The sequence below is a fragment of the Durio zibethinus genome, chromosome 28 (genome assembly GCF_047325235.1).
Source record: "Durio zibethinus cultivar Kanyao isolate XHJ-2024 chromosome 28, ASM4732523v1, whole genome shotgun sequence".
Classification (NCBI taxonomy): domain Eukaryota; kingdom Viridiplantae; phylum Streptophyta; class Magnoliopsida; order Malvales; family Malvaceae; genus Durio; species Durio zibethinus.
The window spans coordinates 16,580,852-16,652,940 of NC_143189.1; the positions used below are offsets into that span (position 1 = coordinate 16,580,852).

General features: G+C 26.4%; 3 protein-coding genes and 2 pseudogenes across 7 annotated transcripts in view; 3 read left to right on the top strand and 2 right to left on the bottom strand.

Moving 5' to 3' along the window:
- Positions 1-5,400: 5,400 nt before the first annotated feature.
- Positions 5,401-6,868, bottom strand: LOC149510806 (uncharacterized; annotated as a pseudogene).
- Positions 6,869-12,486: 5,618 nt separating this feature from the next.
- On the top strand, positions 12,487-14,958 carry LOC111280692 (dihydroceramide fatty acyl 2-hydroxylase FAH2-like). Of its 2 annotated transcripts, none has more exons than XM_022868096.2 (7): positions 12,487-12,686; positions 12,933-12,991; positions 13,375-13,467; positions 13,567-13,763; positions 13,924-14,029; positions 14,159-14,305; positions 14,492-14,958. In XM_022868096.2, the coding sequence occupies exons 2-7, from the start codon at positions 12,941-12,943 to the stop codon at positions 14,612-14,614; spliced, it is 717 nt and encodes a 238-aa protein (XP_022723831.1). In that variant the 5' UTR covers positions 12,487-12,686; positions 12,933-12,940; the 3' UTR covers positions 14,615-14,958. The 2 variants fall into 2 exon arrangements, with proteins under 2 accessions (XP_022723831.1, XP_089613347.1); XM_089757221.1 differs by lacking the exon at positions 12,487-12,686 and adding an exon at positions 13,103-13,200 and having other exon boundaries at positions 12,977-12,991.
- Positions 14,959-20,875: 5,917 nt separating this feature from the next.
- On the bottom strand, positions 20,876-24,851 carry LOC111280687 (dihydroceramide fatty acyl 2-hydroxylase FAH2-like; annotated as a pseudogene).
- Positions 24,852-52,150: 27,299 nt separating this feature from the next.
- On the top strand, positions 52,151-54,553 carry LOC111280897 (dihydroceramide fatty acyl 2-hydroxylase FAH2-like). 2 transcript variants are annotated; one of them, XM_089757030.1, is made up of 7 exons: positions 52,151-52,404; positions 52,653-52,711; positions 53,070-53,183; positions 53,283-53,479; positions 53,640-53,745; positions 53,875-54,021; positions 54,174-54,553. In XM_089757030.1, the coding sequence occupies exons 2-7, from the start codon at positions 52,661-52,663 to the stop codon at positions 54,294-54,296; spliced, it is 738 nt and encodes a 245-aa protein (XP_089613156.1). In that variant the 5' UTR covers positions 52,151-52,404; positions 52,653-52,660; the 3' UTR covers positions 54,297-54,553. The 2 variants fall into 2 exon arrangements, with proteins under 2 accessions (XP_089613156.1, XP_089613157.1); XM_089757031.1 differs by having other exon boundaries at positions 53,091-53,183.
- Positions 54,554-69,560: 15,007 nt separating this feature from the next.
- The window catches only part of LOC111280881 (dihydroceramide fatty acyl 2-hydroxylase FAH2-like), a 3,151-nt gene continuing 622 nt past the window's right edge, over positions 69,561-72,089 (top strand). Inside the window, exons 1-6 of one of the 3 annotated variants that reach the window (XM_089757013.1) lie at positions 69,561-70,085; positions 70,610-70,711; positions 71,078-71,170; positions 71,270-71,466; positions 71,629-71,734; positions 72,024-72,089. The exon at positions 72,024-72,089 is cut by the window's right edge and continues 81 nt beyond it. In XM_089757013.1, coding sequence (XP_089613139.1) covers positions 70,661-70,711; positions 71,078-71,170; positions 71,270-71,466; positions 71,629-71,734; positions 72,024-72,089 — 513 coding nt within the window. In that variant the 5' untranslated portion in view covers positions 69,561-70,085; positions 70,610-70,660. Of the gene's footprint in view, positions 70,086-70,324; positions 70,712-71,077; positions 71,171-71,269; positions 71,467-71,628; positions 71,735-72,023 lie in introns of those variants that run through there. The other 2 variants (XM_089757012.1, XM_022868412.2) reach the window with 2 other exon arrangements.

A 72,089-nucleotide genomic window follows, 5' to 3' on the forward strand; every position in this document is an offset into this window, starting at 1 on the left:
ACTCAAAGATGTTGAGATTTATAAAACCTCTATGCATAATCTCTAAGACCTCTAGGCATAATTATTAAGACCTCCAGGCAAAACATTTTAAGTTTTCAAAGTTTTAATGCCTCTGAGATGAGAAGCATTCAAAAATGTTGAGATTTGTAAGACCTCCGGATGTAATCTCTAAGTTCTCCGAATAGGATTCATAAGTCTTCCAAGCTGAATCTGTTTTAGTTTTAAGATTTGTAAAACCTTCGAGCATGATTTCTCGTTTTATTTTCAAAAGATATTAAGTGTTTATTTAAAAGAGTTTTCAAATTTGTTCTCGAATGGTTAATTTTTCTTTAATAAAAGAATCCAAAAAAAAACCAAAAAAGCTTGTGAAAATTTTTGAATCATTATTCAGGACAAAATTATTGTCTATGTCTTTGCCTTATTCTAAATTCTCAACAATACGTAAAGAATGATAGCTGTAGACATCAAATTTTATCCACGTTATCGAATTAGCCCCAGTTTTGAATTATGTCTAATAAAAAATAATATTAAATAATAATACATTAATTAATTAAATATTTAAATAAATACAAAAAAGTACAAAACAAAAAAATAACAAAAATGAATTATGAAAGAAAAAACACTAAAGCTAAAATCAGGGGTGCCAGTGGGTACCGTGCACGGCACCACTGGCCACCCACCCTTAAGAAACCCACTTATAGTCCCAACCCCAACCAGCCCCCTACACTACTATCACCAAACCCAAACAATCCCCTAAAACACCATACCTTGTACCACATACCCCCTAAGCACTCATTTTCCTACGAGAAACCCTAATTCCTAGCTATAAAAAAGGAGGCACCAGCACCAAACCAAAAACAACCCTTGTTACACCAAAACCTCCCAATGAACCACCAAATAAAAAGAACATGGTTAAACCTCATAGTCAAGCCGACCTTTGGAATGACCTCTATTCCCCGTCATGAATCACACCGAGCATAGGCTTTCCATTTTAGCTAGTCATGCACCATCCCAGAACCCCAACTGTCGCACATCCCAAACTCCCTTCACCTAAACAAAACCCTAAAATAACCATTCCATCACAACAAAAAAAAAATTACCCAAAAAAAAGGAAAAAAAACCTTTGCCAAGCAAAAAAAAAAAACACCACAAAAAATTTTTTTAAAAAAAAGCCCCACTGATAAAACAAAAAAAAGAAACAAAAAAGGAAAAATCAACATTCACAACCCTTAGGGGATGAGGTACACAGTGCCAAAATAAAAGCAAAAAAAAATTCTTCTAGGTTTTTTTTTTTTAAGAAACCAAAATGTTTTCTTTTGGATCAAGGCTGTTTAAGCCCTTTTTTCGATAAAAAAAAAAGTCGAATCTATAAAAAGGAGGGAAAGAGGAGGATTTTGCTTTTTATTTTAGGTTTTTTGGCCACCGATGGCAATCGATGATGGCAATTGGTATGACGATCGATACAACAATCGGTGATCAACTTTTGAAAATTGGCTAGCCCCTCTTAGTTTTGTTTGAGAGAAAAAAAGTTTTTTTTTTTAAAGGAAAGAGTAAATGAGCTAAAAAAATTAGGTTTATATATAGGCAAGAGAGTCCAAAACGATGTCATTTTAGGACCTTAAGATCTACATATGGACCCATAACCTAATCAAGGGTCTATATACCCGACCCAATAGCCTAACACCCCTTAATCGCCTTTGATCGATCCACCCAAACCAACCTTAACCAATTTGGTTCAGGTAAATTTTTTATTTTTTTATTTTTATTTTATTATTTTTAGAATTTATAGTTTTTTTTTTTTTTTGCACGTTTAGAGTCTTAACTTTGCTAGAATAAATACTTGTTGATTTTTTTATAATAATAATAATATTAATAAAAGAAAAACAAATAATATTTATGAAATTAATAAAAGTAAAAATAAGAAGATAAAGAAAAATAAATAATGAAAAACATAGTTAAAATTTGTGATACTTTTATTAAATTTTAAAATAAAACTTATAAAAAAAATAATAAAGATGAAAATGATTTAAAAACTTTGATAATTTTTAAATTCGAAAAAAAAAGGAAAAATAACTAAAAATTAATAAAAGATAAGAAAAAATATAAGAAAAAAAATTTTTATCTAATGACAAGATACAAAAGTATTCTGAGTAGTAATGCTTATGAAATCTTTAGGTGAAAAGATTTTTTTTAAATACTATCAATGTATTTGAGTATTTACAAAAGGTTTTTAATGCAGTTAAATTTTCTTTTTTTTTTCTATAAAAATAAAAATAAAAATTAACTAATTTGTCAAAAATAATGAAATATGAGGGAAAAAAATTTTTTATCCGATGACGAGATTTTAAAGTATTTTAAGTAGTGATGCTTTACGAAATTTTTAGATGAGAAGATTTTTTTAAATACTACCAGTGTATTGGACTTTTTATAAAAAGTTTTCAATATAATAAAAACTTCTCTTTTTTTCAAAACAATAACAATAAAAATTAAAAAAAAAAACTAATTTTTTTTTAAAAAATAAAATGTGTGTATCAACATATTATCATTTATATTGCATGCATAACATAATTTTTTTAAAAAATAAATTCGAGCCTCTGAAGATGAGATTTTAAGATATTTTAAGAAGCAATGCCTAAGAAATCTCTAAGTGAGAAAAAATTCTTTTAATGTTACCAACATCCTGAAATATTTTAAGAATTATTTCAATAAAATGGTTCTAATTTATTTTTCTCAAATAAAATGAAACAATGATGATGATAATAATAATAATAATAATAAAAGGAAACCAAAATTAGATAAACGAAAGAAGTCAAGGAAATTATTTTTAAATACCAAAACTAAGACTATTTTTGTCAAAATCAAAAGATAATATATATTTAATTGATACCATTTTAAATAGGCATTATAGGGGTGCTAATATTTCCTAAACGTAATTGACTCACGCACTCAAACTGTTTCGCAGATCTTAAAATTATCTTTTTAATAAATTTTAATTAAGTTTAAAATTTTATTAAAATGATATGTTTAAATAGGTAGCCAATCACAGCTATCAAAAAAAGATTGATGACAAATTTTTTTTTTTAATTTCATTTTCAAATTCATCGAACGACTCCAAAACTATTACGACAAACCTCATTGAGAGAATGGTTTATGATTTAGGGCTATTTTCTCTCTTCTTGGCACCGTTGGAAATTGTAAAAACCTCAAGGAATCATATTATGGGAACTTCAAACATAAGAGTCATATCATGAAAAGTAAGATTCTTACGAATTTTACTTTCTCCTGAACCAAACCCTCCCTTAAAGTAAAAGCAATGAATTACAACATTTATATACTAAACACTAAGGGGTGTTTGGTTTGCTAATTCTTAAATATCAGAAAGGTAAATGATCCGAGGGAAAGTATTAGTAAAAGGGAATGGGTGGTTCATGTGTTTTGTTGACCTTAAAAAATGTAAGATTTTTATATTTGGTTCACGAAATCTAAATTATCTAATCAAATTTTTTATTAGATTATCCTTGACAACACATATATAACACGTGATATTCATATAATCATTTATTTAATTTTTTATAATATATTTATTTAACACATGAATAATTGATAAAAATAATAATATAATATATGAATAATATAACTTAATTTTGTAATTATAAGAACATCAAATTTTTATAATTTATTAATGAAAATAATTAGTATATTTAATTTATTAGTGGTAACTTGATCTGTGTTCATGTACGTATTAGCAATGTTTGGGTAGGGTTTACTTTTCTTTAAACATCCTATTTTCGATACTTTTATGGAATAAAAAATGGAAAAGATGACATTTGTTTATAATAATTTTCATCTTTTTGTTTTTTTGGTAAGCCATGGTTTTATTAATGGTAAAAGAAGGGTTACATCCAACTTCCAAGAACCATATAACTCAGACAGCTGCTCCTCGAATAAAAGAAACAGATTGAACGAAAAAACATAATAGCACCCAAGCAAAACCAGATACAGGCCTGGAAACAAGCAATGTTTGACCACAAAACCATAAGCATCTCAACTCTATCCACTCCAACTTCAGCTCAAGCACCAATAATCCCATTAGCTCCTTTATAAATACTTTGTAATCAGACACCATTCCTCAACCCACTAAAGGAACCAAGTTTCACCACCAAGCCATGAAAAAACACTCCCCTATTCCTCATTCTTACACCAGCTAGCAGCCACCAAAAATCAAAGTGAATGCTAAGCGCCTCCTGTACTGCCATTCTTCCTTCTTTTTAGCCAGCATAGAAGTTCACAAGTGGAGACAGTTCCAAGAAAACCTAGAATCCAAAAAAGCATAACCGAAAATAGGCAAGAACACATAACGACCATAAAAGGAAATCTTCGAACATCATCAGCATCAACCCCTCAAAACCCAAGCAACAACCATACTCCCTTACGATCCCCAATGCACGTAATCTTTTCGGGGAATAGATCCTGGAAACACAAAACCACTCTTTGTAAAAAGAACTCGTCAAACTCATGCAATGAGAAACACTGCAAAATATTCCAAAGTCGCTCCTGCGCACGCTTGAGATCAGATCATCTCTTTTTTATCTGTGTTTTAGCATTTTTCCCCTTGAAGTTATGTATATCCCAAGAATAATTAGCAATCCACCTAGAAGTACAAAAAAATGAAGAAGGCTAAGGATAAAAAATAAATAATGAAAAGTCATCAGCAGCTTTATTCTGAAAACATTCCCATGTCGTCCATCTTTCCCAAGTAGAAACCCAAATTCTCTCATTTTCTCAAATAGGATGGCATTTTCTGCCTTGGCTAGCGTCTTCTCCTTCCTGACAATAACAAGTTCTATACCCACCATTAAGCCCCTGCCTCTTAACATTTCCCATGACCAGACACAGAAAGACCTACATTAAAATTGTTGACCTTTCCAATAGCTTTAGTCTTTCAAACACCTTCCACTCCACTGTCGTTCTGCCTTTCAACCATCTGGACCCCAGCACCTTTAGCCTTTCGATCACCATCTCATCTCCACAATCAATCGTACCTAGTTTCCACTCTTCTTCTGTTTCCTTTGCAATTACCTTCATCCTGTTGTTGAAGTCAACATCAGATAACGATTCATTCGCGACACCACCCTCCCGTACCTTTTTGTTCTTCTCGTGTCTTCATAACCTTTTTTACTTTTTCTATTCTTTTTCTTAGAGATGTTTGACAGAATCTCCTCTTCCACCTCATCCAGAAACCTCACCTTCCTACTTCCTTGACCGGGCTTTCCTTCTGATATAGATGGTCTTCTGGATGTGCCCACCTCTCTCTCCTCTTCAAACTGTGGGCTTGTTATTTCTTCCAAGACTTCTTCATTTATTAGTTCTGCATTTGGGCCTCTCTTAATTGCTTCACACTCCACTTGACATAAGCCCAACTTATCATAATATCCTATACTCTTAATGCCAGACGAGCCCCACTTCATGTCTTCTTCACCATCGAACTTCTCAGCTTCTATCATGTCCACATTTTCATTTTTGAAAGTGTGAATTCCCCACTTGTAAATCATTAATTTCCTCCTTTCCACGTTCAACATTCCATTTCTCAATGTTCATGCAAATTGCCTCGATTTCTTCCACAATTTCCAGAGTCTCATCATTTGTTTCTTTCATGCAATTGTACTCTTCTGTTGCGCATGGGGACTATTCCCCTTCCTTACCATCTTCTTCCTTGGCTGAGCCCTGGGAACTGGGCTCCTCTTCCGATAACCATTGGCATACCAGCTCACCTTGCTCTATTTTTCCAACTACTTTTTCATCCATCTTGTATGACTGACAACAGCAATGGAACAGTGAAATCACATCCGAACCCACTTCTAAAACTCTTACAGGATACCTTTTCTCATCACACTCAAGATCAATAACTTTTTTAATCTTGTATAACTGATCTGTCATTATGAGCATTGCACCCCTACTAAAATCGCTAAACTTAAGGGTCTTACTATCCATAGAGATTAAATACCCCCATACATTGGCGATGTTCTTGAATGTATTATAATTCCACGCATGTAGTGGAACTCCAAAGCATGTAATCCATGTCGTCCGATATTTGTATTCGAAACTCCCTATCTAGCATTCTATTTCAGTAAACCATTCCTTCAACCATACCCAGCCCTTACTCTTCATAACCTCCATTGTTTCTTTCTCATCAATAGATATCAAAAATTGTCTACCAGAGATCTTCTTGACATGTATATCAAACGTCTTTTATCCTAAAGTTCTCCTACAAACTGTTCGCCTCATAATAGCCTCATGCCACTCCAATCACACAACTCTTCAAATTGTGCAACGCTTCATAAAAGATTCCAGCCTTACATGTCTTTCTATTGAAATTAAAGACATTTTTGTTACTCCTACATTCATCTTTCATTACTGCTTGCCTATATGTTCTTGGACGATCATGTTCCTTATTACCACCCACATTATCAGCATAACTGGTACTACTTCCTCCATCCATCTTGTCAGCATATCTCCTGCGACTTACTCCATACTTCCATTGGTTTGCCACCCTTTATCTCACTCATATTGCTATTCTGACTAACACCATTTCTCACCTACCTCTAATATGTAGATCGACTTTGGAAACGAGCGTGGTTAACACCTATTTTGTAATCCATTAGCCAATTACCATTGATTCTATCCACTGCTCTATCTGTTTCACCATACTCAGCAAAACAGACGAAACCAAATCTTTTCCCTCCCCTGCTCTTTTCTGAGGGATTAAGACATCCACAACCCTACCATGGTGTTGGAAAATCTGTTGAAGCCATCTCCAGTGAATTTTAATGGAGATGTTATTCACAAAAACAGAAAACACCGTAGCCATTAATAATAATAATTTTCATCTATTATGGAATTCATATTTTTTGGGATAGATGACATTTACAAACGTCGTCTATTATGGAATAGATTACCATTGTTATACACAAAAGTTATCTATTCCGTAAAAAGATGAATAAATAAATAAATAAATAAGTAAACATGCACTATGTTCTATTCCATATTTATTTAATCTGCAAAATATCATGTATTTATTTTATATATTAAACAACCTATATGTTAAATAAATAAATAAATAAGTAATTTAACATGTAAAAAACTCTTGAAATAATATTCATAAGTTAATAATATACATAATACATAATACAATAATTTTTTATCAATTAAAAATAAATATTTTATTACAAACATTTGTCTCATTTCAAATAATTAGAACATTATTGATATAATATACATAGGATAATAATTTTTATTATTATATCTTTATTAAATAAATCAAAATAATTGTAAAAAACTCAATTAAGAAGTTAACTAAATTAACTAAATTAATTTCTATTTTATAGAACGATATTTTCCTATGCATAATGTCAAATGTCATATATTGAGGCTTAAATACCTCTATGCATGTCAGATTGAGCCTTGGTTTATAGTACAATTTCTATGATATTGAAGATTATAATAGCTACTAAATACCAATTATTAAGGGAAAAAATGAGATAAATTTTGCATTATGTTATGAATTTAAGAAAACCTTAGAAAGATGATTCCATGTTATTTTATCCATTTTTAATACTATTCATAATCTTAAAAACCCTAAGTGAATCACGTTTCATGAAATAAGCGTGGGAATCATATTAAGAAAAATTAAATTCTTGAGGAAATCTCAAAATCCATGAATTAAACGTCCTCTAAGATTAAAATGATAATAGAAGAGATCAACTTACACTAGTGTAAGAATTATAAATTTTTTGACTTTTGAATTAAAATAATTAAGCGTAAGTATTATAAATTTAATTTCACTCCAATGATTAAAAAAAAATGTATAACTCTTATGTAAATATAAAGGGATGTTTAATTCACAGATTCTTTGATTTCGAGAGGAAGGAATGTGATTTAGAAGAAAAATGATATTGAAATGGAATATATAATTCCTGGGTTTTTGTTGATTTAGGAAATATAAAATTTATGTGTTTAGTTCACAGAAATGTAAAATTATCTAATAAAGTCTTTTCCTATATTATCCTTGATAACATGTAGTATTCATAATACTAAAACGCTATCTTTTTAACAAAGATTGCACGTTCAATCTAAGCAATATTATTTCTGTTGAATTTTGAAAAATCTTTTTTTCATGTTTTTTACAAAACCTGTGTTTTCTATCTTAAAAGCATCGTCTTTATTGAATTCTAAATTTTTTTTTGTTTTTAACAAAACTATGTTTTTATCTTTAAAATTTTCTCTTTTCAACAAAAATTATATTTTTATCTTAGAAACATTGTCTTTTCAACAAATACTGCATTTTCCATCTTAGAAGTGTCGTTTTTTCAATAAAAACTATGTTTTTATCTTAGAAACATCATCTTTTCAATAAAGATTGCATTTTCTATTTTAAAAACGTTGTTTGTTAAATTTTACAAAATATTTTTCTATATTTTCAACAAAGATTACATTTTTTATTTTAAAAAATATTATTTTAATGATCAACTACGTTTCATATATTAAAAATGTGGTGTTTCTAAAACTATATAAAATTCAAAATTCATATTTTTCGACAATCAACTACATTTTGTTTAAAAGCATTGTTTTTTATTATAATTAATTTTTTTTATAACGTGTCATAGCATATGACACGTTTCTAACATAAAAACGTTGTGTTTGATAAATCATAAAAAATTTTATTTAAAAAAAATGACATTTTGACCATTATAAACACAATATTTGATAAATCAAATACTATGTTTTTATATAAAAAAAATTATGTTTTATCAATTATATATAAAAAATGTTAGAAATGCAACTTGATGTGCCAGAATTGATTTCGATTTATTATACAATTACATTAATTTTCAATGATAAAATAGACCATAAAAAATTATTATTTAGGTCAAAATGAACAAATTTTACATTCCTTCTAAAATTTTAAAAAATCTTAGAGAAAAATAAATTTTTGATTCTAGATTATTTAGACATTATTGAGAATCTTATAATATTCTAAAAGTCATATCTCATGAACCAGATTAAAAGATTAAATTATGAAAAATAAAATTTCATACGTAATATAATTTTTTTTCCTGAACCAAATGCTTTTAAATAATATTTTTATATATATTGAGATTAAATAAAATCAAAAAATTAAAAAATCCATCTTTCTAAGAGACTTATATTATTACACTTCTCCGAATAAAATATATAAATATAACTCAAGCTTTTACAAAAAAAAATTCACTTGTCTGAATAAAATACAAATATAATTCAACCTTTTATTTATATTACGACGATGAAATCAGATATTCCTCGTGCTAACAAAACGTAAAAAATTACCTACTCTCACATGGTGATGGTGTGTGCGTCTCTTTCTCTCTATATTTAATAATGCAAACAATAAATGTTTCCATTAATTTGGGAATAGTGAGTAAACGACAAAGAAATTAAAGGTGGAAAGAGTCGAGCAGAGAACCAAAAAAAGGTCATATATATTGTTAACTGTCGAGGAGGTGAACTTTGCTTTGTTAGGAAGTTTTCATTAAGTTAGTTCGTAAAACAAGGAATGGTTAGAGAGCGTAAAAGGGGAGATTCTGAAGCAGTGACCTAATCAGAAATTTGTCAGTAAATTAATATTATAATATATTTTTGTTTATAATAATTTATTACTTAATATAACATTAACAAAATTAATAATATATCAAATATCGCATAATATAATATAATTTTTAATTAAATATATATTTTATAATTTATCTAAAATGAAAACTTATTTCAATGACTTCATTATGGGTGATACAATTTTTTTATTATTTTTATTATGTCAATCAAAATGTTAAAAAATAACGTAAGTATATAAATGATATAAATTTTTTTATTTTTATAATGAGACTATATTTATTTTATTGAATAACTAACTATGAATGAAATAATTATGATATTAAGTAAATCAAACCAGTCATTTATGATAGTGATAAATCTAAAAATTTTTTAAGAACGTTTACTTATAATATATATAAAAAATTATTAATAGATTTATCAATTTTATTGTATCAGAGGAAATTTTTTTTTAATTTTTTCATCTTTGAGGATATTCACAGGAAAATTTTGGGGTGTCTTGGGAAGATGTCCATTGATACCCTCCCACACACTGATTTATAAATCGGATCAAACTCTTAAGAAAAAAAACTATATCCGAAAAGTGTGATGACAACAAAGAGAAAAAAATTGTCAATAAAAAATTAAAATTAAAATAAATCTAAAAATTATTTTTATCGACCAGCTGGCAGGTGATGTGTTGTTGGCCAATTGTGAGATCATCGTCTATCCATTAGCTAGTGTTCATTATTTTGGTCGACCAGCTGGCAAGTGATGTGTTGTTGGCCAATTGTGAGATCATCCTCTATCCATTAGCTAGTATTCATTATTTTGGTCGACCAGCTGGCAGTTGATGGCTAGGGTTGACAGCGCAACATGTTTATGACGTATTTCAATTGGATTGCGATTGGATTCGATCAGGATCAATTTTTTTAATTAAATTTTAAATTAAATTAAATTAAATAATATTAAAAAAATTAAAATTAAATTAAGTTCGAATGTTAAATAAATTTAATCCGATTTGATATATAAAAAAATTATTTATTTAATTATTTATTTATATATAATTATATTTAAAAAATAATATTTTATTAATTTTAAATCAAATTATATTAAATACGATTTATGTAATATTAAATTATATTTAAATTTAAATTTTATAAATATAAAATTATATAAATTAAAAAAAAATCCGTTCTAATCCACCTGATGTCATCTTTGTTGATGGCTGTTGACGATGGTAAATTGGGCAATTAAAGGGTTGACTTGGTGATGGATCTAAGGATGAGCATATTTCAATTTCAATTTGATCGATCAAATATAATTGAATTTGATTAAATTATTTTTGTTAAGTCAATTCCATTATTATCAATTATAAAAATTAATTTAGTTGATTAACTTAATTAATTTTTAATTTTTAAAATTAATAATCAAATCGATTAAATTAATCGCTCTTTTATTAAATTTTTAAATATATTTTATATTTACCATAGATATATAAAACAATATCTATTTAATTTTGAAAATTTTATTGTTTATGTTTTTGACAAAAATCACATTTTTATCTTATAAACATTATCTTTTTAAAAAAAAATTATGTTTTTTTATTAGAAACATCATTTTCATTGAATTATGATAAAGATATTTTTTATATTTTTAATGAAGATTATGTTTTTATCTTAGAAACATCATTTTTTTAACAAAGATCAAATTTTTTATCTTATAAACACCATCTTTATTGAATTCTAAAAACTATATTTTTTTCATAATTTTAACAAATACTATTTTTTTTCTATTTTAAAAACATTTTCATTGTTGAATTCTGAAAAAAAAAAAAATTTCATATTCACAATAAATTTTGTGTTTTTATTTTAGAAATATCGTATTTTCAACAAAAATTATATTTTTATCTTAAAAATATCGTTTTTGTTAAATTTTGAAAATAAATTTTTTCATATTTTAACAAAACCATGTTTTTATTTTTAAAATAATATTTTTTTAATTATAAAAAATATTTTTTTATCTTTTCAATAAAAATCGTGTTTTTAATCATAACTTTTGTAAGAATTTCAATATCACTACATTAAAAACGTGACCTTTATTTAAAATATATTAAAATATATCACTACATTAACTTGTGAAAGCTCGAACCAAATCAATCATATCCTTGATTGAGGATCCCATGCATCCGCTAACCTTCTGTCTAAGAGTTTAGGGTAATGAATCTGATATCTTGTTTAAGTGAAGAGAGAAAAGATCACAAAAAGGTTTTTTTTTTTTTTTTTTAATATTTCCTATTATAGAACAAATCAACTATCATTTATATTAACTATCTTGCTTTAAACTTTATTATTATATAGTTATATATTGATCTACAATATTTATATTTCTTACTTATTTTATATTAAAATTTTTTATATTTTTATATAAATTTATTAATTAAATTATAATTAAATTTTTATATATATAATTATATATTCATACATAACTCGAATTTAAAATTAATTTAATTAAAAATTTGAAACCCGCTACTAAACTAAAAGATGCATGATAAACATTCATTTATGATTCCCTTGTATTTACTGTACCCTAAACTTTTTTTAAAAATTACAATCATGTCAAGATTGAAACCCTTCACTAAATTAAAGTCTCATTGCCATCTCACTATCCTTTTAATCTTACATGCCTTCGATTAATGACGAGAATGTTAACTTTTAGAAAGCTTTCCTATTTTTATAATAAAATAAAACACTCATGGCAAATTAAAAGGGATGACGTACGTTTACTCCGAGGAAAACACGTTACCCAAGAACCTTATCGGCACCCACTCACCAATTAAATGAACACGTTACACTTTGACGTCTTAATTTTTTTTAGATCAACGGTTGAGATCCTCTCCCTACGATTTCCCTATAATGATATCCAAAATCTCTATTCTTTTACCTTCAGTCTTCAGCTCACTGCCATCTTTGTGGTGCTGTCTTTTAAATTGAGCAGCTTCATGGGCTTGGCCTAGTTACAACCCATATTGTCTTGGCTTTTCTCATCTCTAGATCTAGATCTAGGTAAGTTGTTTTATTTTTTTTTCTGACATGCAAGGTTTCATTGATGGTTCTGTTAAGTAGATTGTGTGTCGTGCTGTTTCGAAATTGGAATTGTGGAAATGTGAATTTAAGTTATGAGAAGAATATATTCCTTTTGATAGACTAAGATAAGTAGATTTCGTGTGATCCTATTTATCTGGGATGATTCTTTGAAGCAAAGTTTAATAATTTTGTAATCCTTGACTAAACCATGGTTTCTTTATGCAGTTACGAAGATGGCTGCACGTGAATTCACCGTTAACTTTAATAAACCCCTTGTCTTGCAGGTTGACTGCTATTCTTTTTGTCGTTGCATTTCAATTCTCATTTTCACTTTCTCACGTGATTAAAACAGCATTGCCAGATATTGATCGTTTTTGGATTTCTTTATTGTTTAGTGGATCCTTTGGGGCAAGCGTGTGTAACAAGATGATTTTGGTTTTATTTCTGTTTTTTTTTATTTCCTTGAGTTGATTTCTTGGTGATGTCAATTGCGGTAACTTCTTTTTCTGTTTCTTTCTTTCACTCGCTTTTGCTACCCGCTTTTGCTTCATTGTTCCTTGTTAAATCTTCTCTAGTAATCTTAGGCAAAGGGGAGATCATCTTGAGAAAATTAGGATAGGATATCTAACTCCAGTTAAGGATTATAAATTTTGAGGATCTATGGCAGGTTGGTCACCTTGGAGAAACTTATCAGGAGTGGGTCCACCAGCCTATTGTGAGCTATGAAAGTCCTCGATTTTTTGAGAGTAATTTTTTGGAGGTATTAACAAGCATTTTGAAATATTTTAATTAAAAATTTCTGAGGCCGTTTATGGTAAGAACATGCTAATGCTTCTTTGATTTGTTTTACTTGAAACAGTTCTTTACCCGCACGGTCTGGTGGGCAGTTCCAACCATATGGCTGCCAGTTGCATGCTACTGCATCTCAATGTCCATAAGTAATGGGCATACGCTTCCTCAAATAGCTTTAATGGCTCCTTTTGGCATGTTTGTGTGGACATTTCTGGAATACTGTTTTCACCGTTTCCTTTTCCACATTGAAACAAAGAGTTATTGGTTAGTTCTTTCTTTCCGGGGCTTATGACATTTATACAGAAACAAACATATTTTACCCTTGTGTTACTTTTATATTATGACTTTTAATCCGTTTTCTGTTTATGTCAGCCTTCAGAGTATGCTAGAATGATGTAATAATTCATTGACAACTTTGGTATAGGGGAAACACCATGCACTATCTTCTTCATGGCTGCCACCATAAGCACCCTATGGATGGCCTGCGGCTTGTTATTCCACCCGCTGAAGCTGCTCTACTATGTGTACCAGTATGTATATTTTGCTTCAATTCGGATCAAAAACATTTTCTTGCATCTATAAGTCATGTACAAATGTTGGAATTATTACAATTCCTTACTTTCCACTTATCATTTGTTTTTTTGGTGTCTCTTGACCAGTTTTGGTACCTGTTTAAGTTTTTGTTCACTCCCTCCGCTAGTCCTGCTTTCTTTGGAGGTGGTTTAATTGGGTATGTTCTGTATGATGTCATCCATTACTACACACACCACGGTCAGCCCACCAAACAAGTTCCTAAAAGCTTTAAGGTAAGATATATATATATATATATATATATATATATAATTATATATATATATATAATTGTGCTTTAATTTTTCTTGCTAGTTTAACACTCATTATCTAGAATAGGTTGTCACTTTTCAGTTCCAAACTTAATAAAAGCAGAAATTAGACGAGTGTTATGTTACTTGATTTGAGGATGTTTATTGCAGAAATATCACTTGAATCATCACTTTAGAATTCAAAATAAGGGCTTTGGGATCACTACAGCATTATGGGACAGAGTTTTTGGAACCCTTCCTCAGACGAAAGCAGCTGAGAAGAGGAGCGGATAATGTAGTTGGCTAGTACAATAACAAACAACAACCATTGAGATCCAGGATGAGGGCTTAAACAAATATTGTTATGCTGTACTTGTATTATATTTCAGTTTGTTGCTCCAGATGAAGTGTTTTGTATTGTTATGTTGTATTTATGTTTCAGTATGTTGCTCTAGATGAAGTGTGTTGTATTATTAAGTTGTATTTATGTTTCCACCTGGGTTGTATTATTATGTTGTACTTGTATTTATGTTTCAGTATGTTGCTCTAGATGAAGTGTGTTGTGGTGTTAGCAATAGCATCTCATCTCATATCATGGATGCTCTCCTATCTATGGATTTGGTTGTTTGTCTAAATAAGTGAATCGTCTACTGTTCCCATTGCTCTCCTATCTATACATTCATTAGCTTTTTTTTTTTTTTAATTCTTAAAAAATACTTAAAATAATATACATACATACACAAGTTTTTTAAAATCTGAAAAGTTTCTCTTTAACAAACAATCTACTCCATTGGAAAGAATATTAAAAAATGCAAACTAGCCTCATATCTAATTATGACGAAACTATGAAGCATACAAACAAAAATTAAAAATGAAATGCCAATGGAATAAAAACTCAAATTTCTTGCGCAATGAATCTATATATAAATTAGAACAGAAAGATCAAGTCCTAAATCAATAAATAATCATAAAAATAAAATTTTAATTTTAATCATTAATTCATTGAGTATAAATATATTGAAAATAATTAATATAACAACATTTCTTTTTTATTTTTTTTTACATTTTAATTAAATTAAATTGTCAATGGAATAAGAAAAATATTTCAAGTAAAGTTGATATATATATTTTAAAATCATTAATTAGTGAAATATGAAGGATTGAAATAATATAATAGCGTTTTATAAATTTTCATATCCATACTATTTTAGTTAAATTCAATGGTTATTAGAATATAAACATTTTTCAAATAAATTAAATAGGAAAATATTAAAACTATCGTTTTTTAATTTTATTTAAAAAATCATTAACAGAATATTAAAATTAATATGCTAACCTTTTGTATTTTACTTTTTTATTGATAATGATTTATTATAAAATAATTTACACTTGTAAATATTGAAATTAATATGAGAACTAATTATATTTTAATTTTTTATTTTAATAATTTATTAAAAATAAAGAAAATATTTAGTATTTGTATTTATTATGTAGAAACCTAATTTTACATGTGTATATTAATATGCTAACTTTTTATATTCTATTTTTTTATTAATAATAATTAAAATTTACTACTTGCAAATCTTGAATTTGATATGAATAACTTTTCATTTGTTTCATATGAATTAATTTCTTATTATTAAAAAAAATAATACATTTAACATATACTAGTTTTTGTTGTCCCATGCATTGCATGTGAATATATTTATCATTAATATCATTTTATATTGTAATTATAAACTATAAATAAGTGACTTTTGATTAATAATTGATTTAATAATAGAGTTCTATAACCTTTAATATTATAAAATCTAAATTTGTATGAAATTTTGAAATTTCATGTTAGAAGAAAATCTTAATTTTAAAGGTGAAAGTCTTCTCAAAATAAATTAAAATATGAAAAAAATAAGTATTAATTAATCTCGTGTATAAAAACAAATTATTAATCGAAGGACATGCAACTCAATTAAAGAGATTGATTGATCATATTTTAAATTGGAATACGTAACTTCAAAACCTATAAATCATAGGTTTGTTTATAGTAAGATCACAATATATCATCTTTATTTTAAGGTCATGAGATATCATGATATCCTATAATATATTATGATAAATTATAAAAATAATATAATTAAAAAAAAGGAAGAATGGACTAATAGGTAAATATTAAAAAATATATATAATTTTATTTAATTTATTAATTTAACAAATAAAAAATGATATATTTTTTAATTTTATAATATCAATTTATTTTACAAAATCAACTTAACTAATTATGTTTCATACTATATTTGTATACTTTTTTGTCATTACATTTAGAATTATTAATTTTTTTTCAAGAATAAGACATTTTAAACTCATTTTCCATCTAATAGTATGAATTTTATTATTATTTTCATCTTTTTATGTTAACAATTTTTTTATTTAAAATCTTCTAATTTAAAAATATCAATTCTTTTACATTGTCAAGTTAATTATTTAGTTTAATTTTTTGTTAAACTTGTTCTTACTTTATGTTTCATTTAGAATTATTATAATTTTTTCTTAAGGTATTACGACGTAAAATGATATCAATTTTATGCTTATTTTTACTTTTTTTTTTATTTTTTTATGTTAATAATTTTTTGTTTGGAATTATTTTTTATTTATAATAATAATTTTTTATGTTACTAATTTAATTATTTACATTATAATAATATGTTTTTACACTTGTTCTTATGTTTTATTATGTTTAAAATTATTATAATTTTTTTCTTAAAGTATTACAGCATTTTTAATATATTTTATGTCAAATAATACAAATTTTATGATTATTTTAACATTTTTACGTAAACACTTATTTTTTTGATTGAATTATTTCTTATTTATAATATAATCTTTTTATATTTTTATGAAAAAAATAATTTTTTTATGTTGTCAACTTAATTATTTACGTTAAAATAGTATTTTTGTTTGCTTGTTCTTATATTTTATTGCATTTAGAATTATCATAACTTTCTTTAGGCTATTACGATAGTTTCAACTTATTTTACACCAAATAATACTTATTTTATAACTATTCTTATATTTTTACATTACGATACTTTTAACACATTTTACATTAAATTATATCAATTTTATGACCATTCTCATCATTTAATGTTACGAAATTTTTAACAAATTTTATGTTAAATTATAACAATTACACAATTATTCTCAACTTTTTACGTTAACACTTATTTCTAAGTTTAGAATTATAAAAAATTATAATAATAATTTTTATGTTATCAATTTAATTATTTATGTTATAATAAAATCCGTTACACTTATTCTTATATTTTATTATATTTAAAATTATTACAACTTTTTCTTAAGTATTACCACACTTTAAACATATTTTATGCTAAATTATACTAATTTTATGATTATTCTCACCTTTTTACTTTAACGTTTTTTTATTTTGAATTATTTTAATTTATAATATTAATTTTTTTATGTTATAAATTTATTATGTTTCGTTAATACCATTTTACTTTTGTTGTTACTTTTTATTATGTTTAAAATTATTACAATTTTTTGTTAAGGTATAACGATATTTCTAACCATTGTACATAAAATAATACCAATTTTATGATTATTTTCACCATTATATGTTAACTCTTACTTTTCGTTTAAAATTATTTTTTATTTATAATAATAACTTTTTATATTACTAACTTAATTATTTACATTATAAGAATATCTATTTACACTTGTTGTTACATTTCATTACGTTTATAATTATCATAACTTTTTGCTATGGTATTACGATACTTCTAATCTAATTTATGTTAAATGACATCAATTTTACAATTATTTTTATGTTTTTACGTTACGACATTGTAATACATTTTATATAAAATGATTTCAATTTTTTAACTATTCTCACATTTTTATGTTAACACGTATTTTTTTGTTTATAATTATTTTTTATGTATAATAATATTTTTTATGCTGTCAACTTCATTATTATGTTATAATAATATCTTTTATAGTTGTTCTTATCTTTTAATACGTATAAAATTATCATAACTTTTTCTTAAAATATTCTGACATTTCTAACACATTTTACATAAAAAAAAAAATCAATTTTACGGTTATTCTTATCTTTTTATGTTAACACCTATTTTTTGGTGTAGGATTATTTTTATTTATAAAACTAATTTTTTTACATTACAAATTTAATTATTTATGTTTTAATAATATTTTTTTTACACTTGATACTTTTTATTATGTTTAGAATTATCATAATATTTTATTAAGGTGTAACAATACTTGTAACTATTTTACGTCAAACAATATTAATTTTATGATTATTCTAACTTTTTTACTTTGACATCTATTTTTTTGGTTTAAAATTATTTTCTATTTACAACGATATTTCTTTTATATTGTCAATTTAATTATTTGCATTACAATAATATATTTTTATACTTGTTCTTCTTTTATTACGTTTAGAATTATCATAATACTTTTAAGATATTATGACACTTTTAACACAGTTTTATACTAAAATGATACCAATTTTATGATAATTCTTACATTTTTATATTAACATTTATTTATTGGTTTAGATTTATTCTTTAGGTTTAAGGTAATAATTCTTTTACATTGTTAATTTAATTATTTATGCTATAATAATATCTTTTTACACTTATTCTTACTTTCATTACGTTTAAAATTATTATAACTCTCTGTTAAAGTATTAGATACTTGAAAACATTTTATACCAAATGATACAAATTTTATGATAATTCTCACATTTTTATGTTAACATTTATTTATTGGTTTATAATTATTTTTTAGGTTTAAGGTAATAATTTTTTTATGTTGTCAATTTAATTATTTATGTTACAGTAATATCTTTTTACGCTTATTTTAACCTTCATTATATTTAGAATTGCCACAACACTCTCTTAAGGTGTTAAAATACTTCTAACACACTTTATGCTAAATGATACCAATTTTATGATAATTATCACATTTTTAAGTTAACATTTATTTATTAGTTTAAAATTATTCTTTGGGTTTAATATTATAATTTATTTATGCTATCAATTTAATTATTTACATTATAATAATATCTTTTAACTCTTGTTCTTGCTTTCATTATGTTCTGAATTATTACAACTCTTTCTTAGAGTGTTATAGCACTTCTAACACATTTTATGCTAAATAATACTAATTTTACGATAATTCTCACATTTTTGCTTTAACATTTATTTATTAGTTCTTAGGTTTAAGGTAATAATTCTTTTATGTTGTAAATTTAATTATTTACATTATAATAATATCTTTTTATACTTGTTCTTATCTTCATTACGTTTAGAATTATCACAATACTCTCTTAGGGTGTTACGACACTTTTAACATATTTTATGCTAAATAATACCTATTTTATGAGAATTCTTATATTTTTATGTTAACATTTATTTATTGGTTGAGAATTATTCTTTGGGTTTAAAATTATAACTCATTTAGGTTGTCAATTTAATTATTTACATTATCATAATATCTTATTACGCTTATTCTTACCTTCATTATATTTAGAGTTGTCACAATACTGTTTTACGATGTTACAACACTTCTAACAATTTTTATGCCAAATAATACTAATTTTACGATAGTTCCCATCTTTTTACGTTAACATTCATTTATTGATTTAGAATTATTCTTTGGGTTTAAGGTAATAATTCTTTTAAATTGTCAATTTAATTATGTACATTACAATAATATCTTTTTACATTTGTTCTTACCTTCATTACCTTTAAAATTATCACAACACTCTTTTAGAGTATTATGACACTTCTAACACATTTTATGCCAAATAAAACTAATTTTACAATAATTCTCATATTTTTATGTTAACATTTATTTATTAGTTAGAATTATTCTTTGGGTTTAAGATTATAATTCTTTTATGTTGTCAATTTAATTCTTTTACGTTGCAATAATATCTTTTTATGCTTATTCTTACTTTATTACATTTAGAATTATAACAACTCTCTTTTAAGGTATTACGACATTTTTAACACATTTTATACCCAATAAAACTAATTTTACAATAATTCTCACATTTTTATGTTAACATTTATTTATTGGTTTAGAATTATTCTTTGGGTTTAAGGTAATAATTCTTTTACATTGTCAATTTAATTATTTACGTTACAATAATATCTTTTTATGCTTATTCTTACCTTCGTTACATTTAAAATTATCGCAACACTCTTTTAGGGTGTTATGACACTTCTAACACATTTTATGCCAAATGATACCAATTTTATGATAATTCTCACCTTTTTACTTTAACATTTGTTTATTGGTTTAGAATTATTGTTTGGGTTTAAAGTAATAATTCTTTTACATTGTCAATTTAATTATTTACGTTACAATAATATCTTTTTACATTTGTTCTTACTTTTATTACATTTAGAATTATCACACCACTCTCTTAGGGAGTTATGATACTTCTAACACATTTTATGTCAAATGATACCAATTTTATAATAATTTTCACCTTTTTACATTAACTAATTTTTAATTAAGGCTTTTAGAAACTTGTTTGGTGGGCTTACCATGGTGTGTGTAGTAATGGATGACATCATACAAAATATACCCAATTAAACCACCTTCAAAGATAGCAGAACTAGTAGAATGAGTGAACAAAAACTTAAACAGACACCAAAATTGGTCAAGAGACACTAGAAAAACAAATGATAAGTGAAAAGTAAGGAATTATAATAATTCCAAGATTAGTAAATGACTTATAAATGCAACAAAATGCTTTTGATTTGAATTGAAGCAAAATATAGATATTGTTACACATAGTAGAGCAGTTTTAGCATGTGGAATAACAAGCCACATGCCATCCATAAGGTGCTTATAGTGGCAACCATGAGAAGATAGTGCACGATGTTTCACCTATTCCAAAGTTGTCAATGAATTATTACATCATTCTAGCATACTTTGAAGGCTAACATAAACAAAAAAAAAAAAAAAAACAGAGTAAAAGTCATAATATAAAAGTAAAATAAGGGTAAAATATGTTTGTTTTTGTATAAATGTCATAATTCCCGAAAAGAAAGAACTAACCAATAACTCTTTGTTTCAATGTGGAAAAGGAAATGGTGAAAACATTATTCTAGAAATGTCCACACAAACATGCCAAAAGGAATCATTAAAGCTATTTGAGGAAGTATATGCCCATTACTTATGGACATTGAGATACAATAGCATGCAATTGGCAACCATATGGTTGGAACTGCCCACCAGACAGTGCGGGTAAAAAATGTTTTCAAGTAAAACAAATTGAAGAAGCATTAGCTTGTTCTTACCACAAATGGCCCTAGAAATTTCTAATGAAAATATTTCAAAATGCTTGTTGATACCTCCAAAAAATCACTCTAAAAAAATCGAGGACTTCCATAGCTCACAATAGGCTAGTGGACCCACTCTTGATAAGTTTCTCCAAGGTGACCAACTTGTCACAGATCCTCAAAATCTATAATCTTTAACTAGAGTCACTATAAAATTTTTTTTATATATTGATGCTTGGTTATTCTAACGATCAAATTGCGTCAGTAAAAAAGACTTTTATAGATGGATTTTTAATATCGTCAAAATATACCATACTTTTACCAACACTTTATATAACCGTTGGTATAGATAAACTTTTTCTAATGGTATATAACTATCCATCAGTATAAGTATTCTATATACTGACATTTATCTATATTGACGATCAAATTATATAAGTACAAAGTATCATACTAATGGATTTTTATTACTGTCAATATAGACATTGCTTATACCAACACTTTGTAAATCCGTTGGTATAGGTAAACTTTTTTTGATGGTATATAAATATCTGTTAGTATAAATAAGTTATATACTGACGGTTCGTCAATTTAAGCTAAAAAAAAATATTTATTCTTAATTTTTTTAAAAAAAATTAATTCATAATATTTCGCTCCAATAAAAATTTTCAAAAACTATAATTTGATAAAAGCTATAATTATTAATAAATAAAATTTGTAACTTAATTAATTTTGAATGATAATAAGTTTTAAATAAAATTTGTAAGTATTATATTAATTAATAAATTTATAATTAAATATTAGACTAAATTTTTTAAAATTTAGATATTATATCAATTGATTTTAATTAATATTTCAGTTTTAATATGGCTTCATAAAATTTTAAAATCATTCTAGATCGAAAGTCAAATTATAAATAATCTAAATATATAGTAGTATTTATATTCATATAAATATTATTCTATGTTATTTGTAAAAAAAATTTTATAAAATAATATTTATCGTTCACTGTGTTAGTAGTTTGGGATTCTAAAGCTTAAGAAAGAGAAAGTGATCACAAGGCGTTTGACAAAAAAAACATCTTTAATTTTTTGTAAGGGAATATTAAAGGTGTTTTCTGGGCAAAAACACCTTGAATATTTCAAAAACTAAAACGCTGGGATTATTGAAAGTGTTTTTTTACAAAAAGTCCCTTAAATAATCTATTCTAAATGAATAATTCATGGATTATTTAAGGTATTTTTTGCCAAAAATACCTTGAATAATCCATAAATTATTCAAGGTATATTTAGTCAAAAACACATTCAATAACCTAATTCAATAGTTTGTAAGGGATTATTCAAGGTATTTTTTAGCTAAAAATACCTTCAATAATCCCATCATTAAAATTGAAAGGGATTATTCAAGGCATTTTTTCCCATAAATGCCTTGACTAACCCCATTCAATTTTTTCTAAGGAATTATTCAATGTGTTTTTTCATAAAAACACCTTGAATAATCCTAAAAAAAGGAGGGGATTATTGAATGCATTTTTAGCCAAAAATACCTTCAATAATCCACTCATAAAAATTTAATGAGATTATTTAATTTAATGAGATTATTCAAGGCATTTTTAGTCAAAAACGCCTTTAATTTAAGCCATTTGATTTGACTAAAAAATAAGAAAATAGTTGTTATCATTTTGAAAAGCATGTTTAAAAATGATTGCAAGTCAGTTGTAGGTTTATGCCTAGAAAATATTTTATTTATCTATGTGATCTTACGAATTACATTTTGGAATTTATATTATGAACATTATAGTATTTCAATAAATTGACCACATTAGAATTTATAACTGATAATGTTGCTATATAAATATATTTTTTTCAAATAATCATACTCAATATATGTGTATTCATATAAGCTACCAATTGATATAAAACAAATATATACTATTAATATTAAACCAATACCCTAATCTAGAAACTTAAATTATCCATTCAACATGGCATGTTAAAAAAATTATAAAAACTAAAATGCATATATTTACATCTAACCAACAATCTCTAACCTTAAGCTGTAGCGAATGATAATACATACTTAGATCACTTTTTATGGACTTCAACAAGTTCGTATATCGTAAAGCTTCCTTTACTCTCCCATTATAAAAAAAATTAGAAGTAAATGTTAATAAACGAGAAAATAATTTAATTTTTTTGGAAGATATTATGATTGTATGAAATTAATACTAACCTTGAATGGTATAGTCATAAAATCATATAAAACTATCTCTCTCATAAAACGAAAGATATAATATCCATATTCAGTATATCCTGGTTGACAAAGTACTTAAAAAATAAATTTAATGGGTTTAAGAAACATTTATCTAAATAAACTCAGTATAAAAGAATAAATTTTATATTTACCGATAATGACACCCAATTTATCTTTACTTTTTTATCAACTTTAAACATTTCCCTAAATTGAAAAGAAAAAAAAGTACTTAATACAAAAATAAAAGTAATTATGAAGAAATAGAAGATAATATAATAAGATGTAATACATCTTTATAAAATTTTGAATATCAAGGTTAGGCTTCGTCATTGGTTAAGCAGAATTAAATAAGTATGGCATAAAGGAATTTGTATTAATGACAATAAGCTGTCAATGACGATTGTAAAATAATAAAAATAATATACTCAAATAAGGTATCATCTCAATTTCGAGTAAATTTGGAATAATTATTTGTATGAATATAACTTATGCAACACTATACAAGACCAAAAAGTAATCAGCTCATTTTTTCATGCATTAATTCACATAACGATCACAAAAAATGATAGTGTCACTCTGCTCACTAATAAAATTCAAGTCAATGAATCTAAATCTTTAGGTAATTTGTCTGGCCTTGATCTTTTTATACAGGAAGTTGCACGATAACAATCAACAACATTAGTTAATAATACACCATAATATAGATTAATACATATTGACTTTGCATATTTAAATTTTTAAGCTAACCTAATATAGGCAATAATATTAGAAGCTGATATTTCATCTAGGGTACAAAATTTCTTAATCTTAGGCCCCCCAATGTAAGAAACTGATGGATGATCAAATAACCCATCCTCAGACTTAATGGTAATGCAGTTTCCTTCATATAAATGATTAAGTGCATAATTAGATAACATATCAATGGTAGCCTGAGCAAGGGTCATCCTCTGAGTTTCAACATCCTACTACAATATATAATGAAATATAAATATTAAAACCAAATTAATAAATATAATAAACAAATAAATATTAAGTGAATAAACAAAATCATACTTTATGGCTAGTACCAAAGGTTGGGTTTTCTACTTAACTTGCAATAGAAGTTTGTCCTAGCTAGATGATGCTATTTGACTGGCTTATAGGCATGCTAGGCTGCATTGTTGTCAACATTACCTCTAAAGCTACGAGTCATTGTTGTTGATCATTCAAACATTACTCTTGATCATCAAGTCTTTGCTATTGTTGCTCAATGATTGCTTTTATGTTGTTCATTCATCATTTGAGGGATTTTAGGTTAATTACTGAAGAACTTTGATGGCAACACAAATCTACCAACCCCATGAACTCGACCATGTCTTTCTTTTACTCCTAATGCTAAAGACAAGGGATCTCACCACAATGGGTTTCCAGTTTATCAAATTTAATTTTAGTAGCAAAATCATCCTGAAAGATAATAATAAGATGGGTCATAACAACAAATCTATACAAGTATAGAGTCTTACATACAAGCACAAAGCCAATCATACGTGATATAGTGAATAGTTACACATACAATTTTTTTAGCCATTTCTTTGGTTGCTTCATCTACAAACGATCCATCTTTCCACATATATCCTTGTTTCCACACATCCCATCTAGAAACTTTAATGTTAGAGCTAGATGATTCCTAATAAATTAACGCTATATAAGATTTAGAATATATTAAATGAATATTCATAAATATTCATTTATGAGTATAAAATAAGTGTATGAATACTTACAAGCTCATACTTGAAATTTGTATAACCCTTGCTTGATGTCTGATGGTAATATACTTGTTTGACCCAAATATTCTTTTGTTGTTCTTTGATTTTCTAGAAAAGAAAAATATTATGTAAATCACATATTAAGATATCGAATATGTTACATAAAATCTTACAAATAATTTTTTGTAATAGGTATGCCTACCAAGAATTCTTTTGGTAGCTGATCTCAAACAAAATTTGTCCAATCTTGATAACTTATAATATCTGCATATGACAAAGGTGGAACAGCCAAGATATCACTATGATTAGCTAATAGTAAAATATATTGAGTAGTCAATTTACTTTTAAAGTCTTTGAATGCTTTCCCAGTTCATTGCAACACAAGCTTTTTAGACTCAATTAAGACGTCGAACTGTTCCTAATAAATTTAACATAATTATTATGACCACATTGAATTTCAATTAAATAATCATTTAACAAAGTTTATGAAATAGTTGAATAAACATACCACAACCGACTCCCATAAATGATTTTTTAGATCATCAAGAATTCATTGCCAATTATGGTATGTAATAGAAATGCTACTATAGACGACCGTTTCAATATGACTAACCAACTTGGCAGCTTTATCAGACATAGGCTGCCCACTTTGATTGAAATTGACATGAATTTTCATGTTAGTAACTTGAATTTGTTTATTTTGACCCCTTGCTTTTTTTTTTTTCACTACATGTATGTCTTCTTCATGTTTGTAACAGGAGAAGTATGTTGTTGGAATTCCATAATACCTACGATTTTGATCATAATTATAGGAAATAAATCAAAATGTCTCTCTAAATTTCATACAGTATGTGATAATCATATTATAGTTACTACATCAATATACGTAAAACATCTTCAAATCAATAATATTTTATAAGTATAAGCCATACTGTGATTCCAACCTTAAATAAGAGTTCCATGCAAAAAAAATGACGAGTAAAAAAATATAAACAATTTTCACAATACCATTAAGCAAACCACAATATTTAAACCAAACTACAAAGAAACACCATACATAAAATAAAATGAAACTAGATGACTAAGGTGACGGTGGAATGAATACAATATATATATATATATATATTAAGGAACGAAAAAAATACCTATATCAAAGAAAAAATAATACAAAAAACAAATAAAATAAAGACATACAGGTAAAAAGAAACCAAAAGGCAAACTAAATGAGTTTAGGGGTTTTGGTTTGATTACAATGCAACTTTAATCATTCTTTATAATAGCAATTTGATATTTCAAAGTTAAAGACAGGGGAATAAATTTTAAAATGATCAATAAAGGTATTTTATAAAAAAAAATGCCTTCAATTTTTTAAAGGAATATTCAAGATGTTTTCTAGGCAAAAAAGCCTTGAATAATCCTAATAAAAAATCACGAATTATTGAAGGTATTTCTTTTGCAAAAAACACCTCAAATAATCCTCTCTAAAAACTTTGAGGAGATTATTGAATGGTTTTTAGTCAAAAATGCCTTTAATAACCCTATTCAATATTTTTTTAAGGATTATTCAAGGTATTTTTTAGGTAAAAATACGTTCAATAATCTCCTCATAAATGCCTGAAAGGGATTATTCAAGGTGTTTTATTATAAAAGTGTCATGAATAATATCAAAAAAATGGGAAGGGATTATTGAAGGTGTTTTTTTTTATAGAAAATACCTCAAATAATCCCCTCTAAAGAATTAGAGGGATTATTGAATGCATTTTTAACCAGAAACACCTTCAATAATCCCGTTCAATATTTTGTTAAGGATTATTTAAAGCATTTTTTAGGCAAAAAAGCCTTTAACAATCTCTTCATAAACGCTTAAAGGGGATTATTCAAGGCGTTTTTAGCCATAAATGCCTTGATTAACCCCAAGAGATTATTCAAGGCATTTTATCACAAAAATGCCTTGAATGATCTAAAAAAAAGAATGGATTATTAAAGGCATTTTGGGTAAAAAAATGTCTCAAATAATCTTCTTTAAAAAATTAGAAGGGATTCTTCAAGGCGTTTTTTATCAAAAATACATTTAATAAGCCTATTCAATATTTTGTAAGGATTATTTAATGTATTTTCTTAGCAAAAACACCTTCAATAATCTACTTATAAACACTTAAAGGGGATTATTCAAGGTGTTTTATCACAAAAATGCCTTGAATGATCCTAAAAAAAAGGAAGAAGATTATTGAAGACATTTTTGACAAAAAAATGCCTGGAATAATCCCTTCTAAAAAATTGGAGGGGATTATTTGAGGTATTTTTGGTAAAAAAAATGCATTGAATAATCCATTTATAAAAAATATAAGGAGATTATTCAAGGCATTTCTAGCTAATAGTCCTATTCAATTTTTTTTTGTAAGGGATTATTTAAGATATTTTTTAGGCTAAAACACCTTGATTAATCTCTTATAAAAAATTGTTAGGTATTATTTAACATGTTTTTTGCCACAAATGCCTTGAATAACTAGATGCCAAGATTTTTTAAAGATTATTCAAAGTATTTTCTAACAAAAAATACCTTCAATAATCCACCATCCTTACCTTATGTTCCCATGTCTTGGGAATGAAAACCTTTTAAAAAATCTAAACTTATTAAAACAAAAGTAGTGAAAATTTTGTTCCCACTATCCTTACCTTGCCTTTTAGTCTTTACCTCACCTGAAGTTTATCTTGTCTCACTCTCCCTTGCCTTTGATCTTTTTAACTTTGTAGCTAAAATCCTTGTTTAAATTTTCAAGCTTTAAAACTTTGTTTTCCTAGCAAAAATCTCTCATTTCTACATAGTTTTTACAAGTTGCCTAGATTTTATCCTTTTGCAATTGTGAGTTATTTCAAATATTCTTATTTTTGTTTTGAGCTACTTTCTTTCTACCCTCTAACTCTCTCTTGCTTATTCAACCGAAACTAAACTTGGTTGTGCTTCTCCTAAAAATACATAAGTTTAACTATAAAGATATGTTTGAAATATTATTCTTAATGAAAATGTGACATTATGCTTATATAGTCAAAATTTATTTAGTGCTTAAATTAAATGCTATTGTTTTAATTTAAGTTTTTAAATTAAATATAATTTTATTACTAGGGCAAATCATCTTACATTCTATGGATAAGGTATAGATAAATCTCACGTCAAGAGCTAGTGAAAAATACATAAAAGGAATCACTAATTTTTTAGACTTTGCCTTTGCAATATCATCTGAAGATGAAAAAATTTGGTGTCCTTATGTTCAATGTGTCAACACATTTAGAGTTTGTAAGAGAGATGCATTTGATCACATAATATGTAATGGTTTTCTCAAAGGATATGTTCGATGGGTATTTCACAAAGAGGTTTTGGATGCATGTTTACCTATTTAAATAACTAATGACAAAAAAAAAAGGATAGGTCCTAACATTCATGATTTATTACAGGATATGATGGCTGAAAAAGCTATAAATGTTGATGTGGGTAACTTACAAGCTGGAGATACTAGTGGAGAGCAACACCATGATCATAAAATTGATAGTGACAAGTTTTATAGTTTTCTTAAAGATACAAAGGAGAAAATATATCCAAATTGCAAAAACTTTACAAAAGATTTCCTCTATAATCTATTTGTTCCACATTAAGTGTTTTAATGGTTGGACAAATAAAGTTTTTAACAAATTCTTAAAAGTTTTGAAACTTGCTCTGTTAGAGGGTAATACATGACCAAGGTCTTATCAAGAATTGAAAAAGATGATTTTTGCTTTAAGTTTGGGATATGAAAAAATTTATGCTTGTTTTAATGATTGCATGTTGTTTTAGAAAGATAAGGTAAATAAAGAAATATGTTCAAAATGTGATGTTTCTAGGTCGAAAGAGAGCTTGAATGATGTAAAAAATGATCCCCAAGATATAGTGTTAGAAAAAAAGAAAAAAACTGTTAAGATTTTGCATTGGTTTCCTTTAATTCCATGACTATAAAAGTTATTCATGTATTTAAAAACTGCTTTCTTGATGACTTGGCATGAATATGAGCATACTAAGGATAGACGTGTAAGACATCCTGTAGATTCTTCTAGCTTGAAAAGAATTAGATTCTTAATCTCTTGAGTTTTCCTTTGACTCTCGTAATATTCACTGGGGGTTGGCTTTTGATGGCTTTAACCTTTTCAAAATTATGAGTGTAAATATAGCACTTGACCTATTATATTGATACCTTGTAACTTACCTCTATGGATGTGCATGAAATGGCCAAACTTTATTCTTTCTCTACTTATTCCTAGTCCAAAAGGTCCTAGAAATAATATAGATATATACCTACAACCTTTGGTAAAAGAGTTGTAGGAACTTTGAGAAGTTGGTGTTCAGACTTTTGATGCCTCAAAAAATCAAAACTCTCAACTGTGTGCAGCATTAATTTGGACTATTAATGACTTTCTTGCATATGCCAATTTGTCTGGGTGGAGTACCAAAAGAGAGTATGTATGTCCTTGTTATGGATTTGATATTGCATCTAAATGGTTACAACATGGTAAAAAGTATTATTACATGTGCCATCATAAGTGGTTGCAAGCTAATCATAGGTTCTAAAATGATAAAAACTCATTTGATGGAACTCAAAAATTTAGAAATGCTCATTTACCACCATCCAAGAGTGAAGTGTTTAGATAGTTGGAATAATGGAATAGTAATGAAAATGGGCCATGGAAAAAGAATAGTTTTTTGTTCACATTACCTTATTGGAAACATCTTTTATTACGTCACAATCTTGATGTGATGCATATAAAAAAGAATATTTGTGATAACATTCTTGGTACATTGATTGGGCAAGAAAAAAAGTCAAAGGATAACTACAAAACGTGACTTGATCTTGTAGAAATAGGTACAAAAGGTGTTCTTCATCCAAAGACTTGTCTTGACACTAACATCTAATACTTGCCTCAAGCTTCATATCAAATAAGCTTAATTGAAAAAAATTCTTTTTAAAGATTTTTAAGGAAATGAAAACTCCCGATGATACTTTTCAGATACCTCACATTTTGTGTAACTTTAACAATGAAAGCTAATAAGGTTCAAAAGTTATGATTGTCATCTTTTAATGCAAAAGTTTCTTTCTATAGCAATATGATGGTCTTTACCTGATAAGGTGTATTTAGTTTTTATTGATTTGTGTACATTTTTTAAAAAACTTTATTCTAAAGTTCTTGAAAAATATAAGCTTGAATTACTTAAGTCTAGGGCTACATCAATTTTATGTGAAATGGAAAAGATTTTTCCTTCACCTTTTTTTCACAATAATGGTACATTTAGTTATCTGTTTAGCAAATGAAGCAAAAATTACCTGTCCAGTCATTTATCGATGGATGTGTCCTATTAAGAGATATAGCTTAAAGTGTTATAGATTTTTTTTCTTAAATTTCAACTAGGATGTTTGGTAATGATTTCTTTTATTGAACTTCCATTTATATAGGTTTTCCTTACTCTTAAATCATACGTGTGCAATAAAGCTTGTCCATAAGGTTCAATTGTAGAAGGGTACTTAGCAAATGAATCATATGTTCAAGATACTTTAATGGGATGAAAACTATTTTTAATTGACCCATCCGAAATGAAGACAAGAATCCTTTATATCCATTCTTTATACTATAGAAAGATCGTTAGGAACATTAAAATGTAAAGGTTTTAATATTAACAAGTGTAAAAAGGTCTCACGAATTATACTTGATGCTATAACTTTGGTACAAGCACATTGATATGTGCTATTTAATTCTACTGAAGTTGCTCTTTTTATAAAGTAAGATCACTTATCTCCATGTATATTATATTGATAATTTTCTTTTATTGTATATTGTATAGTCTTTTAAGAATTTTTTTTCATCTAGAAAACATGAGCAATTTATTAAGAGGTGTAATCGGTCTCCTCGGCTTACACTATATGAGATACAAAAGTTGCAAAGTGAAAATTTTCATGATTGGTTTCATGATCATGTAAGTCACATCATGGTTTGAAATATGTAATTAAAGTTTTTATAGTTAGATTATTATTTTAACCAAATATAAAATTGAATAGGTTAGCAATTTAGATCAACAAGGAGATGCAAACATCACAGATCAACTTAGATGGCTTGCTCTTGGTCCAACTAATACTGTTAGGAAATACACTAGTGATATCATTAATGGTTTTAGATTTCATACCAAGGCATGTGACAAATACTTGAAAACTAAAATAGTAAGGTTGTTGTAACAACCAAGATGATGAGTTATACAAGTACAAAATATGCACAACCTATTGAGGGGGAAGTTAACTTTTATGGGATTTTAAAAGATATTATTCAGTTCAATTATACTGTAGAATGAAAGTTGTATTATTTAAATGTGATTGGATTGATATAAATAAAGATTGTAAAAAGGATAAATTTGGTATAAGCTTATAGTAGAACTAATTTGGTTCATAATCATTTTATCTTGGCATCAAAAGCTAAGAAAGTTTTTTATGTGAATGATGAAAGACATAATAGTTAGGTTCTTGTCAAGCATGCAAAACTTAGAGATGTATTTGATATAGGAGATGAATCATTCTTATAGAAAGAGTAAAAAAATGGAGAAATCCATGTTGAATTTGATGACAAACATGGTAATTCAAATTGGGTTAGAAGTGAAGTTGATGAGGAAGAAATGGAGGTCACACCAGAGATGAAAAATAAGTATGTAAAAGAAGATCCCATAAATGAACATAATGGGAAGGACATTTTTTAATTCTATGTAATAGTTTAAATTGTTGTTAAGGTTTTGCAATGTAAGACATAGTTCACTAGTTTTTATTTTTTTTGTGTTACTAACTTGAATTACTTAATTTTGTGTGATCATGTAATATATTAAATTATACTTGGTGCTTTATATGGTTTGTCACTATCAAGTTCTCTATTATATTGCACTTAGTATATTTTGTGTATTATTAGACTTAAGATGACAAAGCATATACAATTGAATATTACTAAAGCAAATTGTGCCTCTAGTTCTTAACTGCAAACACAATTTGAAAAACATGTGCTTGTAAATCCAGAAGCTTCAAAACATGAGCCTCTACAAGAATCTCAAAAACAAAATTTTCAATCTACAAATAATGAAGTTCAAAATGAATAAGTTGAACATAATTCAGGTATAAAAACATTATACTCTATTAGTACAATTCTTTAAGTGTTATAATGTTGTACAATTACAATTTTTAATGAATTTAATTACTTTCTTTACATGTAATTTTTCTATGTAGGAGTGTTCAACATAAAAAAGCTTAAGGTCTTACACGTGATATTTGGGATTTGGAAGGAGAACATGTTGTTGTTAAGGTTAATGATGATGCTATACCTATCGACGATGAATCTTGCTTTTTAACTCGATTCATTGATAGCATGGTGAGAATGCCTAGCTTTGCACCAATTAATTATACAAATTGACATAAAATGCCGAATGATATAAAGGAAGAAATGTGGAAAACATTAGAGGTATCAATACAATAATGTTTTAGTCGCTAGCTAATGCCATGACAATAATCTTTTAGTTTCTAGTTAGTAGTAGTAATTCATATAACATATATTGACATTTTCTTTTCAATTACCTTTTTCAAATTGTAGTCAAAGTTTGAATTTCACAAATTTGATTCTGATAAGCTCATTGATGAAGAAATATTTGAAAAAATTAAGTCTTGGGCACTAAGAAACATGGGTGCTAACTGAAGGCAATGGAAGAACGAATTGAAGTTTAAGTTTTATGATGAACATAAGACTCCAAAGGAAATGGCTATAAAGGTTGATGATTCTCGAGTAGACAGAAGTCAATTCCTATTTCTTGCTGCACATTAGTTAACTAATAAAATGAAGGTAAATGTTTATAAACTATACTATTTAGTTTATTTTAATATTATGATAATAATTACAAAGTTATTACAATATATCTTTTCTTATTCATTTGTTTAAAAGAATAAAGTGAGACAAATAAAACAAACCGCCAAAAATTAGATGAGCCTTATTGCACAATAACAAAATCATTCTCGAGGATCATTCAAACCTTGGTACATATCTCAATTTTTCTTGTCGCACTCAGTTAAATGAATATAAAGTTTACTTTTTATATATGTGGTTTTGTCATTACAATAATTAATGTTATACCTTTGTATAAACAAGAAGCTAATGGAATTCCACCATCACGTGCTGAGGTGTATATTTTTTCTCGTACACATAAAGATGAAAGTGTTGTAAATGACATAGCAGCTAAAATTGTGGTATTTAATTTAGTTATTACTAGCTTTTACTTATGTTTAGTTTTTTTATACTAAAATATTTGTTTACGATTTTAGGAACTCATGAAATATGGTTTGAGCGAAACTAGTGCTCAAAATTCTAAAAAGAGTTCATAGAAAGATGATATTTATTCAAAAGTTAAATTACTGGAAAGAAAAAGGTGTGTTTATTGCATGGGTACAGTATCTATTTCATCTAAACAATATGATCTTTTATCGTTTGAATTAGTTTATCATAAAGAAGAGGTACAAGAGTTAAAAGACTGAAATTAAAGACTTGAAAGAAACTTTAAGTGCTTTCTTATCGATACTTAAAAGATAATTTCCTAATGAAAATATGGATATCTTGAATACTATTACTCATATGATAAATAGAGAGGTATATATAACATCTATTTTAGTTTATATACATGTAAATTGTCATCTTACTCATGAATCTTGAACCTTATTAAAATTTCTTTTAAATTAATTTTAGGTTCCTGATGCTAATAGTGCCCCAAAAATCATATGTAAAAACTATTGTTCTTCAAATTCAAGTCATTAACCTAATGAAAATGAAAATGGTAAACTCGTCATCACATGATATATATGTGAAAATGCTTTGCTTGATACTTGTTTCTTATATAGAATGTCAAAATCAAATTTGAATCCAGGTTTTGAATCATGTAATTGTGATTTTGAAACACTACCCATCGTCTTTGTCATAATCATTAAATTACAATATGATTTAAAACATGCTCTTTTTCCCTTGAGAAGGTTTTTTTGCCTTTTTTTCCCATTTGAAAAAGCTTCCTTATGATGTAAGCATGCTTTGTAGTTGTAGACTTGAATGTTATAATGCAAATATTTATTTAATGATAGTTCTATTGACTAAAATAATCTTAGGTTGGTTTCATTAAGTTATTATTTGGAATTAAACTAAAAGAATGAGGGATTACACATGCAAATTAGGTTATTTCTTATTTATTTATGCATTACACTAATGAATAGGATATGTATAAAATTATTTTTACTGATAGATAAATGGATGATTACCTTCTATATATATGAATGAATAAGATGTTTATAAAATTATTTCTACATGTATATGGGATGATTACCTTTTTACCTTATGTATATAGAAGATAATTTATAAGAATTCTAATTTAATTTTTTTATGCTATGCAGATACTTCTTTGTAGAAATCTATGATGAGATCATTTATTTTAGGAAGTTGTTTATTTACTCAAAGCATTATGTTTGTAGGGGGATTTACTTTTGTTTTGGATGTTTTGCACTTTATTAAAATAAAGTTGTTGTGTTTTGTGATGCTTGATTGGTATATTAAATACTGTTAATGAGCTGGGTTCATTGAGCTTGTTAGTAATATGATGTAGCAACACTAGTTGACTTTTTCAACTCGTGATTTGTATGAATTCAAATATTTTGGTTTTGGAAAGGGCTTCTAATAGGTGCATGTATGTTTTTTTTTTATTGAGGCGGTTTTGCAATTGTTTGTTCATTTATAGATTTTTTAATATTATCTTGTTCAGAGTTCTATTAACGTTTTAAGGTAATCAAAAAGTTTTTAGGTGTCAGGTGGTGTAAACTTATTATTGTAATTTTTAAGGTGAAATGGTGTAACTCTTTATCAATGTTTGTTTATCGATATTTGTTTTATCATAATTGGTACAATAACTTTAGTCTTTCACATATACTAAGTTTGTGGATTATAAATAATTTACTTGTAGTTTTAATGTTATTAAATATATTTTACTTTATTGTATGATTATAAATAAATTAATATTAATAATTAAAAATATAATTTTTAAAAAAATTTAGCAACGTCTTAATATTTATATTGATGCATTTGATCGTTGAAATATTTTAGGCAATACTAACAGTCACCAAAATATAATAAAAAATTAAAACATATAGTCTATACTGACATTCTCTAATCGTCGATAAAGGTAAAAAAATTAAAACGTACAATTTTATACTGATAGTTCTAACTATCAGTAAAAGTAAGAAAATTAAAAAATATAAGTCTATACTGATGGATGCTAAGTATCAGTATAGGTAAAAAAAATTACAAGTCTATACTGACGGGTGTTAACGTTGGTATGGGCTAAAAAAATTAAAACATATAAGTCTACATTGACGGGCACTAGCCATTGGTATAGATGAAAAAATTAAAATATACAAATCTATACTAACGGGCTTTAAGCGTTAGTATAGGTAAAAAAATTATAAGTTTATACTAACAACCATTAACCGTCGGTATAGACAAGAAAAATTAAAACATACAAGTCTATATTGATGAGTGTTAACCGTCAGTAAAAGATATAGCAGTAGACACACAACAGATGCTATACCAATAGATATATATTTATTGATAGTCTTAAATCGTAGGTATATCTCTGTAAATATTTTGACAAATTAAAAAATGTTGGTATAGATCTATACTAACAAGGGATATATTAACAGTTAAAAATTCATCGAAATTCACATTTTGATAGTCAATATAGGATTTATAGTGCTATACTAATGAATTTTGAAGTTTTATCGACTTTTTTTTAACATAATTATATATCAAATTTCTTGTAGTGAGTTAGATATCCCTGTCCTAATTTTCTCAAGATGATCTCCTCTTTGCCAAAGATTACTAGAGAAGATTTAACAAGGAACAATGAAGCAAAAGCGAGTCGCCAAAGCAAGTAAAGGAATGAAACAGAAAAAGAAGTTAACGCAGTTGACACCACCAAGAAATCAACTCAAGGAAATTAAAAAAAAAAAAAAACAAAAAAAAAGAACAAAAGTCGTTTTTTTACACACGCTTGTCCCAAAGGATCCACTAAACAATAAAAACTTACAATCAATGTCTGGCAATGCTGTTTTAATCCCGTTAGAAACTGAAAATGAAAATTGAAATCCAATGACAAAAAGAATAGCAGTCAACCTGGAAGACAAGGGTTTTATTAAAGTCAACGGTGAATTCGTTTGCAGCCATCAACTGCACAAAGAAACCATGGTTTAGTAAAGGATTAAAAAATTATTAAAATTTGCTTCAAAGAATCATCCCAGAGAAATAGGATCACACGAAATCTACTTATATAAAAATTTAATTAAAAATTTGAAACCCGCTATTAAATATAAATATTGTAGATTAATATATTAATTATTTAATATATATATTTAATTATAATTTAATTAATAAATTTTATTTTAAAATATACAATAATTTTAATAAAAAATAAGTAAGAAAAATATAAATATTGTAGATTAATATATAACTACATAATAATAAAGTTTAGAGAAAGATGGTTTTGTATCTTGTTTCATATAGTGATATTTAAACAAAATCAAATAGTGTTTTATTCCAAGTAGTTGAAATCTATTTCACTTAAAATCAATATATTATATAAACTTTTTTTCATTTTTTTTCTTGGCAATAATTTAACATTCTTTATTTTTTTTAAAGTATTTTATTTCTCATTTTGTTAATGCATATGCCATATTTTTATCAAAACTTAAAATTTTAAATATATGAAACTAATGAAATTATGAATACCACAAAATTATTGTTATATAAAAGAAGAAAAGGGATCAACTTATATAGTATAAATTTTTTTTAGTTTTATATATTTTTTAATTATTAATTTCAATAAATTTAATGGATGAAAAGAGATTAAATAATTTTTCCTATATTTATTTGTCTTTCTCATCCTTTGAATATATTAAAATTAAAAAATTATGTAAAATTAAAAAAATTTGTACTATATAAATTGATTTCTTAAAAAAAATTAAGTAATTAAAAATTTCATGCATGCGATATGCTCAATGATCTTTTGTAATTATGACATTGACGTGATCTTTCAAAATTATTTCTATATTTTAGGTAATCAATGAATATTGCAATTGTCTAAATATTGCATCCAATAAGATTTTAATTTAGTGATTTAGTGAAGGCTTTTAATCTTGATATGATAGTAATTTTAAAGAAATTTAGGGTACGATAAGTACAAAAGAATCATAAATGAATGCATAACATGGGTCTTTTAGTTGGGCAGTGGGTTTCAAACTTTTAATCAAATTCTTGGATTTTTTTCAAAATAACCTTACCAGATTTCTTTTAATTTAATGATAGTTGATTTGTTCTATAATAGGAAATATTTAAAAAAAAAAAAAAAAAAAACCTTTCTATGATCCTTTCTCTCTTCACTTAAACAAGATGTCAGATTCATTATCCTAAAATCTTGACAGAAGGTTAGTGGATGGGATCCTCAATCAAGGATCTGATTGATTTGGTTGGAGCTTCCACAAGAAGGATTATTAAAGTTAAGCAGCTTTAAAAATGCAATAGAAAGAAATTAAAATAACATTTGGCAAATTTAATAAATAAATATTATAAAATATTAAAAAATCCTTTAATAATATTTTTATATATTTTGACTACATAAAAATAAAATAATTAACTTTATTAAATTAAATCACAATTTTATTTAGTTTAATCACAAGTTTAAATTAAATTAAATAAAAAATATAATCGTATTTTTAGTAAAAAAAATACATGATCGCCCGTCATTATCACGTGTGGACCACATACAGTACACATACAATTCATTCAAATTTATTATGATATGACAAGATTCATATTACATAATTTTTATAAAAAAAATAATACAAGGATATTGTATACAATTTTTGTATTGTAAAATAATCAATATGATATTATATAAAATTAATAAATTATTTAAAATTATTTAAAAATAACATAATAGTAGGACATATGGATTCGTCTAATGCATTAAACAGGCACTTTTCTTTACGGTACATTTAATAAATAAATAAAGTTGTTGGTCCTTTCCCACCAACTTCATTTATATTAAAAGGAAATTTGATGATTAAGATGAACGTAGTTTTTTCTTTTGAGGTTTTCTTTTTTTTTTAATTTGATTTTTTTTGGCTTATTTTATGCAAATTTAATTATTGAGGTTTTTTAAAATTTTTAATAATGTTAAAAAATGATAAAATATGAGAATAAAAAATTCACATTTTCTTGAGATTTTTTAAGATTTCAATAAAAAAATAAAAATTTGTTCTCATTTACTCTTACTTAATTATATTTTTAGATTATATAAAAAATATTATTTATCTTAGAAACATAATAATTTTTTAATATATTTTAAATAAAATCACATTTTTACTATAATTATATTGAAATTCTTATATAAGTTAGAATTAAAAACATGATTTTTACTGAAAAGATTAAAAAATATATTTTTCTTAATAAAAAAATGACGTTTTAAAAATAAAAACATAGTTTTGTTAAAAAATGAAAAAAATTTATTTTTAGAATTTATCAAAGATGATATTTTTAAGATAAAAGTATAATTTAAAAAAAAAATTTTTTTCTAAGATAAAAACACAGTTTTTATTGTAAATATAAAAAATTTTTAGAATTCAACAATGAAAACGTTTTTAAAATAGAAAAAATAGTATTTGTTAAAAATATGAAAAAATATAGTATTTAGAATTCAATAAAGATGAAATTTATAAGATAAAAACATGATTTTTGTTAAAAAGATGGTGTTTCTAAGATAAAAATATAATCTTTGTTAAAAATATAAAAAATAAATTTTTCATAATTCAATGAAAATAGTGTTTCTAAGAAAAAAGTAGTTTTTTTAAAAGATAATGTTTCTAAAATAAAAAAGGAGTTTTTGTTGAAAACATGTAAAATAAAATTTTCAAAATTAAATAAAGATGATTTTCTAATATAAAAAAAAAAACATAATTTTTGTTGAAAAGATGATTTTTTTAAGAAAAAAATATAATTTTTGTTGAAAATATGAAAAAAAATAAAACATAAAATATCTTTATTTAATATTATTACATATAAAAGCTAGAATATATTTATTTAATATTATTACATATAAAAATTGTTTAGTGAATGGAGCCTTAAGAAACCCCTAAGAGGAGGGTTTACCACCCCTTTCCAACCTTATGTCAACCCGTGTATTTTCTCTACGTAGGGACAATAACATTATGATAGTAATTAAAATTGTAAGATTATATTTATTGAATATATAAAAAATTATTTTTCAAAATTATTTAATTTCAATGAAGATAGTGTGTTATTCACATATAAGTATTATGAATGTTATATATTATTCACATATTATTAAGGACAATATAGTAAAAGATTTTATTATATAATCTTGCATTCCCATAAAACAAATACATAAATCTTACATCATTTAAGTCAACAAAACCCAGAAATCATACATTCCTCTTCAATATTATTTTTTTCCTAAATCATTTTTCTTCTTAAAATCTAAAATTTCGCTAAGCAACACCCCCTAAATAAAATGAAAGGGACATTATTTGCAAGTTACAAAGTGCAAACTATACCCCATTTCATGTAGTCATTTAGGACAAACAACTGATCAAGTAGTAAATCTTACCAAACCAAATCATGATGCAACCACAATCAAATGCTTGGGTAGGAGTGAGAAAAAAATTGAGAAAATCAACAATCGATTTGAAATTGTAGTGTTTGATTCGATTCGAATTGATTTTGTTTTATTCGGTTCAGAGTAAGTTTGAATATTAAATGTATATATTAGTTTTGAATTGAATTTTGGATCCAAAAATGAAAAATAAAAAAAATTGAACTGAACCAAATTATATATTTTTATTAGCTTATATATTTTAAATTTTTATAAAATAAGAACAATTATTTTATACTTAAATCTATTTAAATATATTAAAAATCATATTAAAATAATATATAAAAATAAAAAAATTAAATTTAAAAATCGATGAATTGAATTAAACCAAACCGATAGAATTCAGTTTGGATCAAATTGGATTGCATAGAAGTTTGGTTTTAATTTGAATCAGATTTTAAAATTTCATAATTTTATGAATTATCTGAAAAATCAAACTGAATTCGATCTAATCCAAACTGTTATTACCCCTATGCTTAAACTCTTGCTTTTTAAAACTTTAGAGTTGGGACCACATATATTTGTTTCATCAAAAAAGATTAGGAGTGAGCAATTGGTTGATTCAATTTTAAAAATGTTAAATTGATTTAATCGATTTCACTTTAAAAAATCAAATTTTATTAATTGGCCTAAAAACAAATTTTTTTCATCAATTTTAAATAATAATTTTGTAATAATTTTCAACCAATAAAACTCATATTATAATTTACAACTAATTTCATATTTTTCATTTTTAAAAATGCAAATAAAAAAGATTTTTTTATATATCTATAGTAAATATATTATGTATTTAAAAATTAATTAAAGATCGATTAGTTTATTCAATTTGGTTATTAAGTTTAAAAATTGAGAACTAATTGATTTAACCAACTAAATTGATTTTTATAATCGATAATTATTGAATTGAATTAATTGAAATAATTTAATCAAATTCAATCATATTTGATCGATCAACCCTTAACTTAGATCACTATGATCGCCAAGTCAACCCTTTAATTGCCCAATTTACCATCGTCAACAACCATCAATTGCTAGCTAGTTGATAAAAAAAATGAATACTTCTAGCACAATTTTATAATAATCAACCTTTTAAGGTAATAATTCTTTTATGTTATCAATTTAATTATTTATACTATAATAATACTTTTTTACGCTTATTCTTACTTTTATTATATTTAAAATTATCACAACTCTCTATTAAGGTATTACAACACATTGAACACATTTTATGTCAAATGATACAGATTTTACGATAATTCTCACATTTTTACATTAACATTTATTTTTTGGTTTAGAATTATTCTTTAGATATCAAGTAATAATTTTTTTAAGTTGTTAATTTAATTATTTACATTACAATAATAATTTTTTATGCTTGTTTCAACCTTTATTATGTTTAGAATTGCGACAACACTCTTTTAGGGTGTTATGACACTTCTGACACATTTTATGCTAAATGATACCAATTTTATGTTAATTCTCACAATTTTAAGTTAACATTTATTTATTGGTTTAGAATTATTCTTTGGTTTAAGATTATAATTCTTTTACATTGTCAATTTAATTATTTACGTTATAATAATATCTTTTTATACTTGTTCTTACCTTCATTACGTTTAGAATTATCACAACTCTCTTTTAAGGTGTTATGACATTTCTAAAATATTTTATGCTAAATAATACCAATTTTATGATAATTCTTACCTTTTTGCTTTAACATTTATTTATTGGTTTAGAATTATTATTTGGATTTAAAGTAATAATTATTTTACGTTATAAATTTAATTATTTACGTTATAATAATATCTTTTTTATGCATGTTCTTATCTTATTACGTTTAGAATTATAACAATACTGTATTATGGTGTTATAATACTTCTAACATATTTTATGTCAAATAATATCAATTTTATGATAATTTTCACATTTTTACGTTAACATTTATTTATTAGTTTAGAGTTATTCTTTAAGTTTAAAGTTATAATTCTTTTACATTGTCAATTTAATTATTTATGTTATAACAATATCTTTTTATGCTTGTTCTTATTTTCATTATATTTAGAATTGTCACAATACTCTCTTAAGATGTTATAACACTTGTAACACATTTTATGCGAAATAATATCAGTTTTATGATAATTCTTACCTTTTTACGTTAACATTTATTTATTGGGTTAGAATTATGATTTGGGTTTAAGGTAATAATTCTTTTACATTGTCAATTTAATTATTTACACTAAAATAATATCTTTTTACGTTTGTTTTTACCTCATTACCTTTAAATTATCACAACACTCTCTTAGGGTGTTACAACACTTTTAACACATTTTATGCCAAATGATAACAATTTTATAATAATTCTCACATTTTTACATTAACATTTATTAATTGGTTTAGAATTATTCTTTGGGTTTAAGATTATAATTCTTTTACATTGTCAATTTAATTATTTACGTGATAATAATATCTTTTTACTCTTGTTCTTAACTTTATTATGTTTAAAATTATCACAACTCTCTTTTAAGGTGTTACGATATTTTTAACATATTTTATGCCTAATAAAACCAATTTTATGATACTTCTTACCTTTTTACGTTAACATTTATTTATTGGTTTAATATTATTCTTTGGGTTTAAAGTTATAGCTCTTTTATGTTGTCAATTTAATTATTTACATTATAATAATATTTGTTTACACTTGTTCTTACCTTCATTATGTTTAGAATTATCACAATAATCTCTAAGAGTGTTAAACACTTCTAATATATTTTATGCCAAACAATACCAATTTTATGATAATTTTCATATTTTTATAATAACATTTATTTATTGGTTTAGAATTATTCTTTGGGTTTAAGGTAATAATTCTTTTAGATTTTCAATTTAATTATTTTCATTACAATAATATCTTTTTACATTTGTTCTTACCTTTATTACCTTTAGAATGATCAAAATACTCTATTAGGGTGTTACGATACTTTAACACATTTTATGCTAAATGATACCAATTTTACGATAATTATCACATTTTTACGTTAACATTTATTTATTGGTTTAAAATTATTCTTTAGCTTCAAGGTAATAATTATTTTACATTATTAATTTAATTATTTATGTTACAAAAATATCTTTTTATACTTATTCTTATCTTCATTATGTTTAGAATTATCACAACTCTCTCTTAGGGTTTTACGACACTTTTAATGCATTTTATGCCGAATGATACCAATATATGATAATTCTTACATTTTTACATTAACATTTATTTATTGGTTTAGAATTATTCTTTGATTTAAAGTTATAATTTTTTTATGTTGCAATAATATCTTTTTATGCTTGTTCGTACTTTTATGATGTTTAGAATTATCATAACTCTCTTTTAAGGTGTTACGATATTTTTAACACATTTTATGCCTAATAAAATGTATTTTATGATAATTCTCACTTTTTTACGTTAATATTTATTTATTGGTTTAGAATTATTCTTTGGGTTTAAAAAAATAATTCTTTTATGTTGTCAATTTAATTATTTACGTTACACTAATATCTTTTTGCACATGTTATACTTTCATTACATTTAGAATTATCACAACACTCTCTTAGGGTGGTATAACACTTCTAACACATTTTATGCCAAGTGATACCAATTTTACAATAATTTTCATCTTTTACATTAACCAAATTTTAATTAATTTTTTTAAAATATTATATTATCTTTCATCATTTTTAGGAATTTTAAATAGTTTTTTTCCTTAAAGAACCCCTAAAGATATTTTATCGGTTATTTAGTTTCTAATTCTACTTGTAATTATCTATAAATTCTTTATACGTGAAAGGAAAAGGAAAAAAATTTCAAGATTAGTACTCTCTTAAAACTTATAAATGTACTAGTTGATGCCCTTTGATTCACAGAGAAATTTTATTTTTATAAAATTAAAGTAGTAAATCACATCAAAATAGTAAATTATCATAGCTAAAATTGCATAAAACAACAAAATTTTCTCAAACTATGAAGCTTCATGGGTCCTCACCCAGTTTAGATAGCCAAATCCATTCACATATCCTTTAGGAGCTGTTTGGTTCCGAAATCTTAGATTTCAAAGGAAAAGTGTGATCTTTAGAAAAGTGTGATAGCTAGAGTTTTTTTTTTCCTATTTTTAGGATATCCCGTATTCAAATTTACTCATTTAGTTGAGAAAAATCTACATATATTAATTTTTGAATAATTACTATAATCTCCTTGACATATATGATGGTAACTTTTTATTAGCTTTTATTGATAATAACTACCTAAATAGGTGATTTAAGGCATTTTTAATAAAAAAATTGGAGTAGCTTAGTCGGCTAGAGCATTTTGTTATTAGCTATAACATTGTAGGTTCAACCTTTCTCTCTAGCACTTTAATATTTTTGAAGAACATTATTTAAGGCGTTTTTGCTTAAATAATCCCTTTCATTATTTATAAGATTTAATAGATAAAATATAAAAAAATAAAAAAATGTAGTTGGTTAGAGCATATGACTATTAATCATAAGGTCATAGGTTCGATCTTTTCTTCTAGCACTTATTTTTAGGGATTACTTATAAGATTTTTTTTTATGATTATTTAAGATGTTTTTGGCTAAAAAACACCTTAAATGATGCTAAACAATTCTTTTAAAAGATTATTTAAGGCATTTTTGACCTGAAAATGCCTTAAATAATTTTTTTCAAAATTGCATAGGATTATTTAAAGTGTTTTCGACCAAAAAATGTCTTAACTAATCCTTAAAAAAAGTAAATAGAATTTAAGGTGTTTTAGCTAGAAAACGTCTTAAATATTGTTGGTTAATTTTTTAAGAGATTATTTAAGATATTTTTGGTCAATAAACGCCTTAAATAATCCAAAAAAATTAAACATGATTATTTAAGGCATTTTTCATGCCAAACGCCATTAATTACAATATAAAAAAATTTTTAGTAGCAAAAATCTACAATTGACTTACAATCACTTTCAAACATGTTTTTCAAAATGGTAAAGGGTATTTCATAATTTTTTATTCAGGTCAAATTTTGGAAATAATGTAACTTCTTCCCCCATCGAAATCTTAGAATACTATAGGGAGATGTGGGTTTTTGATTTTGGGACTTTAGATACTATTGATAATGTGTCATTTTCCTCTCAAATCGAATTACTTTGAACCAAATGTTAGAATCAAATATCCACTAGTAAGATTTTAGGGAAAAATACATGGATTCTCCTTAACCAAATGCTCCCTTAATGTCAAATCTCATAAGCATGATATAAATATCAGCTATTAGAAGCCAAATAGACAGTAACAGACATGGTGTTGAATATATGAAAGAGCAAAACCATGTTAACATGCATGTGTAACATAAATAATCTGAATTGACAACTTAAATGCCTTAAACACAAGAGAATATCAGAAATTGATAAGTTCAATTGAATTTTCCTATTCAACTTTCTAACCATTTCCCTTTAAAGGAGACAAAAAATGAATGAAAAATAACAAACCAATCAGAGCATATCTGAGCAAAAAGGCTTAAGTAGGTGTATAATCAATCGAGTTTGAGCTGATATAGTGTTAAGCTCGAGCTTGAGCTTGATTTGAAATTGGTGGCTCGAAACTTGGCTCTAACTCGATAGAGTTTTATTTTTCTAGCTTAAGTTAGACTCGAAATAAAAATCGAGCTACTTGAGCTCGCTCAATTAGACTCGATCAAGATATAAAAATAAGCATAATTTTTATATTCGATAAAAACTTGATTATTTGTACTCGAACTTGAGCTCAAGTTCGAGATATTTTATTAATTAAAATAATAAAAATATATTTAAATATAAAAATTTGATTAGGCTCACAAGCTACTTGAGTCGGGTATTAAAATACTCGAACTCGGCTCGATTGATGAATCGAGCTACTCTAACTCGAGCTCAACTCGATAATAATCGAGTCAAATTCAAATTTTATTCGAGGCAAAATCCTACGTCAATATCATACATATGCTTTCAGAAATTAACAGGCTCGCCAATATCACAAAATAAATGAATTCCACTCCAAACTTCAAATCAAATCCTTGAAATAAATAACCCTGATATATAAGAAATTTTAAAATATTCATAATAGCAGACAAAAACATTTTTATAGGTTATTCCTCGCAAGTTGCTAAGCTAAAATGCAACAACATTCAACATAACTATCTACATAGACACAAACTCACGAATTGTGCTATTCTTTTTTTTTTTTTTACAAATAATTACAATGTTCATATTTAATTATTTAAAATTATTATTTCTGTTTTGATTCCAAACCATTCTGTATACCTTTCACTTCCAAAAAACAGGTAGCAAAAGCCACAGCCAAACCCTTATTAAGGTTTATGAATATAAGTGAGAGTCTTTTGTCATATAAAAGAGCTATTATTTCTTATTCAAATACCAGCTTCACATAACTGGATTATTAATGGCCAAAAAAGAAGGATTCGCTCCCAATTCCGCTATGCCACTCCAAAGCTTTTTTATAATATTGCTCTTGAATGAAACGAATGCTAAAATTTACCTAGATGAATAATGAATATTTGGCTACAACAAAAGAAACTTTTGATGCACTATTGGAAACGATGCTGGAATTTCAAAGTAGAGATGAATGTGCAATAAGACTTCAAAGTGCTTGATCATCTTCTGAAAAAATAGTAAAAAAAATAATAAAAAGAAGAAAAACCCTAGCAATTTTAAAATTCCTTTAATAAAAAGAATTCTAACTGTTTTAAAATTCCTTTTAATTTATTTAATAAATAATATTTAATATTAATTAATTAAAATTAGATTAACAGTTTAATAAGTAATTAATTATTTTTACAATTAAAAAATTCAATGATTTATATTAATTATTTATATCTAATGGTTATTATTCAATGATCTTATAATAAAATTAGAAAATTGAAACTTATTGTAGAAGTCCCCATAAATCATGACGGTAAAATATAAAAATTAAAACATTAATATGCTATATTTATTAAAATAAATGAAAAGAAAATATTTTGAAAATTTATCATTATCTAGTGTATAAATTACTTAAAATCTCTTACTTGCCATAATAAAAAATATGAGCATATATATATATATATCTTATTAACTTTTAAGTCTAAGTCGATAATAAAAATTTTTGTTAAATACAAATTATAATAAAAATTAGTTTAAAATGATAATTTAGAAATTTAATGAAAAAAAATATTCATTTCTGTCAATTGAAAAGTAACAAAGTGGCAATTTAATTAACACCACCAACATGTGGATTATAAAGAAAAATAATTTAAATTAACAATGTCATTTGTAATAATAAAGCAAAAAGGACAAAAAAAAAAAAAAAACCCCACGTTATTCATTTCAGGGGGGACTCTGCCTGACACTTGACACAAGGTAGCTCAATTAAATTAATTAATTTAACAGAAAGGCCACCAGTAGCTTTCAGTCCAAACCTATCATTTCCCTCCGTCTCTCTCCATTACTCTCAGTCCCTCTCCCATTAATTTAACAGAAAGGCCACCAGTAGCTTTCAGTCCAAACCTATCATTTCCCTCCGTCTCTCTCCATTACTCTCAGTCCCTCTCCCTCGCCGCCCTCTTATCTTCAAAATCTTACCTCCCAAAACTTAAAAACCAAAAACCAACCAAGGTCCACAAGTATCATTTAGAATTTTTTGTTTTATAATTTTAGATACATATAATTTAGATATAAAATAAGACATGAAAGTTTAAAATTAATAAAAATAATATATAAATTTGATAGAATATTAAAAATTATATTTTATATTTAATATATTCACATAAATTAAAAAAATAATTCAAAAATAAAAACAAAAAAAACCTTATTTTTAATAAAATTTAGTATCATTTTTAATATTATTATAATAATATAATTATTGAAATAATTTTATTACTAAAGTGATTTTATGATTCGTGGTTTGAAAATAATTTTATTTGATTGATAATAATTAATTCATAAAAATTAAGTATTTTTCTGTTTAATATTATTAAAAATTAAAAACTATGTTATTTAAAAATATAAAAATAAATATATATATTTTAATAGTTAAAAAAATTAATGATTTTAATGCTGATGAAAATAATAATTTGCATGCATCCGTTTGTCCACAATCTCGCAGTTCCATTCTGCACTCTTGCAGTAGCGTAGGTTTGGTAGTCAACAAAGAACAATAATCTTTTCGGTGGCCAAATTTTCGGCAATGGAAACATATTAAAAGGATGCATGCATGACTTCTTATTCCATCAATTGAAGACGCTTCACAGTCAAGTTTTCCTCCAAGGTTTTTGCGCATCTCGTCCTTCTCATCTTTGGAAACGGTCACTCATCTTCGGTCTCGTCAATATCAGAATTAAGAAATACTCTTCTTAGATTGCATTTCAATATCCATTCATTCCATGAAGAATTCGAATTGTCCTTCATACCAATCAACAAATCCCTGTAAGATAACGGCCTTCATAGATTCTACCATTAATTGCTTCCGTATTTTCTGTAACATCATCACTACCATTAAACAGATATTTGAATTTTTCCTGCATTTCACTTGCACAATTTTGGCTTGGGATAAAAGACATAGTTTGCATGCCAAGAAATAGGGCAAAACAAAGCATTTTATGTTGCAGAATAAACTTATAGCTGCTACCACTGATTGGAAAGGAAGGGTTGATTATGAAGTTGGTTATCAGATAGTAACTCTCCTCAAAGAAGAGCTTTTAGAGTTTCTTTGACTTGGTTATTCCTCAAAAATTTTAAGCTGTATGTATAAGCGGGGAGGATGAACCAAGGATAGAAAAGGTAGTTTTGAGCTGAATAGCGACGGCTTTAGACGATGGAGGCGTTGCAACGGCGGCTTAAAACAACTCGGGTTTTTTTTTTTTTGTTGGAAATGAATCGGTGTATAGAGAAAGCACAGGAGCAACAAAAAAAAAAAAAAAAAAAAAAAACAAAAACAAAAAACAAAAAACAAAAAACAAAAAGGCTTTTCTGATGGGCTTAGGTGATTTGGATTTTGGACTGAGACAATAGGGTCGATCAACCAAGGGAAGTTTGGGGCTTGGAGTTTCATAAAAACCCAAAATTTTTGTTTTAAAGCGTCTAAAATATATAATGCAATGCAAAACACGTTTTAAGCCATTTTTCTTTTTAAGTATAAAGTTCAAAAGTATTATAAAAAAAACCAATGATTAAAAAAAAAACGGTGCAGGAAATTTATTTGCCTTCTTGTAAAGTGAAGCATGAAATGATATAAAATTAAAAGTAAATAATGAAATTTAAAATGGTAATACAAAGTAATAATGAAATTAAAAAATGGTAATACAAAGTTTAAACTTAAAATTAGGTAAGGCTTGAATTTAAACATGACTGAGATTAAACAAAGTTAAAAAATGAACAATCCATATTTTAAAAGATTTATATATTACACATCTCTGAATAAAATATTAGAATATAACTCAAGATTTCACTAAAAAACTCATTTATATTATTACACTTCTCTGAATAAAAAATTAAAATATAGCCAAATCTTTCAACAAAAAGTTCATTTATATTTTTAGGAGGAACAGATCGAATATGTGATCTTCCTCGTGTTAACAAAACATAAAAAATTAGCCTATTCTCACATGCTGAGTGGTGCCGGTGGGTGCGCGTCTATTTCTCTCTCCCTATATTTATGGTATATGTACATACATGTTTGGAATTTAAAATTTTAGAATTATTTTAAGGGATATATTGATTTTCATATTATTTGAATACAATTTGGGTCTGAATTTAAATTTTTATTTTTTTTGTTATTTTAAGTTTTTTATTATTTATTTTCATTTATATTTATAAGTTATTTATCTTCATTAATTTTTTATTTAGTGATTTATTTCTTATATATCTTTATTTATTTCTCAATTATCTTTATTTTGTTTTATTTTTATTTTTTAAAAATAAAATAAAATAAAATTTGAAAAGAGTTGAAAAAAATATGGGTGAAATTGAATTTTTAAAAGACATGAATTTATTCAATTCAAGGGTTTTGTACTGAGACTAATTTTTTTATTATATATATAATGTGCTAATAAAATCTAAGAAGTTTGATTTTGAAAAAAATGGCTGAGGATGTGGATGGAATTTATAGATTATTTTGAAGATAATTTTTAGAATAATTTTTAATTGAGTTAGAGTTCTTATCAAGTTGAGACTAGGCTCCTATAAATACCCTATAAGTTTACACAATTAAGACAACAATTACAGAAAAGAATTCGAGAGAAAGAAAGTATTAGACAATTCAAATTTAAGTGTTAGGCTTTTTGTAGTTTTCAGTAATTTTTTAGTAAGATTCTTAAGCTCGACAAGATTTTTAGATTGCGGTAATATTTGTTGAAAATCTTGATGAAGATTTTGATGATATTTTTAGATTCCAACGATGATTCTCAGTTTCCCAAACGTTAACCTGATTTAATCTATGTCATAGGTTTTGCCTTTTTTTATTTATTGTATTTTAATTGGTTTATTTTATGTTACTTTTTATTTTATTTTACTTAGGGTAAGAATTTTTAAGATTAGGTGAAATTATTAATTTGATTAGTAAAAATAAATTAAAATAAATTAAAATTTTAACAAAATCTTGAAAAATAAATGGTAATTATCCAAAGATAAAACTTATAAAAATTAGAAATGAATGAATAAATTTTTTAAGAAATTTCTAGGTGATAGATTTTTTACAAATGAATAATTTAATAAAGTTGACTATATTATTTTTTATTTATTAAAAATATATAAAAATATTATTAAATATTTTTTAGTATTCTATAATATTTATTTATTAAATTGACCAAACCCTATTTTAATTTTTCCTTACTGCATTTTTAAAACTGCTTTACTTTAACAACAGTTTTTTTGTATGGAAACTCCAACGAAATCAAAAGATCCTTGATTAAGGATCCCATGCACCGACATTCTGTTGAGAGTGTAGGGTAATGCATCTGCCAACTTGTTTAAGTGACGACAGAAAAGCTCACCGAAAGGTTGGTTTTTAAAATATTTCCTATAATAGAACAAAACAACTATCATTAAATTAGAAGAAATCTGATAAGCTTATTTTAAAAGAATCCAAGAATTAGATTGAAAGTTTGAAACCCACTACTCAACTAAAAGACGCATTTTACGCATTCATTTATGAATCTCTTGTAATTATTGCACCCCAAATTTTTATTTTTAAATTACAATCATATCAAGATTGAAAACCTTAATTATATTATTAAACTAAAATTTCACTGGCATCTCTTTTTTCTTTTAATCATACATACCTTTGATTAATGAGGGGAAAGTTTTTTTTAGAATATTACACCTTCATTCATGATGCCTATTTTTTTTTTTTTTCTTTTTAAAGCAAACGTTGAGATCTTCTCCCCATGACTCCCTTGTAATTATTGTACCCTAAAAATTTTTTTAGTTACATATCAAGTATTACATTTGTTAATTATATAATTAATTATTATATCATATTTATTAATTAAATAATTAATTGTTATATTATAATTAAATTATAATAATTAAATAAACAATTAATAAATTAAATATAATTAAATATTTTCAAAACAATACACAGTAAAACTTTAACCTAAAATTTTAAAATTCTAAAACTTTCATTATACCATTAAACTAAAACACTTGTAACAAATAGAAAGGAATCTTGCACGTTTACATTGAGGAAACAAGAGACCATAATTGGCACCCCCTACCCAATTAAATGAATCACGTTACACTTTGATGTGTTAATTTTTTTTAAATCTCTGTTCTTTTTCCTTCACGGTCTTAACTTCAGTTCAGTATCATCTTTGTGGTGCTCTTTCTTTTATATTGAGAAGCTCCTTGGGTTTGGCTTAGTTCCAATTCGTATTGTCTTGGCTCTTCTCATCTCTAGATCTGGGTAAGTTGTTTTATTTCTTCTACTGAAATGTGTGGTTTCTTTGGTGGTTCTATTAAGTAGATTGCGTGTCATGCTGTTTCGACATTGGAATTGTGGAAACGTGAACTTTAAGTTATGAGAAGAATATATTCCTTTTAATAGACTGAGATTAGTAGAATTATGTGTGATCCTATTTCTCTTGGATGATTCTTCGAAGCAAAGTTTAATAATTTTTTAATCCTTGACTAAACCATGGTTTCTTTATGCAGTTGCGAAGATGGCTGCACATGAATTCACCGTTGACTTTAATAAACACCTTGTCTTTCAGGTTGACTGCTATTCTTTTTGTTGTTGCATTTCAATTCTCATTTTCAGTTTCTTACGTGATTAAAACAGCATTGCTAGATATTGATCGTTTTTGGATTTTTTTATTGTTTAGTGGATCCTTTGGGACAAGCGTGTGTAACAAGATGATTTTGGTTTTATATCTGTTTTTTTATTTCCTTGAGTTGATTGGTGGTGTAAATTGCCGTAACTTCTTTTTTTGTTTCATTCCTTTAGTTGCTTTGGCTACTCGCTTTTGCTTCATTGGTCCCTTTTAAATCTTCTCTAGTAATCTTAGGCAAAGGGGAGATCATCTTGAGAAAATTAGGATAGGGATATCTAACTCCACTTAAGGATTATAGATTTCTGAGCATCTATGGCAGTTTGGTCACCTTGGAGAAACTTATCAGGAGTGGGTCCACCAGCCTATTGTGAGCAATGAAAGTCCTCGATTTTTTGAGAGTTATTTTTTGGAGGTATTAACAAGCATTTTGAAATATTTTCATTAAAAATTTCTGAGGCCGTTTGTGGTAAGAAAATGCTAATGCTTCTTTGATTTGTTTTACTTGAAACAGTTCTTTACCCGCACTGTCTGGTGGGCAGTTCCAACCATATGGCTGCCAGTTGCATGCTACTGCATCTCAATGTCCATAAGTAATGGGCATACACTTCCCCAAATAGCTTTAATGGTTCCTTTTGGCATGTTTGTGCGGACATTTCTGGAATGCTGTTTTCACCGTTTCCTTTTCCACATTGAAACAAAGAGTTATTGGTTAGTTCTTTCTTTCCGGAAGTTATGACATTTATACAGAAACAAACATATTTTACCCTTATTTTACTTTTATATTATGACTTTTAATCCGTTTTCTGTTTATGTTAGCCTTGAGAGTATGCTAGAATGATGTAATAATTCATTGACAACTTTGGCATAGGGGAAACACCATGCATTATCTTCTTCATGGCTGCCACCATAAGCACCCTATTGATGGCCTGCGGCTGGTTATTCCACCTGCTGAAGCTGCTCTACTATGTGTACCAGTAGGTATAGTTTGCTTCAATTCGGATCAAAAGCATTTTGTTGCATCCATAAGTCATGTACTAATGTTGGAATTATTATAATTCCTTACTTGCCACTTATCATTTGTTTTTCTGGTGTCTCTTGACCAGTTTTGGTACCTGTTTAAGTTTTTGTTCACTCCCTCTGCTAGTCCTGCTTTCTTCGGAGGTGGTTTAATTGGGTATGTTCTGTATGACGTCATCCACTATTACACACACCACGGTCAGCCCACCAAAAAGGTTCCTAAAAGCCTTAAGGTAAGATATATATAATTGTGCTTTAACTTTTCTTGCTAGTTTAACACTCATTATCTAGAATAGGTTGCCACTATAAATTTTCAGTTCCAGACTTAATAAAAGCAGAAATTAGACTAGTGTTATGTTACTTGATATGAGGATGTTTATTGCAGAAATATCACTTGAACCATCACTTTAGGATTCAAAATAAGGGCTTTGGAATCACTTCAGCATTTTGGGATAGAGTTTTTGGAACCCTTCCTCGGACGAAAGCAGCCGAGAAGAAGGGCAGATAATGTAGTTGGCTAGTATAATGGCAAACAACAACCGGAGAGATCCAGGTTTAGGGTTTAAACAAATATTATTATGTTGTAATTGTATTTATGTTTCAGTATGTTGCTCTAGATGAAGTGTGTTGTGGTGTTAGCATCTCATTTTATCGCATGGATGTGCTCTCCTATCTATGGATTTAGTTGTTTGTCTAAATAAATGAATCGTCCACTGTTTCGTTAACAATGTTTATTTCCGTTAATTAAAAAAATTTTCAATATCAATGCCAAAAAACATTCAATATATGTACTTTTATATAGATTAAAAATTACAGATAAATGGGCCTTAATGAGTATAATTATCATTTAAAATCCAAATATACATATATATATATATATATATATATGAATTCAATTATATACATAATACTAGTTTGTTACTCGTGCTATGCATTGGTTATTTTTATTTTATTTAAGTTTAAATAAAAATATAAATTAATATTATTGAATTATTTATATATTCAAAATATACGTAACATATAAATAATATAATTAAAATATGAAATTATAATAAAAATAAGGTTTTCTTTTTAAATTCTGCCCAAAGCTATAAAGAATTTTTTGTTTCATAATTGCGAAGTTGTTATAAAATTCATATATTCTTATTAAGAAATTTCGGTAAAATCTTTTATGGTTCTGAGGTTTTTTTAAATTAAGATATAAATTAACTTGAAATTAATACTACTAACGAAATTATCCCTAAATTATTTTTTTTCTATTTTTATTAAAAATAATATTCTAATTTTAAATTATTTTACATGTTTTACAACAGAAATGAGTTAAGAAATTATTCACTCTTTGAATGTACAATTGGCACATAGGTTTCTATATAACTCTATTATATAAATTAATCAAAGCATTGTTTTTATTTTATATGAATAGGGAATATTAAATAAATAATCAGTTAAAAGATAAAATATATTACTTGATTGAGTGAATAATCAATGAAAAAATAAAAGGTCTGCAGACAACATTAATAAAAAATATAAGAATATATGTGTTTTTGTTTTTTTAAAAGAAATATTACAGCTACAAAAAATGTTACAGCTTATTTGAAAAACAAAATCTTATTTAATGAAGTGAATAGTATGTTTAGTGAAATAGAACCTCTAATCAGAAAAAGCATATTAGTTCTTATAGTAACAACACATTAATGAAAAAAGAGACTAAATTAATAATAAAAAAAATATGTTTAGCTCAATACGACATTGGAAAAACTATATAACTAAGAACTACTAATAATGAGGGCTTTTTTGAAATTGTTATGGTATTTATATATTTTTTTTCATATTTCCTTTGTTATATTTAAAAGCTAAAGGTAATGTAAAGATTATTTATAAAAAATATTAAAGATATTAAGGAATATTTTTAAAAATTATGATAAATTTAAATATTCTTATTAACTGTAGATAAATTGTAAAAAATAAATTACTTTAAAATTGATTTTAAATTGAAATAAGGTGATGTATAGGAGAAACGATTTTGAGGTTGTTCTTGTATTTATTTTTTTTTTCACATTTCTTTTGTGAAATATATTTAAAAGCTGAAGATAATTCAAGAATGATTTATAAAAAAAATATTAAAGATATTAAATAATATTTTTAAAAGTTATGATAAATTTACATATTTATATTAACTCCAAATAAATTGAAAAAGATAAATTACTTTAAAATTATTGTTAATTTAGATGAGGTGATATACCGGAGAAAGAAATTTCACTAAATTTAAATTAATTTTTGATTAAATTTTAAAATTTTAAATAATTTAATAATTTTAAAAATATATTTTTTATAAATAATTTAAAATTATAATAAAAAATTTTAAAAATTATTTTACGAGTCGAAAAAAGAAGTTGTTTACGTCAGCAATTACTATCTAGTAAATTATGTATATTATAATATATATATATATATGATTTAAAATATATATATATATAGATATACAAATATATATATATATATATACATAATATTAAATTCTTTTGGACAAAACAAATAGTTAATTTTCTTTAGCCTCAACGACACTATGACAGTGTATTGAATATGGAGAAAGCAAAAAGGCGGGCGAGGACTAACTACTCAAGTCAATCTCTCAATGTGGTTAATAGCATAATAACATGTTTCCTCCAAGAAATTTCCACCAGCGGCACCCATGGCATGAAAACATGTTTCTTGGAAATGAACCTCCTTCTGGCAAGTTACAAATCATCACTAAGACCCAGATAAAAGTTAACTTTGCAGATGAAAGAAGAAAACAATTAACGCCTATGGAATCGCATTATGGTAATAGAATAAAAACATTGTCAGGAAGCAATTGTAATAAAGACAAAAACAAAAAATTTGTTAGTCAGAGGGGACACAAGACACAAGGTAGCTCAACTAAATTAATTAAAGAGAAAGACCACCCCGTGGCTTTCAGTCCAAACTTCCTTGGAACTCTCCATCTCTCTTTCCCTCCTTCTGCTGCCACCAAAGATTAAAATTTAAAACCAACCAAAATCCTGAAGTATCACCTACTTATTAAATAAAATAAAATAAAATAAAATAAAATAATATTCATCTTTTAAAATATCTCATGAAAAATTCTAAAATATTTGAAGTAAAATATTAATTCTTAGCATAGATTCGATCCAAATTCGTAGCAAATGAAAGGTTGAATATTAAATTCAGAATTAAATGTTTGAGTGATTGATTGATTTAAAATTAAAATTTTTATTTAATATGAATAAAAATTAAATATTATTACCTTATAATAATGCATGATTTTATTAAATGAAAATATGATTGTAAAATGCGCTCTTTTAAATAGAAAAAAAATTGACAGAAAATGACATGAAGATTTTCAAAATTTAAAAATAATTTTACAAATTTTCTTTTTTCTTTTCTAATTTCATGCCTGAAATCAAAAGTTTTTTAAATCAAATTAATCAAAACTTAAAATTAATTAAAAAAATTAGTGTCAAAAGATACCAAAAAAAACTCAAAACTGAGAAGCAAAACGTGGGTTCCTCCTCAATCCTGACTTAGTATTTTTGAGTTAGATTCGGGATTTTTTGAATGCAATTCAGGATAAGTTATCAAAGCCAGAGTTTAACTCCTTTGGTTTGGGAGAATGCAGCGATCCAAAAGTTCTTAGAGATATTGTTAAATCCATTGCTGGTGCCATTTTTCTTGACAGTGGACGAAACACGGGTGAAATACACAAACCTGTCTATATAAAATGGAAAAGGAATCAAACTCCTTCTATTTTTAAAATATTATTTTATTTTTTTAATATATTTGATATATAAGATTATAATAAAATAAAACAAAATAACATTATAAATAAGATTAAATTAAATAATATCATTCTATTTTGTATTTGATATGTGTAATGATTAGATAAAATAATTTATTTATTAGTTAAAATTATCTTTTTTCAAAATTTATATAATTTAAATTATTTATATAATTTTTAAGAATAGATATGTAAGTTCAATCCCATTAATTAAAAATAATCCTATAAATTTTGAGAGAATTGAATTATTTTATACCAAGAGGATGATAATCCTTTTTACAAATTTATCTTTTTCATTAGATATAAACTAAATATAATATAAAATTATTATCATTCTATTTTAGCCACCAACACCAAACATTATCTTAGACTATTAAATGTAGTTAATTCTTTAATTAAATTAGTCCCAATGCGACATTAGCTAAAATTTACCACATCAACATACTTTTTTTTCTTTTTAAATTAATTCCTTATTTACTGTAATTCCCATGACAAACTGGCTTTCCCTTTCATTCCTCTTCGATAAAATTCAAATTTTCTTTTCAAAATTTATGAAAAAAAATCCAAAAACCAATTTTACTCTTGTTTATTCAAGATTAAAGGCCTAATTTGCTAACCTAATTTGCCTTCAAATTTTTTCTTGTTCAACAATTTAGTGAAAGTTTTTGTTTGTATTTCAAACAGCAAGGTAAGATATTTGAAAGTTTTATATATTTTGAGATTGGATTTTGATTTAAGGGTTTTATATTGGGCTATTTGATGATGTAATTTAGATTTTGTATTTAGGAGTTATAAATTTCTTATAGATTTCAAATTAGGTTGTTTGACGCTATAATTAGGGTTTGTATTTTAAAGGTTTTAGTTCATAATTTTCAAATTTGAAAATTTAGACACGCGAAATGACTATTTGATTATAGACTTGTACCCTAAACTTTTTTTTTTCAATTTAGTCTCATTTATCTTTGATTTGCCCTATTTTTGGTTAGTTTATTGGCTATTTATGGATTGTATATTATTTATTGGAAAGACTTAGATGAGGTAGTGTAAGTCATACCAAACAGAGAAAAATTGTTTATTGGAGGAAACATAAATGGTCACATAAACAAGGATTGACTTTGAAAGGGTGCATGTAGGTTATGGCTTTCAAGAAAGAAACCATACCAAAGATAATATTCTAGAGTTTATTACGACATTTGATCTAACTATATTAAACACATGTTTTAGGAAAAGAAAATCACATTTGGTGACTTTTAGAATTAGGTCAAACGTTAGTCAAATTGATTTTTTTTTTATGAGGAACAAGGATAAAAGTAGTTGAAGAATTGTATGGTCATACTGAGTGACAGTGTGACAACACAACTTAGATTATTAGTCCTAAATGTCTTTTACCTTCAGAGATTACAGAGGATATATCAAAGTCATAAACCACATATTAAATGGTGGAATTTAAAGGGGAAAAATACCAATTTTTAAGGATAGATTGGTAAAAGAAATTGTTTGGAAACTTGATGAAAATATGGAGATAATGTGGGAACATATTTCCACCAAAATTGTAAGGGTTGTGAAAGAGACACTTGGCAAATCTAAGGATTGTGCACCAGTAGAAAAGGAATTATGGTGGTGGAAAGATAAAGCAAAAATGGCAATCAAAGAAAAAAGGGAGTCTTATAGTAATTTAAAGAACAATAAGGATGGGATGAGTTATTTAAAGTATAAGACAACAAAACAATAAGCTACAAAGGCTATTAGAGATTCAAAGACTAAGATTCATGAGGAATAATATAGAAAACTAGAGATAAAAGATGGAGAAAAAGAGTTATTTAGAATTGCTAGGATGAAGGATAAGAATAGTAAATGTGTTATTAGTGTAAGATGCATCAAAAGTGGTTACGAAAGAGTCCTAGTGAAGAATAAAGAGATTAAAAAAAGATGGTGAGACTATTTTGATAATCTCTTTAATAGAAACTTTAAATATGATATAGGTTAGTTTAACATACCTTTTAAGGATATCAATAGGGTGTTTAAATGAAATATTAAAAGCTATGAGGTTAAATAAGTTTTGAAAAAGATGAAAGCAAAAAAAGCTATAGGACTAGATGGAATACTAATTAAAATTTGAAAATGCTTAGGTGAAATAGGGATAGGATGGTTAATGGATCTTTTCAATAAAATTTGACATACTTAAAAGATGCTAGGAGAATGGAGGAAAACTACCCTAGTGTCTATATATAAGAATAAAGGTGACATACACAATTTTTCAAACTATCGAGGAGTAAAACTTATGACTTAACCTATGAAACTTTAAGAGAGAGTAACTAAATGTAGGTAGAGACACGACATCACTATTTTTGAAAATCAATTTGGGTTTATGCCCAAATGCTCTACAACAAAGGCAAATTCACTTATTAAGACTTTTTTTAGAAGGTTTTTAAATGAAAAAGAAAAATCTATATATGGCATTTATTGACTTGAAAAAAGCATACGATAAAGTTTCTCGAGAGATGCTTTGATAGACCTTAATGAAGAAATGAGTTCATTTAAAGTATATTAACATAGTAAAAGACATGTATGAAGGTGTTATAACGAATGTAAGGATGGTTAGGGGGTAACCGATAGCTTTTCCATTAGTTCAGGATTACATCAAGGCTCAACATGAAGTACATTTCTTTTTGCATTAGTTATGGACGAGCTCACTAGGCATATCCAAGACAAAGTACCATAGTGTATGTTATTCAACACAAAGTACATTTCTTTTTGCATTAGTTATGGACGAGCTCGCTAGGCATATCCAAGACAAAGTACCATGGTGTATGTTATTTATGGATGATATAGTTTTAACAGCTGAAATTAGTAATAATCTTAATTGAAAATTAGAATTACAGAGGCATACATTAGAGTCTCGAGATTTTAAATTGAATAGATCTAAAATTGAATATATGGAATATAAGTTTAGTAATCATATGGAAGTAAGTGATAGTGTAATTAAGTTGGATGGTGAGATAGTACCAAAAAATAGCCATTTTTTATATTTGGGATCAATTATTCAAAGTAATATTGAGATAGAAAGGTATGCAAATCATAGATTCAAGTATAATGAGTGAGGTGATAAAGTGTATCGGGTGTATTGTGTGATTGTAATATCCTTTTAAAGTTAAAGGTGAAGTTGTATAAAATAACTGTAAAGCTTGCGTTGTTATATAGAACTGAGTGTTGGGCTATAAAGAAACAACATGAAAAATAAATAAACGTAGCTGAGATGATTCTTAGATGAATGTATAGTAAGACTAAAAGAGATAAAATAAGAAATGAAGAGATTTAAGAAACATTATGAGTAATTTGAATTGAGAAAAAGAAAAAATAAAGGTCATTTGAAATGGTTTGGCCATGTGAAATGTATACCTATCTATGCAGCAGTTAAGAGATATGAGTATTCAGATTTAAAAGAGAGTAAAACTTTTAGGGGTAGACTATGAAAGACATAGAGGAAAGTAATAAAAAATGATATAAAGATAAAAAAAGTAGATGAAAAAGTTGTTATAGATACAAATGAGTGGTGCAAGAAGATTCAAAACTAGAACCTAACATGATTCTTCTTTGGTATTTCATATAGCCAATCCTAGAATTATGGGGTATGAGGCTTAGTTTATTGTTGTTGTTATTATGTTGTTTTCCAATCTATTCATGTGTATATTCTTTATAATTTATATACCTTATAAATTTGAAAATGCCTTTATTATTAGTTAGATCATAAATTTTTTTCTTCTTGTTTGCTTAGGCAGGCTTTGCTTTATTAGTGAAATACATAAACCCTGTATATAGAATAAGATAGGACACAAACCTTTTTTTAGTTTCAAAAAGTGCAACACATTATTGGCAATTAAACAAAAAAAGTGTAACAAATATGATTTTTTAAACAAAAGAAAATGTTTTCTTGTCAAATTTTTAGATTTATGTCAAATCTCTAATCCATTTATGGAGTTTTTGTAAATGTTTTTTATTTGGATATTCTTTGTTATGTTATAATTTTTCTTGGTTTGTTTATAGGAGTATACTCTATGAATACAAGTTGATATGACATTATAGTGGCCAAATACACATGGAAAAAGATGTTGATCTTGATAAGTTTTCATTAATTGAGCTAATGGCAGTTATCACTAAGTTTAAAAATATTATTAGTGCTACTATCAAGAATAAAGGTGGATTGTTAATTTAGAGTAATGATAATATTATGGAAATGCTTTAAAAGATATGCTAGTTTTATGGATATTCATTTGTATGTTCATCATGAAACGGTTAAACCTCCAGTAGTAGCTTATTTAAATCACTTATTTAAGAATAAAGATCAAACTGAAGGAAAAATGCATGATGAATCAAATAACAAGGGTAAAATAATAGAGCTCAATGTTCATAGAGGTGGTTTAAAAGATTTTATATTTTTTGGTAAAGTTAATAAAGACCCGATTATAATGAGTAAGGGAAAAAAACATTTACTAGCATTAGTGTGAAGGGCTTATCATCTTTTGCACAAAAAGCTTTTAAGTATTCTACAAGGGACAAAAGGTATGAAATTATCTTAGGGATTGATGAGTGTGTAAATTTACATAATAAAGTCTATGCATTTACTGATGATGAAGATGGTGAATGGTTACCTAATGATGAAAATGCTAAAAATAGTTTCGACTGTGTGGAAATTCATGGTGAGACCGATGATGGGGTTGATAATGAGGATGTTGATGAGCTTAATAATGCAACTTTGATTATTCTGGTGATGGATTTAAATATGATAAAGATAGTTGGTTGACAGTTTGAAAGCAAACAAAGCGTTTGATTTAAATTCTAATTATCGTGCCTAACCATTTAAAAAATAACTTGATGGGAGCTTTGTCTTTAAACAGCATCAAGTTTTCATTGATGTAAAACTTTTAGAGCCATTCTTTGGGATTATAGTGCAAAATGAAGGTATAACTTTGAAAAGAATAAGAGTGATACATATTAAGTTACTATAAAATGTCAAGTTGAAAGTTACCATTGGAGGATTCATGTTTCTAAAACTCTTTACAAGAAAACGTTTATGGTAAAAACACTAAGTAATAAACATAACTGTATTAAGCCTATTAAAAATCTCAATGCTATACCCCTTGGATCGCAAAGAAGCTTGATTATTCACTTAGAGTTAAGCCCTATATAAGTTATGAGTTAATGGTTTAGAGATTGAATGCTAATTATGGAATTGTTACTCATAAAAAATAACTATATAGAGTAAGAAGAAAAATAATGGACTTGAATCAAGACAACCATGCCGTAAGCTATAGCAAACTTAGAAAATATTTTTACTTGAGTGTAGCTAAAGATCTTGGTGCAACTTTGCATATAGAGGTTGCCCATATATATTTAAAAGATTATTTTTATGTTATTTAGTTTAAAATAAAGGTTCCAAAATGGGTGTAAACCATTATTAAGGGTCAATGTTATTTTTTGAAAGCTCTTTCAAGGGGGTCTTATTATCATTAGTTGCACTTGATGAGAACAATAGGCTTTCAGTAATTTGATATATTATGTATGCAATGCTTTACATAAAGACTAACGTCTCTTATGTCTTAAGCATAACAAGTAGATATCAAGCAAATTCAAGTGAATGTCATTGGAAGGCTATAAAAATAATCCTTAAGTACTTGAGAAGAACTAAGGATATTTTCTTGTCTATGGTGGAATCAAACTTTAAGTTGAAGGTTATTATGATACAAACTTTCAATCTAACATAAATGATACCAAATCTAAAAGTGGTTATGTTTTTATTTAAAATAGTAGACTAATAAGTTGAAAAAGTTCCAAACAAAGTACAACCATCAATTTTGCAACCGATGCTAAATACATCTCTACATCTAAGGGTACAAAGATAGTAGTTTGGCTTAAGAAGTTCATAGTTAAACTAAATGTTATTCCTAGAATTGTTGAACCTATAATCATTTATTATGACAATAATGGAGCGATAGCTAAAGCAAAAGAACCAAGGTCTCATCAAAGTTTCAACATGTATTAAAATGATATCATCTCATTAGAGATTTTACATCTAGAGGTGATATAAAAATTGAACGAGTACTCACCGAGGAAAACATTGCTGATCCTTTTACAAAGCCACTATCCTAATCGAAACATGATAACCATGTAGCCAAATATGATATTAGATGCATATACGATTGGTTTTAGTGCAAATGAGAGATATTGGTATATGTCTTAGAAGCCAAATCAACTTTAGGAAAATACATTATCATATTATTTTATTTGATAATTTATAAGGTCTTATTATATTTATGATTGAGTTTATATATTTCTATTGCTTATGCTTATATGATAAAGTCCTTGGAATAAAACTTTGTAAGAGAATTATAATAAGACAGTAATTATAAGATCATTATTACATGAAAGCTATATTTATGACTGTTTCTAGTCGATGCTTTATCAATATAAGGATATTTATAAATGTTATTGAAACTAGCACATGATTATGCTCTTACTTATGAAGCAAGCAACCGATCTCATAGGTTGAAATTTAGATAAAATTGAGCTAACATATGCATGCTTGTTACAAGAATAAGTTCACTAAACATGAATCCTAATGAGAATAGTATATAGTAGTTCACATAGTGTCTATAGCAACATTATCAGGTGATGATTGTATAAGTGATTCTTTGAATTGAGATTACTTATGATCTTATATGATAAATGTTATAATTTGACTCCATTTTAACATAGTTCCAATCATGGATGTTTTAGTAGGGTATTATTGGGTATAACTGAAACACGCGAAGATGCATGAAGTAATCAATATAGGATTTATTACATTATCTCACCTAGTCTTGATAAAATTATTTCAAAAAAATCTTTAGCCAAACTGAAATGAGTCTTTAGAATAGTTCTGATGCTTATTTACAAGTTAATATCAAAGCCAATAATTAATATGGTTGAACAAAAATTGAGTAGACATTAATCCATACTCAATGTTATAATCAAGATATTATATAATGAAAGGATATTAGTTATACTGCAAAAGCAAACACGGATAGGTTTGTCAAATCACTTTGACATTCCTTGAAAACTAGAGTTTATGACAATATAACTAGTATTGATTATGATCTATAAATATAAGATTGATTAATTAAAAAATTAATGATGAAGTTAAAATAGTTTTGATTCATCTAATCTTAAACATAGTAGAGGATTACAATACTTATATTTATTGTCAATATGTTAAGAAACCTAATTAGTCACACACAATAGGATAAGCTATAGGAGATTAAAATTAGGACAAATTAAATTGAACTTAATTTAATTGTGTCAATACCCAAAATAAAGGAATAAGTAATGGCTCAAGGCTTTTATATTATGCAATTTGACTACATAGAGATAATCTTATGAAAAGGAGTTAAAGGACTTGGCCAAAACCCACCTCTATATAAGGATCATTAAGTTGTCCCCTCTCAAGATACATACATAAGAGAATATCACCTAGTGAATAGACATCTCATGTGTTCAGAACCTTTGAGAGAAAATAAGAAAGGGCATTCAACATGCTCATTAGCTAGAGTTTTAGTTTGTGGTCCTCTCATCTCTTAAAAAAGGTTCTTTCATCTTGTTCATGTATATTACTATTAGATGCTATACAATTGGATAGTAATCAATCTTTTATATTCCTTATAGAAATTCTTTTGTAAGATTCAGATGTACAAACAGTACAGCTAATTCTCAAATTTCAATCTTTGCAAGTGATAATCAATCTTAACCCTTTTTTCATTCTGCTAGTGATAATCAATCTCAACAAACTTATTTTCATTCTGTTAATACAATTTTAAATTCAAACACTTCTACTTTTTCTCGAAAACCTCCAAAACAAATAAAAATGTTTCATTTTATTAATAATTTTAAAATGGCACCTAAAACTATTCAATTTTCTAATAAACCGAAAACCAGGTATTATACCTTTATAAAAGGAGAATTTATTTTCCAAGGTTATAAACCATATAATCTTGATATTTTATTAGATACTGGAGCAACAATCTCTAGTTGTCGAAACAATGCTTTATCTTTAAATAAATGGCAACCTGTGAAACATCATAATATTATTGTAGGCATTGATGGTAAAGAAACCATTGTTGGGTATAAAGCTAAAAATATTCCTGTATTTTTTAATAATAAAATATTTATTATTCCAAAAATACATTGTTTTCCTAAAATGCATGGAGATATACTATTAGGCAATAATTTTCTACATGCATGTTTACCTTTTTCTATTTCTACAAATTATGTTCCTTTAACTATAGATAAACAATCTATACATATTCCTCTTTTACAAGAGCATAATCACATCTGTGATAAGAACTTTCAACCTGAAAGTTTCAAGATAGGTATGATTAAATCAATCACTAATAAGCATTGGCTATTTAAAATTTTACAGGAAAACTTCAGTGAAGAACCATTGAAGTTATGAAAAATAAGTCCAAGATATTGTGAGCTGACTTTTACTGACCCAACAACGATAATTAGAGTTAAGCCCATGATCTATACCAAATTGAATATAGACAAATTTGAAATCCAAATAGCTAAGCTACTTGAAAAAAGCTTGATAGAACCAACTACAAGTCCATAATCAAGTTCAGCCTTTATGGTAAGAAACCATTCAGAAATTAAATGCGGTAAGCCAAGAATGGTTATTAATTATAAAAGGTTGAATCAAAATTTAGTTTTTGATGGTTATTTTATACCAAGAAAAGATGTTTTACTTAATTTATCAAAAAATGCTAAATATTTTTCTAAATTTGTTTGTAAATATGGATTTTAGCAAATCATGCTTAAATCAAAATCAAAATTATTAATTGCTTTTAGTGCACCTACAGGCTATTACCAATGGACTGTTATGTCTTTTGGTCTATGCAACGCTCCTCAAATCTTTCAACATTGGATGGATACAATTTTTAGTAAACATAAACAGTTTTTTTGTGTTTATATAGATGATATACTTTTTTTTTTTGCTACTTTGGAAGAACATAGGAAATACCTGAATATTATTGCTCAAGAATTTATTTTACATGGAATAATTCTTAGTCCAAAAAAGATTGAGTTAGAAAAAACAAAAATTGAATTTTTAAGTCTTAATTTTTCTGCTAATAGTCTTACTTTACAAGATCATATAATCTCGAAGATTAAGGAGTTTCCAAAAACTTTGGAAAATATAAAGTAGCTTCAACAATTCCTAGGTATTCTAAATTATGGTAGATAATTTTTTAAAAACCTTTCTAAAAAGGAAAGTATTTTACTCAATAAATTATGAAAATACATTAATTTTATTTGGACAGAAGCTGATTCTGATACTATTAAAAAAATAAAATCAGAATTAACTTATATCCCTAAAGTTTATTTGCCTAAACAAGGTGATTTACTTATTTTAGAGACAGATGCCAATGATGAACATTGGGGATGTATCCTTAAAGCAAAAAATCTTCATCAAAAAGATGAATTGATTTGTGGTTATAATTCAGGAAAGTTTAAAACAAACAAAATAACATATATTATTTTTGAAAAAGAATTACATAAAATAAAAAATGGTGTCCAATGATTTCATATATATCTAACCCCAAAAACCTTCGTTATCCGCATAGACAATCAAGCTGTAAGAGACTTCCTAAAAAACAAAAAACTCTCAAATAATCCTAAAAAGATTCAGTGGTACAATTGTCTTTGTCAATACAGTTTTCATATTGAGTTTATCAATTGTCATCAGGGTTGTCAAGACCATCAATAGCTAGTTCTAAAGAGGTCTGGAAATACTTTTTTGGGCTTCCCATATTTGATAGGGTTGAAAAAATCTTTTTCTTTAAAAGATCCTAAAAAGCTTGGTTATGGTGAAGTGAAGATAATAGAAATGTTAAAATATTTTACATAATGATGAATTTGGTGTTTGATAAAGGCAAAAAAATCTTTGATCAGTTCAAATGATAGGTTTTGAACAAGTAACTGACTAACTATTCCAAATTCGATGCTGGTTACATCAAAAGGTTCATGGATTAATCAAAATTTAATTTTTAGGATTTGGTCTCCAGTAATAGTAATATTGATATAGCCAGCATAATAATATTCTGAAAATTTTTTGACTAACAATTTTTCTGCAGTCTGAATAATAGATAAATTTATTTGTTGAAATAATTCCTTAGTTAGGAATTGGGCAGCCTTTTCGAAAAGACACTATTTACCTTTGGCCGAAAAATCATTTTCTATTGACTTTGATTTTTTTTTTCTATCAAAACATAGGAAAATGTGGAAATCAACTTCTGCAAATCATTCTCCGTTAAAACAAACAGTGACTTAATAATTTTAACCCAAAGATAAAAAAAGGTGCAACACTAATACTACACTTATACTAGCAAGAGTTACATGTGAATCTTTCCTTCCAAAGATATATGATATATCCAAATACGCGTTACATATGAGCTTTTTGGTTTCTTAGAGATTTGTGTTATTGGGAATTGGAACCGTCCTATACATAAATCCATATTGGCATCATCGCTAGTCACTTTTTCATTGCGACTACAATTTTCCATGTTCAGAAGAGGGTAGCCTAGTTCCTTTGTGGTTTTACGTTGGTTTAGTTAGTGATCTTTTGCAAAGGTAGTATGAAAGCAATATTTAGACTCGAATTCTCCAATAGTTGAGAAAACTATTGTTATATCCAATTAATCAGTTTAGTGATAGAAAATCTCTATGATTCCACCATCATGTTAGTATTTTGACCATGCATATTCCAGTAATGTTTTTTTTAACATTTACGATCTTAAAGTTGGCGCATTAATTTGGGTTTCTTCTGTTAAAATATTTCACAAGAGAAGGTACATCTACTACTAAACACTATAAGCAAGGTATATTTAGTATTTGTTTACTATGTCTTTGTTTAGCTGCAAATAAGATAATATCCACACAAAATAAGACAATATTGATGTTATAGTTGACATGGGCTGCTCTGGTTTTCGCCATGAAAGTTTCTGCATACTTTCCAACATGAATTTTGTAGGAAGCGACAATTGATACATTGTAGTCTTTAAAAAAAAATGAAAGTCAAAATTGATTGAATAGATAGGCAATTCCATGGTAGGTGTGATGATGGAAGTAGAATTTGGCCATTTGGAAATGATTTGTCTCAGTTGACGCCAAGTCAAAGTTCTCTCTCTTGATAGGTCATAAAGCATAAAGTCATAAACCAAGAAACACGGCAAGCAGCCTTAATTTGTTTCTATGCCAAATTTTATTTTTAAAAAAATTGAAATGAGAAATTACATTGTTTCATGTACAATTAAATTTGCCAACTTAAACTATTATCAAGCCCTAAACTCTCATAAAATTATATAATTATATATTATTAGATAACACATGCTAGTAAAGGTACACTTTACTATATTTTAGTTAATATTAAATAAATACTTATCAGTCATGTTGTGTGTAAACAATAAAAAAAAAGCTTAATGAGATTTGTTCATATTTATGAAAATTAATATTAATAATAATTTAAATATTTAGATCAACACAAATGCAAAGTCAAAGTCTTTTCTAATAATTAATTCAAAAGCTAGATAGTTAAGAGGCCTCGGAGGGTTTTTTTCATGGTTGACGGCGGTCTTTTAAACAATACGATCCGTTAGACAATTAATGGAGCATAATTTCTTCCATTAGCTGTGGAATATTGGTGTGTATAGCAGATCCACCTACCTCCCATACTTCATAAGAAAGCTACTACTCACCGTAATTTCTGTGTTTAGGTGTGGAATATTGGTACGTCTGGAATTTTTTTCTTCCTTTAGCTGCGGAATATTGGTATGGGATTCGACAATTCTCCCAGCAGGGTTGACGAGTGTACTTGACTTTTTTTTAATGGTTTCTGAAATATGTGTCTATTATCTCATTTAACTCTTTAGGTGGAGCTTCAGTGCTTGTAGTTTTTCTACATCTTATGCATTAATTAATCAATTGTTTTCTTGAAAAAAGTTTTGCTGTCAATAGTAGGAAAAACAGTGGTATTTTCTCAACACGATTCCCTTATAATTATAACCTCAAATCTCTTTTTCTTTTCTTTTAGTTTTATATTTGATTAAATGAAAAAGGCTCACGAAAAAAAAGATTGGTTATAGAAAGCTTCTCTATTTTGATAATAAAATAAAACAATTATCAAGAAAATAAACAATCTTTTAGAAGTTTATTTTATTTTGGGGAAAACGGAATCTCACAAGTTGCACTTCCATTCTTTGATATCCTAAATTTTTTTGAATCAACGGTTAAGATCTTCTGCCCACGATTCTCCTATAATTATACCCCGAAATCTCTATTCCTTTAACTTCAGTCTTAACTTTCAGTTCAGACTTATCTTTGTGGTGCTCTGTCTTTTACATTGAGAAGCTTCGTGGGTTTGGCTTAGTTCCACATATTTTTTCCAAGATCTGGGTAAGTTGTTTTATTTTTCTTCTGAAATGTGGGGTTTTATTGATGGTTGGTTCTTTTAAGGCCTAGATCAGTATTACGATTGCGGTTAACAAAATTTTAAGATGAGAATAGAAAATATGATTAAAAATTTTAAGTATTTGATATCATTATAAAAAAGTATGATATGGTAAAAAAATTAAAAATATATGTATAATATAATAATTTTTTATTTTTAGTATATTTTTCATCGAAAAAAAAAATTTAAAGGAGCTTTTTAGTTTGGATTTATAAATCAAATTTTAAATTTAAAATATCATTTTTTTCTACTGTTTAGTATTAAAGTTGGATAAAAGCATCTTTTGAAGGTAAAAACAATTTTCGGCAATACAACACTATTGTAGTATTGACGTTGGATAAAAGCGGTTTTTGAAGGTACAAAACATTTTGAGCAATAATACACGAAACGTAAGTAGATTGTGTGTTGTGCGTTTGGGAAACGTGTTTGGATGTTGGAATTGTGGAAATGTGAATTGGAACTTATGCAGTTGGAATTGTGGAAACGTGTTTGGCAATGGTTTCTTTGTGCAGTTGCGAAGATGGCTGCACAGGAATTCTCCGTTGACTTGAACAAACCCCTTGTCTTCCAGGTACCATAATCATTTTGTTTTTATCTTTGGGACAAGCATGTGTGGTCGACTGATATTGTTTTCTTTTTGTAATTGGTTTTCAATTTTCATATTCATTATCTTACTTGATTAAAAGAGCATTGCGAGATATTGATCGTTTTTTAATTTTCTATTGTTTAGTGGATCATGTGGGAAAAGCATGTGTACCAAAATGATTTTGGTTTTGTTTCGTTCCCTCATTTGTTTTGGCTGCTCGCTTTTGCTTCCTTCTTCCATTTTAAATCCTCTTTAGCAATCTTAAGGCAAAGGGGAGATCATCTTGAGAAAATTAGGGATAGGGATATCTAACTCCAATTAAGGATTATAGATCATGAGTATCTATGGCAGGTAGGTCACCTGGGAGAAACTTATCAGGAGTGGGTTCACCAGCCTATTGTGAGCCATGAAAGTCCTCGATTTTTTGAGAGTGATTTTTTGGAGGTATTAACAAGCATTTTGAAATATTTTAATTAAGCATTTCTGAGGCCATTTTTGGTAAGAACATGCTAATGCTTCTTTGACTTGTTTTACTTGAAACAGTTCTTTACCCGCACTGTCTGGTGGGTAATTCCAACCATATGGCTGCCAGGTGCATGCTACTGCATCTCAATGTCCATAAGTAATGGGCATACGCTTCCCCAAATAGCTTTAATGGTTCCTTTTGGCATGTTTGTGTGGACATTTCTAGAATACTGTTCTCACCGTTTCGTTTTCCACATTGAAACAAAGAGTTATTGGTTAGTTCTTTCTCTCTGGGGCTTATGACACTTGTACACATACAAACTGTTTTACATATATTTTACTTTTGTTTTATTATGACTTTTAATCCGTTTTCAGCGTATGTTAGCCGTCAGAGTACGCTAGAATGATGTAATAATTCATTGACATCTTTGGTATAGGGGAAACACCATACACTATCTTCTTCATGGCTGCCACCACAAGCATCCTATGGATGGCCTACGTCTTGTTATTCCACCTGCTGAATTTGCTGCACTATGCATACCGGTATATATATTTTGCTTCAGTTCTTATACCTTCATATACTACATGATGCTTGCTACGACTCCATTCAAGTAGATGAGCTCAGGGCTCCAATAATAGTTTGTGTGTAAATGACCTTTATAGTTGTTAATTCCATTTCCTGTTATTCCGATCCTGATACTGTCAGCCAAAATCCTTTGAAACCTCAAATGCTGAACTGTGAAAATTCAGATCAAAAGCATTTTGTTGCATTTAATTATTCTAATTCGTTATTTTCCACTTATCATTTGTTTTTTTGCTGTCTCTTTGCCAGTTTTGGTACCTGTATAAGCTTTTGTTCACTCCCTCCGCTAGTCCTGCTTTCTTCGGAGGTGGTTTA

What these genes read in the sequence shown, in the direction of transcription:
- LOC111280692 (XM_022868096.2), top strand. Translation starts at nt 12,941, where the DNA reads ATGGCTGCACGTGAATTCACCGTTAACTTTAATAAACCCCTTGTCTTG. An exon ending in TTGAGAGTAATTTTTTGGAG is followed by an intron (nt 13,468 to 13,566) that starts GTATTAACAAGC and finishes TACTTGAAACAG; the next exon opens with TTCTTTACCCGCACGGTCTG. An exon ending in CTGCTCTACTATGTGTACCA is followed by an intron (nt 14,030 to 14,158) that starts GTATGTATATTT and finishes TCTCTTGACCAG; the next exon opens with TTTTGGTACCTGTTTAAGTT.
- LOC111280897 (XM_089757030.1), top strand. Translation starts at nt 52,661, where the DNA reads ATGGCTGCACATGAATTCACCGTTGACTTTAATAAACACCTTGTCTTT. An exon ending in ATTGAAACAAAGAGTTATTG is followed by an intron (nt 53,480 to 53,639) that starts GTTAGTTCTTTC and finishes ACTTTGGCATAG; the next exon opens with GGGAAACACCATGCATTATC. An exon ending in AGGTTCCTAAAAGCCTTAAG is followed by an intron (nt 54,022 to 54,173) that starts GTAAGATATATA and finishes TGTTTATTGCAG; the next exon opens with AAATATCACTTGAACCATCA.